This window comes from Populus alba, chromosome 6 (genome assembly GCF_005239225.2).
Source record: "Populus alba chromosome 6, ASM523922v2, whole genome shotgun sequence".
Taxonomy (NCBI): Eukaryota; Viridiplantae; Streptophyta; class Magnoliopsida; order Malpighiales; family Salicaceae; genus Populus; species Populus alba.
The window spans coordinates 9,471,536-9,541,473 of NC_133289.1; the positions used below are offsets into that span (position 1 = coordinate 9,471,536).

The window sequence follows — 69,938 nt, forward strand, 5'->3', positions numbered from 1 at the left end:
AATATTAACTTTGATGCGAAAACTAAAACACTTGTAAAAGATTTTTTTTAATAAATATGAGGATTCTTGAATATTTAAATAATTATATTTGTAGAGACTATGAAAATATATAAGCAAATATGTAAAGAATAAAAAGATTGTGAAATTTTTATCTAAGTGATTTATAAGGTATTTATAGCTCATGAATTTTGTTGTTTTGCTTAAGTATAAAAAGTAATTTTATTTTTATAAATTAATATTTCTGATTATTAGTTGTATTTCATTCAAATGTATTAATAAGATAGATAGGTAAAAGGTCATAAAAAAATTTTGTATATCAAAAGGTATAAGATCCAAAATAAACGGTATTTAGCCGGTAAAAATCCCAAGAAACTTGCTTGAGATCCTGAAAAAACCAAGCCTGAATTGTTGGGCTCAAATTACACTATTGAGCCTGATTGGTGTCTAAAATGAGCCCAGACATGCCTTCAGGGTCCATGAATACTAGGCTCAAGCGTGACACTCTAGCTAATAATCAATTAGGCCAGTCACATTGTATGAGCTACTTTTTTGGCCTTCAAGGATATTTAGCCATTAAAATTTGATTCAAGTTAACAAAATTTTATTATAAAACTACTAACAAATCATAATCCATCAATTTTGAAATCGCAAGCAGGACGCTTACTAATGTGACTGGTCTAACTAAGATATATTATATACATATCTAATATGTTTAGAACGGATATTAGAAATTGACTACTATTGCAGTCTATTGCTTATACATGCTTTTCTTTTATTTTATTTTATTTTCTTTTTTTCCGACGAGCATCAGAAATCAAGATGTGGAGATTTTGAAAAATAATTCTGTTGACAACATTTATGAAATGCATGCTGATAGCATAGTGCTCTCAATTAGTTTACCTTGATCGATGCCTTACAGTGACGTCGCCTTACTTAAACTATATTTTTTTTGTAGAATAGTTTTGCTTAAAATCATGATATATAGTCTTTTTTAACAATAATATTTTTAAATTATACTAAAATTATTTCATTTTTTCTGGCCATTATTACAGATTCAACCACACAATTCTAATAACTTCATATATTTAAATCTAATGTCAAGATTTACATTACGCACACTTTAATTAATTGCCTAATATGGGTAAGGAAACAATTGAAAATTCTTAATATTCATAATAGTTTTTGAAAATTATATAGCATTAAATTATCGGTCATCTTAAGCATCCACGCAAGATGATAATTGCATGCATGCTGCCATTGGAGTCTTGTAAGCTTCCATCATCTTCGATTTCTTCTATAATCACTATTTTATTTTTTTAATTTCTTTGTCCTCAACAATGAATGATGGGTTGACAAGGATGGTAATATCAACAACATTTCTAAGAAGAATAACCTCCCCGGCCCCTTCCTTCTCAACTAATTTTCAATAAAATTAATGTTATTAACAAAAACAATTTTGATTTATAAATTTTAAATTCACATAAGAAAAATGATTTTAAAATATATCACACGTGAAGAAATCAAAATAATTTTAGCAATAAAAGAACTAATTATGCGAGGGACAAGGCTCCTGTCTTGACGAAGAACACAAATGTATAATGACCGAGCGAGTGAAGATCCAAAAGCTAAGCCACCAAACTCTCAAGACTTGCTCCTCCCCAAGGATCTATTCTGCAGGCATTTATTTTGTGCCTGATTAACAGAAATCGATACAGCAAGAGGGTCTGGTGGTCGATGCTCTTCGCTCACAGCCTATTTATAAAGCAAGAAATTCTAACCTTAAAATGAAATTAGTGAGAGAGCTACAATGAAGACAGTGACACAAAATCTCCTCGTGTTTGCGTTAGTAGCCACTGTAGTCCACGCATCCAATGGCGGTGAACGGAAGGTACTTGCTGTCTCGCTCTCTCTAATCTGTTTTTTTTTTTTTATTTAAAAAATATTTTAATAAAATTTAAATGTTTTTTTATTTTAAATTATTATTTTTTAAAATTATTAAATTATTTTGATGTGTTAATATAAAAAATCATTTTTAAAAAATAAAAAATATATTATTTTAACATATTTCTAAAAAAAAACATTTTAAAAAATAACTATTATTATATTCTCAAATTTAAAGTTGGGAGATTTTTTTTTTTTTCATAACTTCTAAATTCAAAGTTCCTTGCATCATTTTAAATTCAAGTTTAAATGGATTTAATTTTTTAAAATATTTCAGTTTAAATTAATTTTTTAACTCTAAATTTGATCAATCTTTAAATTTAAGAGTTGTCATGTGAATGTTTAACAATTCCATGGAGAAATAGAATTAGAAATATTAGGTAGTTGTTAAGAATAAAATTAAAGGATATAATTGGTAAAGAATAGTGGATAAGGATAATAATATAAGAGAGTAAATATTCTTATATTATTAAAATAATTAAATAGATACTTTTAAAAATATTTTTAAAATGTAAAAACAGAAAGTTTGATATTCATTGAAACATTGGCTAATAATTTGCTTTGGGATCATCAGCCGTACATTGTCTACATGGGAGAAGCGCGTGGAGCGGGAATATCAACGTCAGACGAACACCACAACCTGCTTTTGGCTGCTACCGGAGAGTAAGGATCACCATCCTTTTACCCAAAATATAACCTCTTCTCAATTACATGGTTTTTTTTTTTTTTTTTTGGACAATAAACACGAATGCATGCTAAGTTCTTAATTAAAAAAAAAAACATTAACTGCTAAGTTACAAATAAATATAAAAATACAGGGCTATCATAATGCATCATAGCATCCTGAAAAGCAAATATAATTTAACCTTTGTTTTGTACCTAATAATTTCTTCGGCGAAGCGAAGCAGTTTCGAATACTAATGGCTTTAATTTATTATTCAAATACTTTTAACAACAGTACATGCAGAGTAAGACTTTTGGATGAGACAGCATTAAATTTTATGTATTATCGATATCTTTCAGCGAATCTATTGCCAAGAATTCCAAAATATATAGCTACGGAAAGAACATCAATGGTTTTGCAGCTAGGTTGTTGCCTCATGAAGTGAAGAGACTGTCAGGTATACATACATATATATATACTGCTGATCGAGGATATCAATACCTGTCCAAGTGCAATCCAGCTTTAGACACATCTTGTGTTGCCCAAGTTATCTGTAACATTCTACATTTGATGCAGATGAAGATAGTGTCGTGTCAGTGTTTGCAAATACTAGGAACAGACTTCACACCACAAGATCATGGGATTTTCTGGGAATGCCCCAAACAGCGAAGAGGAGACTTGAAATAGAGAGCAATACCATAGTTGGCTTGCTGGATACTGGTGGGTGATTAAATGTTCCTTTATCTGACAAGAAATTAAAAAAAAAGGAGGGGTTTTATTAAAAAGAAATTCTATGCTGCTTTGTGTCCAGGAATTTATGTCGATGCTCCCAGCTTCAACGATGAAGGTTACGGGCCTGTCCCGGCAAAATGGAAGGGAAAATGTGTCAAGGGAGCCAACTTCACGGGCTGCAACAAGTATTTCCTTTCTGTTTTTTCCTGTCAATGATGTCGACCATGAAGAACAAAAATGTGCTAATAACAAAATGAAATGCAACTCTCCTTTGGTGTAGTTGCTGGTTTTAGTTTTTTAAGATCATGGAAAAAACAGAGTTAAGAAAAAACATCAGTCAATCCATCATTAGATCTTAAATTAAGGTTATGATTCAATATAGCTCACGACTTTCTTAAAGCATTTTCTTGTTATTTAATTATCATCTCTCTGAAAAAACATAAGATAAAAGACTAACAACCAGGACTAGTGAAAACAGACAAAACTTAAATCAATTTCCCTCTTGATGATTTTAACTCTGAAACTTTCTAACTTGTGGCAGCAAGGTTATTGGTGCAAGGTATTACAATCTTGAGAACTTTGAGGTAGAAAACCCAAGTCCAGTCGACCTAGACGGACATGGCACCCACACTTCCTCCACCGCTGCCGGGATTGCTGTCAAGGATGCAAGCTTATATGGCATAGCACAAGGAACTGCACGTGGCGGTGTACCATCAGCCCGCATTGCCATGTACAAAGTATGCTGGGGATCTGGTTGCAGTGACATGGATTTGCTAGCTGCATTTGACGATGCCATTTCTGATGGGGTCGACATAATATCAGTTTCAATAGGAGGGGCTTCTAGGAGTTTTTTCCAGGACCCGATTGCCATTGGATCATTCCATTCCATGAAGAAAGGTATATTGACCTCTTGTTCTGCAGGGAATAACGGGCCTTATCCAGGATCAGTTGAAAACGTTGCACCGTGGATCATGACGGTTGCCGCCACGAGCATTGACAGGCAGTTTACAACTGCAGTTAAGCTGGGCAATGGCATGAAAGCCACTGTAAGTTAATCTCTGTGTGTTCGAGTCTTGTCTTTTAATCACTCCGTGAGTGAACGTTTAAGAATCCATTCAGCAGAAAGCTCATAAATGCAGATTCAAATTTGTTCTGATTGATGATAGGGAATTTCAATTAATACATTCTCACCAAAAAAGGAGACATACCCTCTTATCGATGGAGCCCGTGCATCCAACAGTTCAGGAGATCACTACGGAAATATCAGGTACGCGTCCGGGAATATGCTTCGGGGTATGTACCCAAAGCAACTTCAAAACTGAAGCCTTGTTTTACATCCCCTGTTCTTACTTGATTTCTTCACCGTGTTTAAGTCGAAATCCTAGGTGCGTACATGCCATGGTGCTTGTTTCTGGCTTGCATTTTCAATTCCTAACCAGGTGTTTCTGTTTTAAACGATGATGACAGTGCTTGCGATTATGGGACTCTAAGCATGGACAAGGTGAAAGGAAAACTGGTGTACTGCCTAGGGAGCAACGGCCAGGATTACACAATAAAAGAGCTTAAAGGAGCTGGAGTGATCACGTCGCTTGATGCACCAACAGACACAGCCTTCCCCACCGTAATACCTGGAACCAGCGTCCAGCTCAAGGATGGCTACAGGATTGATGTGTACATCAACTCCACCAGGTACTTGGTTTCTGATCATACTCTTGATAGAGCTGCTCCTATTACGATCTGAAAAATATACAAGAGCTTTCACGATATGGTAAACGGTGTTGATCTTTCTGGCGTTTGGGATAAATGAATTGCAGGAACCCTCGCGCTGTTATCTACAAGACGAGAACTACTTACATGAGAGCTCCCTCTGTAGCATCTTTCTCATCAAGAGGACCTCAGTTGATCAACCTCAACATCCTTAAGGTGGGTGAGACCTTACTAGTTTCCTTTATGTTGATTTCCACGTCCTAAAATTCCCAGTTGGACAGCCTGATATTGCAGCACCGGGGCTGGGTATATTAGCTGCCTACTCAAAACTGGCAACAGTGACAGGGGATCCAAATGACAGACGATATTCCCCATTCAACATTATATCGGGAACATCAATGTCTTGCCCACATGCTGCAGCCGCCGCCGCCTATGTTAAGACCTTCCACCCCGACTGGTCACCTGCAGCGATCAAGTCTGCACTCATGACTACAGGTGACAAAACTCTACTCAAACCATATTTCCTAGGAGGAATTGTCGATTGATAGCGTGCTCTAGAGTGATATTCCATGCATCTCTTTTCTGATCCAGCCACGCCTATCAAGATTAAAGACGTAAATGCAGAGTTAGGATCTGGATCAGGGCAAATAAACCCATTGAAGGCGGTGCACCCTGGACTTGTCTATGACATTCCAATGAGTTCGTACATTAGATTCCTTTGCAAGGAAGGCTACAACAGCACAACCATCAGTCTACTACTAGGTGGCAAGAAAAAGTACAGGTGCTCCAACTTCCAGCCTGCTCAAGGCACGGATGGCCTCAACTACCCTTCCATGCATGCCCAGCTCAAGAGTGTCGAATCCAAAATTTCCGCTGTGTTCTACCGCACATTGACTAATGTAGGGTATGGCAATAACTCAGTTTACAAGGCGACTGTAACTTCACCAAAGGATCTATCAATCAAAATTGTACCAAACAGTCTGAAATTCAATCGGCCACACCAAAAGCAATCTTTCAAGGTTTTTGTGGAGGGTGGTTCCATGCAAAACGGGACCCGAATCCTATCAGCTCTACTCGAGTGGAGCGACTCAAAGCACTTTGTTAGGAGCCCCATTATTATCTACAATTCATCGCAATAGGTCCTCTTTATGTACTTTTTTACTCAGATTTGTTGTCTGCTCGTTTTTCTTCATTACCTTTTTAGTATTAATGTTTAAGTTAACTCTCCTATTTTGTCCTGTAAATAAAGATTTCAGTAATTGCAGAGACGCATCAATTCCTTGCATTTTATCCATATTTCTAGCGCACAGCACCATCATCCTCATTTTGTTCATTGCCTTGTAATTGGAAATCAATTTCCAAATCATCTTCCTCAGAGAAAATTGCCACAGCCCACATGTAGCATTGAGTAAACACACAACGCCAAGGGTGGAGCTAGACTAGTTTTTCATAAGAACTAGCTCAGGCATTTCAGACAAACAATGAAAAAGTTACTGTCTCTTGAGAGCATTGGGAAAGAACCCTAATTATCCACAGGAGCCGCTAATTACAAAAGTTTCAGCAGTAAAAAGGGGATCAGAACAGGGTAAGGGATGGACTCATGTTTTTTGGCCATAACAGAGTGTTATAATTAGAAGATGCAAAAGTACCAGCAATCATTCTAGTGAAGATGATCAAGGGCCAACAATAAAAACAGATTTCAAGGCGTTAAGCCTAAACTCTTGGATGCGCTTTCAGAAAAAGATACACCATCTTACAACATGATGTTACAAACCATTAACTAATTTTGAAGTCACTCTGTTCTTGCTGCCCTCTCCATCTCAACCATCAAAATGGCAGCCTCACTTTGCTAAATTATCCATTTCGACAGCAAACTTCCTAAGACAGACAACAGGGAAAAGAAAAGGAAAAAGGTTACATTCTTGAGGTATTGTTGTCTTCTTAATTAGAAGCTTTCATCATGTCGAGCTACTGATGCCAAATAATAGGGCTACTAAAATTTACCCCAAATTCAACACGGCTGACAAATAGAGAGCTTTGGAACCTCAAAACTTGATAGTAGTCCCCAAAGATTTAACAAATAACCGATTAATATGTATTCCCTTCAGAAGTGTTTTTTCCTGCTTCCCAAATCCTTCCAACCAGCTAAAGCTCCTGGAACTGAAAAAAACCATCCAAATCTACGCCAAAGACTCAACAATTCAATCGACATTGGCGGCCATGGAGGTTTTTTAGTTTTGTAAGTTCTTTTCTCCTCCTCCTTGCCTCTGCTGCAGAAGCTGCATCCACCAGCTTCTTGCTCGGGAATTTAAACGGGTCTTGATTCTTTTCTGGTAAAACACACCTTAGTTGACTAGCTTTTGTGCAAATACCATGAGCACCGAAAGCATTCTCTGACTTTTGCCCAGCTTCATTTTTAACAGCTACTGCAGGCGTAACAGAAGTTGGAGGTACAGGAGTAAGAATCATTTCTTTAGGGTGAGTTCCTTCGCACTGACCACCTCCATACAGGGTAAATCCTACTGGCGTCTCATTTAGATCATTGATAACCCTGACTTCTTCTGAGCTAGTAGTTTCTGTTTTAACTATAATGGATAAAGAGGAATGCCGGTTCTCCATAGGTGCAGCAGCTTTTGGAGATGAACTACCACAACATAGATTATTCAACGAAGTCCCGTCTTGTCTGTGTTTAAAGCTAAAAGAAGGCTGAGCATGGAGTCCATTCCCATGATCAGGACCTGGAAAGAACCATGGACAGGAAACTAAATATAAGGGTGTCCTTGGGCCACTGACAATTACAGTGTTTTCTTGTTGCAGCTGTGATGAATCATGTGTTCCATTAGTTGGCACGGGCATGTTTGACGGAATTACAATGGCATTTTCAGTTGTATAATGTGATTGGATAGGATTTGAAGCTTGAATAATAGAAGGCCAGCAATGAGGTGAAAATGCATGTTGGTTATATACAAGCAATGGGCAGTTTGTAGGTGCAGTAGTAGGTATGTCAACAAGGGCTGGCTTGAGGTCTCCAGGAGATGCCTCCATCTCAGCTTTTATTTGCTTAGCCATCTGGAAAGAATGGAAATTACAATAAGAAGATAAATACTTTTCTGTTGTCTTGTTATGATCAACCACAAGATTTGATCCAAGGAGGAAAAACAGGAGAACCAATATGGGGGGTGATCTACAACTCACCTGTGCCTTCAAGTGTTTATTTGTGGTCTCTAAAGACTGATAGTTTTTCAAGGCCAGCTCTTTTTCCTGCACAGAATGAAATTTCGTCAAATATGAAAAGGCTTATATTAGCATAAGATAATGGATTTTTATGCAAGAATAAAAAAAAAAAGCAAAGGACTTGAAAAACTTTGAAACTATTACCAAAATGTTTACACGCAGAATTATTTAGTATCACAAAAAAAAAAAAAAAAAAAAAAAAAAAAAACCTCTTGGTAGGAGATGCTAAAGTTTCTGGAGAAGTAAAAATGCCTAGTGCCTACCTTCTTTAAGTTTTCATTCTCCCATGACAGATCAGCAGCTTTTCTAGTTAACTCCTCGCACAGAGCCTGAAGCAAGAGGGCAAATACAGTAACTGAGAATCAGTATGACTAGACATAAATTAACCACTTCAAAGATTAAGGAGTACAAAACTAAATGTTTAAACAAGTAAAAAGAACATTAAAATAATTAGGCATGCACAGAAAATCTTATAAGTATATAATGGCAAGTTGTTGTTAATTGAACTAGATTTGCTCGAGCAATAGAAGAAAAGGACAATATATGAGTAGTTAATGGCCAATTTAATCGTGGACCTCTCATTTGATCTCTATTACAGTCAAGGGCAGTTTGATTTGACGAGGAAAAACAATCTATAAATATTGGCCTTTGGAACAGATATAAGCTACTAGATATTTTTATAGCCATTCATCATTGAGCAACGCTTAGCTAAAACTCAAACAAAGAAGCAAAAAAATCCACCAAATCAAGCAAACATAACATACCTGTCTACGGCGAATAGTCTGTCGAGCGGACTCTCTGTTTGCCAATATTCTACGCAGTCTTCGTTCTTCCTTCTCAGCCTGTGTGGAAAATTCAGATGGTTATACTGAGGAAGCAGCGAAGCAACATTGCAGTCCAAAAGGAATTCATATTTACCTCAGTTAAATTTAGCCTTGACCTGCCAGTACCATACGATGGGTAACTTGTTGCACAACTAGGACTTGATTTTGGCACATCTGCATCCAGCTCTTGTCTTGCAGGCTTCACTACATTTCTATGTATTGGCTGCTCATCCACAACTGCTCGATCCTGCTATAAACCCAAAAAACATATCTCAATAGTGCTACTGCTTTCGGTGCATCTACTGATACAGAGCAAGCAATGTAGACGCGCGTAACAAATTTAGACCTCAAAAAATTTTGAAAAAAAATGAAAGTGAATTCGGAAAGAATTTCCGGTAAGATTAGCATTAGCATTACTGTTTAGACCGGTGACTTCATTTTAATTCGATGAAACTAAAAATGCATTAATTAATTCGAATGTTAAATATTTTACTATACTCCACTTTTATTTATGTGAAGCTGTGCAGAAATAAAATTGACTTTAAAGAAAATATATACGCTGAAGTATTCTACCATGTAGTTAATAAGAGTTGGAGAGCAGAAAAATAAAAATAAATTTAAAAAACGAACCCGGGGGAGATCGGAATAGGTGGAGACCAAGTCAGACTCAGCCCTGACTCGCTTCCTAGCTCGTTTGCCTTTGCTTCCCCATTCACTGCCGCTGCTCTCTCGCATCGCTAAATGTGCCAAATCAGCCAAAGCCTCCGCCGCCTCGAGCTCCATCCGATCCGCCGCCGACGAAGAACCCGAACTCGAAACCGAACATCTCTCTAAATCCAAATCCATAACCCGGAACCCAAATAGTTATTATTACAGGGAAGAAAGAACAAAAAAAAACCAAGAGCCAAATATCACTCACTCAACACTTCAAGGGAAGGAAAGGTAAGGTTAGTGTGAAAACTTAGAAGTAGAAGAGAGAGGAGAGAGACTATTACTCCTACTACTCTCTACTACTGGTTAGCTTAGCCCACAGATTCTGTGCGTTCGCCACGTGTCATGCCAGCTCGCTGCTCAACATCTTTGGTAACTCGCGCCCATGTATCTCTGCTTGCCAAGTTTTTTTTTAGCCCACGTTGGCTAGCTACACACGCGTGAGCCCTCGCACGTGCGCCCCAACCGGGAGTTTCATTTTGGGTAACAGGCCATAACATACGTGGCAAGGCTTTGGATCTACACGTGGAAATGATAGTGTATCTTTCCACGTGTCCATTTTGCCGCGTCTAGGCGAGCCGGCAATGAATGAAAACTGAGGGAGGAAGGCGGCCATTTTGCATTTACTGTTGTTTAATTTAATAAATAGGACTTGCAGTTGCGGGGTGGGCTTACAGCTGTTGAGTACGAAGATGACACCTGGTTACTTACAGCTGTGAGCTCATTTAGGCTTTGTTTCTGTAATGGAAAGCGTTTTTTAAAAAATAAAAAGAAATTGTTTTTTTGATATGTTTTTAGATAATTTGTTGTTATCATTTAAAAATATTATTTTTTGTATTATTTTAATTTATTTTTAAATAAAAAAAAATTTTAAAATAATCACACGACTACAGTATTAAATAGATTTTTATTCACGTGTCTCGACCTAGACTGCTGGTTGTTGGCGTTAGTTGGGTCCACTTTTTTATTACGGCACTACACTGCTCCGTTTCTTTTCATTTGCAATTTAACTACGTGTCGTCAGGGCAGTAGGTTTGTGAATTCACTAGAATTGAATTGTGTGTACGGAAGTTTCAAAATTACAGTTTGCAATTTACCTACGTGTCGTCAAGGCAGTAAGTTTGTGAATTCACTAGAAGTGAATTGTGTGTACGAATTAGGGTTTATGTTTCAAAATTACATTTTGCTATCTATATCCACAATCCACGTACTTTTTTCCATTATTACTAGTTTGCATGCCGCGTTGGTATAAAAACAATAAAACGTAACTAGCAAGATATTCAGGTATTGAGGAAGTTTTTGATATTCTTATTAAATCTGAAAATATTATTATTTTAAAAAAAAATTCATTTTCATCCATATAATTTTTTATTGCAAAAAAAGATTAATATATTCAATAAATAAAATAGATAAAAAATTATATATTTTAATACATAATAATAAATTAATTGATTTAAATCAAATAATGAGTTAAATAAAGATATATATTAAGATATCTAATATATAAATTTTTATTTTTTAAATCAAATTATAAAAAAACAGTTGTATTAAAAACAAATGTAAGTCATTTTAAATAATAACAATACATATATTTCTCAACTAAAATAAATTTTTTTATTAACATTTCTCTTATGTTATTTTTGTAAACGTAAGGTTTTAAATTAAAATCATTCTTTTTATTAAAAAAATTATATTATTAAATCAAGATTAAAAAATATCAAAATATTATGTCAATATTTGAAGTATGATTGAAAGCTAAAAAAATTATAAATGTGTTAAAATTATGTTCAAAATCTATTTAAAATTTTAAGAAACTAAAAAAAAATAAGTTTTTTAAACAATTTATTATTGGTATTGTTATTTTCATGTTAGATACGTGATAATTGAAAAACAAAATATTAAAATTTAAATATAAATTTATAATATTATTTAAAAATCATGTCAAAACTTAAGAGTAATTGAATCAGTATGTTAATTAAATGGTTAGATAGGTTAACCCAAGTTTTTTGCTAGCTAATTGGGTCGCGGTTGATCTTGATTTTTTATCGGGTCATATTGAGTCAGTTCTCCCTTTATTTTTACCTAACTTGGCATGATTTAAGCTCTAGATCACATGTATCACGAGACAACTTGAAGGGGAGAAGGGGAAGGTTTTAACCAACAGATTATAGTATATATTATGAGATTATTAAATTGATACAAAATGCATAATAATTAAATCATATAATTATATAAAAAAAATCTCATAAAGTTTATTCATGATTTTACTTTCTTGCTATAATTTAATAAATTATACTTTATATCTCGAATCAAACAAAAAATCCAAAAACAAAAATGAAACCTTAGTGGTGGAGACAATTTGGTCTTTTCTAGAAATTCATTAGTCATTAAAAAATTGTTTAGGAGCATATTAGTTTTTTAACAAAAAATTTGCAAGGTAAAATAATAAATTTATTTTTAAAATCAACAAATTCTTGTCATTTAGTCATTTCAAAAACTTTAAACTATTAAATACTTATCTACCTCTAATGTAAAAAACAAAATTAGAGATGTTGACCAAGGATTTTTTTCATTTATCGTTTTTTAGAAAAAAGTAAAAATATATTTTTATACTTGAAAATAGTTTTTTAAGAAACAAAGCGAGGGGAAATTTGTGTCCTTCCACATTTTGTGACTCTTAGGTTTATAGAAGGGATTTTGATATTTTTTTTTAAGTTAGAAAATTATTTTTTTATTTGAAAAAGTTATTAGCACATGCTCATCAACAGTGGATGATGTTTGTGTCTTTTAAATAGTGCGTGTGACGGCAATCTAAAAACACTAAAAAATTTAATTCCAAACAAAAAAAAAATTAAATTTTGAACAAACAGCACGTTTTAGCCGCGCACGCAACTTAATTCATTAGCTTCACCCGTTCTAGTTTTTAGCGCAAGCTTATATATTAGATTTGATTGTTCCCGCCATCACCAACCATTCATCGCAAATCCAAATCCCATAAAAGATGACAATTTTATAGATGAAACTCTGGTAAAGGAAGGTGAGCGGAGGCCTTTCGGTAACCGGGACTACGAGCGTGGAATGAAAAGGTTCTCAAGGACACCGGAGAAATTGCGAGAAGAACATGAATATTGAGATGATGACTTGGCTTGACTGAGGTTTAAACGCCTTTTGGTTTCCTGGGAAGCATAATTGAAGCTAAGACACTTGGACCGAGTCGATTGGCTCGGACACGCGTGTTGTGTTCCTATAAAATGTAAAGTTTCCATGGTAGTGGATTGATGAAAAACCCAGATTAATGATCATGAACTGGAACGCATTTAGATCCAAATACAATATCATTTGCATTTTATTTTTTGTCATTAGCAGTCACTAGACAATCCACTAGGCAAATGACAGTAGAGCGAGGGCTAGTGAGAGGTCCCATCACCGCCTGGCAAATCTTGTGTGGGTTGAGCTGCGGGTGATGCCAGACCAGAAGTGCGCCAGCAAGTGGGGGCGCGTGGAGTTCGTGGAGATAGATTGACAAACTCCAAGGCCTGTACTCTAACCTCTAACGGGTAGTCAGCAACACACCCGATTCTTGGGCCAGCACCTGTTGACCACTTGAGAGAAATCTGATGCCCTAATTGGTATGATTTTGCTGCCTTCTTAGAATTGATTCTTTGCAGTATAGCCGTCTTGGGCACCTCAGCTCTCGGGCTCTGAAGGCCACCGGATAAGGTCCTTTTGTATTCACCTTTCTTCTCTGCTTGTTCAACTTCTGGCAATTCGGAGATTGGATCCTCCTTTATTTTGAGTTTAGGAGGCTCCAGGCTCCTTATAAGGTCAATCATCCTCCCACTTCCATTGTATTTGCCATCGTCATAGGTGTCAGAATCTTCACTAGCCTTGTTTATCTGGAGCAAGAGGTAATTGAATTTGTGCCATGAATAACCGGGCCACTAACAGAAACCAAAAACAATACTAGCAGACAAAATTCAAAAGGCTACATTCCCATGGCAAAGATGATCACAAGGATCATGACCAAATCACCTTTACAAGGACTTTTAAGTTGAATGCTTTTTAGAGTACACAAGACAAATGTAATTACCTGGACTTCATCAAGATTGACTCCATTATCGTTGAGAAAGGATAAAAAGCTTTTGAAGCTCTCTTCTGATGGTCGGTAGTGTCCACTATATGGAGAAATGGACTGCAATGTCAAAATCAATTATTCATCAATAAAAATAGTTAATCAGTAACATGACACATATTGAAACCCTTTACTGAAACTTAGGTTGTGGTTGCGAACAGAACACCAGTACACATATGTAAACAAGTACGTAGAAGATGATGGCAAAGGAAAAACGATCCAGTATCCATATAGGGCCTACAGGTATCCCCATCAAATACAAATTCCAATGACTTACACACCATATTGAATTAATTAATTCATCTGACCACGATTTTAAAAAAGTTATAGAATTTTCATCACTTATTGATTTTCTACAGTGATTTCTTTTCTGTTGATGGTCAAATGAATGTCCATTTAGTACAAGTTCCTCCAGTTTGAGGTGCAGCCTGTAAAGAAAGAGACTGTTGATGTGCACAGCGTGAGCACACAACACAAGAACAGATGTTTAAACGCATGTGTATTCCCTCATAGCTTGAGGCCAACCAATATCAAAAGAAAATGGATGCCCCGCAAATGTCCAATATGCAGAAATTTAAAAGAACACAAAAGCACTACAAATCAGCCATGAGCCAATTTCGAAAGAAAAACACTACGGCTGGCAAAACACTAAGGAAGTCTGCATGACCTTTTTCAGATTATTTCTTAGGAGACATTAAGTGGCGAAAGGTTGGATTTGGTTGTACCTCTAGTGTGGACGAATCCTAATCTCTTGGAGATGAATTTTGGAACTTGGTCAGATAAAATACATGGATGGATGGCTACATAACATGTCTTCGGCAGGGACTCTTAAAAGTAGAAAAGAATACCAATTTCATGTTATACAATTACTTTATACACAAACACACAAGTTTTGAAGGAACATTCAATACCAAAAGTGCCACTATGACCAATTTTACAGTCAACGATGCCTTCCAATCCATACCTTAAGAATACCATGCTCTGCCATCAGCCTTCCAGCAGATACCGTAGCACCCCCAGCCAGGAAACTTGAATGATGGAACGTTCCCTTCCTTTTCTGCAAGGAACCAATGACGCATCAACTTTTCTTTTCTAGAATTAAGTAGGAGCACTGCAATTATGGGAGAATTATAACAAAGCTTGCTCCTATCGATGAAACTCTTACCTCACCAGCATATAGTCTCTTAGAGGTGCTCATAACAAAGATCCACTTTGCCCCTGGAGTTGTATCAAGGAGATCTCCAGTTTGTTTGTGAATGATTTTGCCTTCAGAAATGATATACTCATAATGTTCTCTCTCTTGCTGGTTCAAAATCAAGTAGAAAATAGAAGGCAGCATGTTAGAACCGCACTCCTCGATATTACTATAGAATTTCTGTTCCAAGCAATAACTAATATGCAGATTGTTTGGAACCAAATCACATGTTAAATTGAATTCAATTCATATATAGATTTGAATTCAATTCATTAACCTGTTAAAATTCTTATGTTTGGAATAAAATACCATACCACAGAATTGAATTCAATTTTACTGTTTGGAATATCTATGGAAATGAATTGAATTTGCAATACTGACTATTTTGCTCTTAATGATAAGTGTGTAGTGGTTGAGTATGGGCGCCATACCGGTCCAAGATACTTGATGCATTGTTCTCGAAGCTTCGACTTTGGGCATTGTTTGAGATCAAGCTCTTTTCCATCTCCTACGTCCAACCTAAATAGAGTACATTTGTAAACACGTTTAGCTATCAAATAAAGTTTCTACAACTATTAACACTAGTCACATATTGACATTGTTATGCCTCTAAAACTACTAAGATAAAAACAAAATAAAATACTCCTACATTTAGGAAGAAGATGGGTATGAATTAATGTTCTATGAAATTTTGGGCACTGTCTGATTTTCACTCTATGGCTAAATCTAAATAAGAAAATTATCAATGAAAGGAGTGGAATTAATTAATTAATTAATTAAAATAGCATGCAAATCCAATAGGAATAAACTTTTGAAATTGAAAATTCATTTTTTACTACAAAAAGGAAATTATATAAATAAAAAAAACCCTGAAAAATCACATAGCTAGAGGTGAAAAGCAAAATAGGGTTACCAGTAAAAGAACGGCTGACCAGAATCTGCCTTACACCATTCCTCATAATACAAATGCAAGACGTGCCCATATCGATGCCTTGGATCAATCTAATTATATCATAATATTAAATATTGTCAGCAAATTGAGAAAAAGAAAGAAAGAAGAACAGAATATCAGGTGTTCCCATATGAGAATATTATTAAGAGAAGAAAACGATATAATTACAGCTTCAATCCAATGTTGAAAAGCCAATTTTTGTGCTTTAACGTCCATGGCTAAACCCTTTCCCACCTGTCAAAGAAATAGTCGAAATATGATGTTAGAAAGAAAAAAGCAACAAAAAACAAAAGGCATCTAATTATTTAATAAAAATAAAAATAAACGAGCAGAGATGAAGGAAGAGACCCTAGAAGCATTCAAGCTAATACGGTTCCACCTCGAAGCCGCACTTTCTTGCATATTGAAGAAGGAAATGGTCCTATGATTCAGTCTAGCATAGTCTATAGCTTGCCACCTTTTAAAATTCATCAAACATTAATTAATTAAAATAAAATAAAATCTAGAGAAATTTTGATTTTTGAAGCACCAACAACAAAATTACTTGCCAGAGTTCTTCGGCGACGACTGCGGAGTCCGCTAACCTGCGCCGGGTGCGATAACCCCTGTAGACCTTCTGCAACTTGACAGCAGCAGCACTGTCCAAGCACGCGCCTCCAACTGGAGCTTCCGTATCACAGGAATTGGTGACCTGGGCTTCCTCACTCAGCATTTCGAACCCCGGTGATTCATGAGTACGGAGATCGTGAGAAATGTCATTTCCATCAAGGGAGTAGGAGAAATGAGAGAGAGTTTGACTTTCAACCTCCATAGAGCAGTTTTGTGGAAATGAAAACGGAATAATACTATCCTCTGCAGAAAGAATCTCACTCTCTCGCACTTGTGTTGGTCTCTTCCCTTCGTCTTCACAGATGCTTACAGGCTTATTGTGCGGTTTTATATAGACAATTAGATATACACAAAAAAATAATAATGATACGACACCAAGACCAGGACTTTTTACCTTCGCTCTCACACAACCAATGAAATGTTATCATAGCAAAAAAGCTACTTTATTCTTAAAATCTTATAATTTTACTACTGTGAATATGTATCTGATATATCAAATCAAATTAAAACTTAAAAATTAATTTAATTAATTAAATTTGATAAAATTGGATTGATTTTATGAGTTTAAAAAAATATAAAATTATATATTCTAGTAATCTTTACCTTAATATTTTTATTGTTTTAAATTTATATATTACAAAATTAGTGCAATTTGATAATCAAAGACTTGATTTTAACTATAATTATTATAATTTTTTAACAATACAAGTTATTTGTGGATTTTATTTTTGTAAAAATAAAATATATATTTATTCTTCACAAATTCTTGTGTAAATTATTAATATATCAATTGATATATTAATCTGTTTTAGCTAGCAAATATATAGAATAAGAGTTGTCAATTGACATGCTTGATTTTTGAAGTAATTAATGTTAAATGATCTATTAAAATTTGAAAGGATTCATTTCTTGTAAATGACGAAGTAAATAGGTCGATTTATCCAAGAATTAGAGGAATCATTGTAAATAAAAATAAAGGTATTTGAATTTTTTCTATTGTTTATTTTATTTTTATTTTAATTGTGTTATATTGTTAACTACTACTTGATTGAAATTGTTAATATATAATTAGTTAAAATATTTTACTTACAATTTTACGATTCAAGTTTATATTATATATTTCGTATTGTGTCAAAAAAGTATTTTTGACATTCTTTATTGTAGCAGTTAAAATATTATTATATTCAAAGGAGAATCAAAATACAAGTTTGATTTTTACGAAATGCACTTGTTAAAAGGAATAATTATAAATCCTAAATGAGATTAGTCTTGTTATATAAAATTGTGAAGATATCCGGGTTAGCACAAAAAAAAAAACTCTAACATAAAAAATTTAACAAAAACAAAATTAATTATTTACAAAATTATTATTATTTTTTATTTAATAACTAAAAAAACCTATGTTTAAAGCTTCTACACTTGCTATTTTTTAGAAAATTACTGAACTTTAGGAGACCTGTATTTTTTATCCTCACTCCAAAACAAAAAAAATAACAAAAAAAATTAATTATTTATAAAATTATAATTATTTTTTTATTTAATAGCTAAAAAGCCTGTGTTAGTTTAAAATAATAAAAATACATGAAATTACCGTTGCAAATTTTTCTTTTAAAATAGAAGCTTTATTACAATCAAACATGTTTTTAAGTAAAAATTACAAAATTAGGTTTCTATAAATAAGTAACCCATGGGATACAATTTGAATTTTTTTTAGGATTTCCAATAAAATCTAAATAATTACGTTCCATGATTGTTTTAAAAAAGTTAATATAAGTGTTTAAGTTTAATTAAACATGCTTGAAGAAAAGTTAAAAAAAAAAAAATAGAGTCCTATAAACAATATTCCGTGACCTTTAAATTATGATTTTTTATATAAGGTGTTTAGAAAACAAGACTAATTGCTTTCACACCACCGTTGTGTTTTTTTTTTTCAATTTGAGTTTGGAAAGAGGAGAAATTGATTTCTTAATAAGAGATATTGTTACTCAATTACATAGAGAATAAATATATTGTCTGGTTAAATTTTTTATATATAGAGAGAGAGATTTGTTCATTTTATTAGATATGAAAATTCTTGTTCATTTAAGATATAAATTGTAATTTTTTAAAGTATAGTGAGCAAGTGAGTTATCGACTAAATTATAGAATGTAAAATGTAATTTTTAAAAATATATATATTTTAAGACAAAAAAAAAAAGAAGAAGAAGATGTGATGGTGTTGTCAATGTATTTTTTAGTATAAAAAAGTCTGTAACCATTAAAAGAAAATGTAATATTTTATTTAATAAAATAAATATAGAATTACATGTAACTATAAATATTTAAAAATACCAATGTTAACTAAAAATCAAGTCAAAAAAATGCGAGATAAATGTAGGTTATAAAATTTAATCTCATGTCATGGGGATTCCTTTAAATTCTTATTTAATTATATTATAATTAAATATAATTTTTTTTTAAAAGTAATAATTTGAATTTGATTTGAACAAAAGGACATGTTAGTATAATTCTTACCTTTTTTTTCAATTTTATAATGAAGAAATATAGCATTTTGTCCTATTTTCTCAATTTAATAAAAGTCAAAAGAAACAGGAGGGTGCAAATTAACAGTAAAACGAATATTGGTCATCAATGCTTTCACAATGAATTCAGCACTCCTTTTTAGATTTTTCTTTAACATAGCTGATTGTTAGGTAAATTATCTTCAATGCATGTGTTTTCGGCAAATTTGATTTTACATTTTAAAAATATTTATGAAAAAAATTATTATTATTTTATTTATTTTAAATTAATATTTTTTTAGATATTTTTAAATTATTTTGATGTGTCGATATCAAAAATTAATTTTAAAAAAATAAAAAAATATTATTAAATATATTTTTAAATAAAAAATATTTTCAAAAAAAACAACCATACACTACCAAACTAACAAGCTATTCAACCTAATCAGAACATAGTCCTCTCCTGTTTGTAGGCTGACAAACAGTCCTGTAGCTGACTCTTTTTAACCATTATTTTATTAAAACATCTTGATTTTTCTCCAAATCTCCTACTATGATGTTTTTTTTTTCTTCTAAGAAATTAAATTGTCAAAGTTACTATTGAAAGCTGGAAAAAAAATGGCAAAAAATATTAATATTCATTTTGATAGCAACCTTTTTATTTCTTTTGCATTTTGAAAACTATTAACAGATCCTTGTCTTGCCTTCCAATCCATTTCTCTTCTCTCCCGTCTCTCTCTGTTTTTTTTTTTTTTACGTGTAATGACACCTTGAAATTAGAATTAGTACTAATCTCCTCTTATACGACTCCCAATATAATTATATCACTGGAAAAGCACGCGGGAGAAGAAAAAAGAAAAGAAAAGAAAACAAAAACCACTGAGACAGTGATGAAGACACAGACACAGCCAATGATGAGATAATATATCGTGAAAAGAATAAATGGACTGTCGAGAATCTCTATTAAAAAAATCCCCAAAACATCCACAAATTAGGCATTTTGATTCAACGCCAAAAAGAAAGAAAACTAGACACGATTTCTAAGCACACGTGTTCTTTATGGTTCATGCTTTCTTTCTTGTCTCCTCCCTCCTTCGCAAACGAAGGGAGCAGGAAGAGGGGAGAAAATTGAATTTATGCGTCCTTAAACAGTAGGCAGCTATCCCCTTCCTCTCTTCCCTCACCTCCATTGTTTTTTCTTCAAATTTAGGGCCAAAAATGTTACAATTCGGGGGTTGGAATGGCATTATAAGTAGACGAACGATGCTAGGTTTTAGATAGTTTGGAATAATAATAATAATCATTATTTTTTAAACATTTTTTTTTGTTGGAGATATATTAAAATGATTTTTTTATTTTTTTTTAAATTTATTTTTGATATCAATACATCAAAATAATTTAAAAATACAAAAAAAATATAAACTTTAAAGCAAAAATAAAATTTTTAAATTTTTAAAAACTTTGGTTAAAACACACATAAATCCAAGTATAATTACATTAGATATGAGGAGCATATGAATTTTAATGAAAAAAGGTAATATAAAATAGAGGAGTTATCGCAAACCTAAAATAATTAAATGAATAAAAATTTGGACTTTATTTGTTTTTAATGCGTTGATCTCGTAGATAAATTTGTTTTAAAAAATATAATTATAATATTTTTTAAAATATTTAAAAATATATATATATAACCATTAAAAAAAAACCAATTAATTGATGTTCATCCGGATTTGCGGTAGTTTGTCTTTGTCGGCTTATTTTGGCTGAAAGGTTAGCAAGATACTCCTGCTCGAAAATTGATGGTACGTGAGCACGTAAACGATACAAGATTTGCCATTTTCTATTGAAAAAGTCCGTCAATGAGAAGGACGTCATCCAACCATTCATGTATCACAATAAACGATTAAAATACAAAGCCAGTCTCGTTCAAATTTGGGAGCTGATCACCGTCAAGCTCTGACGTTTACCATCCTTTTTTATTGCGACTAGTGCCTTGCACATCAATATCAATATCAATAAATATAAATATAAAAATATTATAATTAATTTTAACAATATAAAAAGATTCAAGTCTTACCCGTTATTCCACCTAACGACAATGACAGTAATTTAACTGTGTATTTATAGTTGGAAAGACGAAAATATCTTTATTTTTAAAAGAATTTTTATGACACGAGAGACAAAATCGTAATTTTACTGTCATAACTCACAATATATATAAATCTAGATCTACATTAAATAAATAAAAACATTTAACCCCTTTCCTTTTAGTTTATTTGTTATAGAAAAAAGGGATTGGCTTGATTTTAAAAATTATATTATCATTTTGGTATCTTTGTTAATTGAATACAACTACTAATAATTAGTTTCTACGAATAAGAAGTTAATATAATTAATAATAATTAGTTTTATAAGAAAATAGGTATCAAGATTCTTATCCTAGTCATCATGAAGTTAATAAAATATCAAGTTTGCAACTCTATATATATAGTTATGGATATAGTGGACCGTCGATTTTGTTTTCTGTTTTTTTTTTTTCTTTTTTATCAGCATTTAAAGGAATTTATTTTGTCTATATACATGTTGTATCCATGTAAAAAACATGTCAGGAAAAAATGAATTTAAATTGACTATGGTTTCAGAATATTTATGGCGTTGAAACTTGAAAATACTTTTAATGCGATACATGCTTCTTTATGGTGATGAGTGGGAACGAATCACTCCACTTCCCGCCAAGTCAACGTCGCTGACGCCATGGTTTCAACCTTTATTATTATAGCCTCTGCTATTTTATTTACTCGCCAAAAAATCTTGGTCGGTGACAATTCAAATATCTGTAGTTGGTCGGGGGCAGTCTGGCAAGCCAAGCTAGCAACATGCACTGTCAGTCTTTCTTCAATGTTTGCTCACCTAAAGCGTCCATGTCGTCGGTGGCGTGGCCACGTGATGTTATTTTTTTTTTTCACACTTGTGTATTTAAAATTATATTTTCTTAATTATAATTACTATTTATATTTCATTTCTTTCTATTTATTATTGTTATCGATTGCAGTTAGATAATTACCTAAATGTCTAAAACATCAATGGTTTTTGATATGGTGCTGCTTCACTATTCATATATGAATAGTTGGACTCTTTATTCTTTTGTTTTTTTTTTGTTTTTTAATTTCTTTTTTTTTAATTCAGCCCCTCTCTAATCTAATTGGATGAAATTAATCTTGAAATTATAGTAGACCTGTAAAATTATTTGGTTATCATGATCCCAACAAACCAAATAATCAAGTTTAATGTTAAAATATTATATTCAATGAAAGTGTTTGAAGGTGGTGGTGGTTTTGGGTGCTCGTCTTATCAGAAATAATACATATCATCCCCTTAATTAAAAAAAAGAAGAAGCAAGGCTGGGTTTGTGGATTTGGCTCTTTTTGTCTTTTTCTTTTTTCATTTGGGTTTATTTTTTAGCACTTAAAAAAATTATCAAGCTGATTTACTTATTATTCAATTTTGACATGTTATTTAAATAATATTATAAGTTTTTATTTAAATTTTAATAATATATTTTTCAATTATTATGTATGTAAAACAAAAATAATAATATTAATAATAAGTCATTTTAAAAATCTATTTAGGAATTAAAAAAATGAAAATAAGAATTATTTTACCAAATTTATGATTTTTTTAGCTTTCAATCATGTATAAAATATGAAAATATTATTTTGATATTTTCTTAACTTGTTAATAGTGTTTTTGACAGAAATAATGATTTCAGTTAAAAACCTTGCATTCTGAGATAAATAAGAGATACTTTTATAAAAAAAATTGATTTTACACTTGAGAGATTTATGTTTTATGCTTATTTAAAATAATTTACATTTTTAACAACAAAAAAATTGTTCTATGAGTAGATAAAAATAATTTGAAAAATTATAGACAATATAAGATCAAATATCCTAACATGCATCTTTATCTTAGCTTTTTTAACTTAACCTTTTGTTTAAATCAACATATTTATTATTATTTATTGACATATAAAATTCTTCATTTATTTTATTAAACACATGTATGAACCTTTTATTTTATAATGAAAAACTATCTTGATGGAAAAAATGTTTTCAAAACAACTATATTTTCAAATTTAATAATAATGCCAAATAATTTTTCGAGACTGGACATTTGTTTTACGTATAAATACATTTTGGTCATCCTATAACATAGCGTATATGTGCAAACTATTAACTAACTAAATTTTCTATTGAAAAGAACTAAATATAACTATCTTTTAAATTTATATCTTTTGTATATTTTTGTAAAGAAGATGATTGATTTTCATTTATTTATTATGATTATTTCATAACTTGGGTTATAATTTTAACACGTTAACTTAGGTTATCTCAAATCAATCTAATATGTTGTTATTTTAATATTAAAAAAATATATAATTTTAAAAAAAAATTTAGTCAAATATTATTTTCACGGGTTGTATAGGTTGTTTTTTTTATTAATAAAGTCAATTGGGTTATATCAAGTAAACCCTCATGCGTTTAATTTTTTTCTGGTTGGAAAAAAAATATTAGCAACATTTAAATATTTTTTTTACATTTAAGAAAAAGATAATTTGACTCACAGTAATTATTAGTACTAGTTGTATTAACTTCCCCTTTTTTATATATAACTTATTATTAGTTGTATTTCCTTTTCTATATTGAGCATATTACCTTTTCTAACTAATGACAAATAATTATTAAAAAAAAAACTAAAACTTAATGTTTTATTGTGCAGTGTGAGAGGATTTGTTGTGGATTTGCACAATATTTCATTTTTTTAAAAAAAAAATTTAGCATTTTTTGTTTTGTTCCATAGTTTTATTTTTTCAATTTCGTTGATAAATGTTGCTTTTACTAGGAAATTATTTTGATAGTTTATTTTAATTAACTTGATATATAATTCTTGTTGTCTCAAAAAAAAAAATTACAATGCTAAGTTGATGCTCAATTTTAAAAAAATAACATTTATTTTATTGTTTACAAATAACTAAAACTTTGGGGGCTAAATTGAAAACTCAAACAAAAAATGGCCTTATTTTTTTTTTAAAAAGGCACTTGTTGTAATAACCTAATTGTAGGTTCCAAAAAATTTATGTAGTAGTAGTAGTAATAAATAAATAAATAAATGTATATTAAGATCATAGATGGATAAAATATTTGAAAATGAAAAAAATAGGCTGTAAAAAAGACTTAATTGACACAAATTTTAGTTTGCAAGTCAATTTGGCCAAAATTAAAAGAATTAATTAAGTTCAAGGACTTAAAAACTTTTAATGGGTTTAAATGACATAATCAGGGGCTTAAATGAAGAAAAATTAAGTTTGAAAGTCAATTAGACAAAAATTAAAAAAAAAATTAAGTTGAAGGACTTAATCAAGCTTTTAATGAGCTTAATTGACTTAATTGCAAATAACAAAAGGTTTGGAGGCCAATTAGAGATTTGGTTGTAAAAATTCAAACCCAAAGATCAAAGAGCAAAAGATACAAATGATGAAAATAAAAGCATCGGACAAGAATGAAAACTTTCAAAAACCCTAATTAAAACTATGTCTATGAATTAAGTTATAATTTTAACTGGACTCTGATTGATTCAAGTCGATCTAATATATATATATATATATATATATATATATGCTTTTTTTAATTTTTTTTCTAAAATTAAATAAAATTTTAACTAGATTGCATTCAGATTAACTCTTATTTTATTTGATTTGAATGGCTAGATAACGGGGCCTAATTTGGGGCCTCCAGGTCGCCCATAAGCCGAGATAAGTTTGGTAACTAAAAAGTGTATATATATATATATATATATATATATATATATATATATATATATATATATATATATATATATATATATATATATATAATTTGAAATAAGTATAAGAAAGTATCTCTCAATTTAAAGCCATTTTATCTTATTAATGCGGTAAATGTATTGAAAAAACATAAGAATAATATATTGGTCCTTTCAAAAAGAAGCTCCGTCGCTCTCCTAGTTGCTAAAGAATCCGGAGCTCTATACGCAGCTCTTTCCTCTTTACTACTCCACTGTGTTGATGCAACGAACTCTTTCTATTCCACTCGCCAACAGCCTCCCCTTTACCCTTATAACAAGTACTGGGCCCCTTGCTCACTGCCTTCCTGGCTTTGGAGTCGGAGTGCAAATATCAGATATATATATATATATATATATATATATATATATATATATATTTCTTCTTATTGCTTGTGATTTTTATTAAATAAATAGCATAAAAAAAGTTTTTGATGGGAAAATTATATTAACAAGAAAAACAAGGAATCATATTAGCAAGTTATTTTGTTTTACTAGTCTTAAAAAAATAATGCCATGTGATTAAATAAATTTTTTTAAAAAAATTACCACTAGATCAGATATTTTAATTTGTTTTATTTTAAAGTTTCCTAAATCTTTAGTTAATATTAACAATTCTTTTTAACATTTAGAACATATAATTCTTTTAAGTTTTTTTTTATTAAATATACCTATCAAGTTTTCGATTAATAATTAAAGTTTTTAAAAGTGCGTAGACGCCCTCAAATTCTTCTTCTTCTTCTGTTTGTTTTTTAATCTTTTTTTATCCAACTTGGAGTAGAACGTGAGCCAGGAAATGTACACACACTAGAAAATTAGTTATTCAGTAAAGAATTAGAAAGCAACACGAAGAAAATCCTAAGAACAACATGCTTGGAAAAACATCAAAACACAAATATTTGACCAAATCACATAATCGAAATTCAAACACGTGTCGAAAAGTTCTAAGTAGCATGTTATCGCATGAAGGTGCTGGTAGAAGCATGTTTGAACGAGAAAGAAAATCCTAGCGCATGCGCATGCACATGCTGTCGTAGTCATATCATCATTCGTACGCATTTCTCAGAGAATTTCAGCAAGCAAATATTCATAAAACAAGCCACCAAATTACGACGAAGAACCAAATCCCATTGGAAGTTCTTGCTCATGCAGGGCGGCGCGCTCCTTCAAAATCCCCCTTCGAATTTCCCACACAATAGAAACGAGAGAATAATCCCAAGCAAGAAACATGTATTAAAACAAACATCATCCAACAATCAAGATCGCAACTACAAGAGCCACCTTATTAGAGCTCGCAAGCTATTCAATATTAAACTTATTGATAGAAACACCTTTGATATAATCTCTTGATCTCGTAAGCAAGGAGATTTCATATCTTACAGGCGAAAGAAAGACCTTCTTTTGTCAGCACGTCCAAATTCTCAACAGGAGGCTGGACCCTAGCAACCTTGGCAATTGCTTTGTTCTCATCGGGAGTTCCACCCTCCAGAAAAACTCCGACAACCTTCCCATCTTTGATCCAGTATGATCCAAACTTTGGCTTTGGTGATGCTGGATCATTGTCTCCAAATAGCACGGCATCACCAACATTGTCACCGTAGAATTGCCAGGACAGATCAAAGGAACGAGAATAGAAGAATGGAAGGTAATCATATACATCAATTGTTTTCCCCTCTTCATTTGACTTAATGGCCTGCCAAAAAGATAGACGAAAAGACAAAAAAATAAAAAGAGAGTAAATACATCAGTTCCAATAGATGGAAACTTAGCATATCCAAGGATACTGTTTACTGCAAGAATATCCCTGAAAACCCTCCATGTTGATATCTCCAGTAGGATTGTAAAATAGGATATAAAAGCGCCATTTACAGATGCGGATCTAGACAAATTGAACTCGCTTGGGTTAGAGGAAGACGAAACCACAAAAGCAAGAAAACTGCATACCTTCACAGCCTGCTCAGCTGATTTACGGGCATGGTCAACATGTTCAACTCTTCTGATATCATTGTACAACTTCAAAGGAAATGTGGCGACATCACCGACAGCATATACATCAGAAATACTAGTTTTGAAAAATGCATCAGTCTGCAATTAAGCAAGTTGTGGAACATGTTAAGAACAGATTCTAGGTTCTAGTCATTACTGTGGGATAAAACACACACACACCCAACCCGCACATACATCATCCCCCTCAATAGATCAATATTCAAGGGCAAGCTGATATACTGCTGCTGTTGTACTTAATATATCAGAATATTTCACCACCAATCCTAACAATTAACATAATATGATGGTAGCATTGATGATAATGTTCTGCTGTTGTACTTAATATATCAGAATATTTCACCCCCAATCCTAACATACTACGATAGTGGCATTGATGTGATGTCAGAAGTCATCACTGACCTTTATTCCACCTTTCTCCTCTTCAACCTGCCCTTTAAATAGTGTTGTAAGCGGCCTTCCACCAACACCAACAACAACAATGTCAGCTTCTAGCACCCTACCATCCTTTAGTTTCACTTCCTTTACCTGTAAGAAGAAGAACACAAAACAAAATTCAACCAATATAACTTTCATTCCCATCAATATGCAATCTCCAGCCTTTTCAGACGGTCTGTTGAATCCTCACCTCTCCATTTGAATCAGCATTGAACCCAACAGCAACTGTTCCCTTAACGATCTTGACTCCTTTGTTAGCATAATAACCCTCATAGAAGGCAGCTATACCAGCAGTAAAAAGGCGAGGCACTGCACAGACATTGTCTATGTTAGGATTCTGGAGAAACTACTGTAAGATATCCAGCAAGTGAGATGGATTTTCATTTATTTTTAACAAATATTAAAAAAGTAATCCACTTACTGCACCATGGTTCAGGATAAACCATTGTAACATCAATATTGTTGATTCTTAAAGCTGCACTAAGTTCAAGACCGATGTATCCTCCTCCAACAATTACAGCCTTTCCATTCTTCTTTTCTTTAATTGCTTCTACAAGTTTGTCAGCATCATCAATTTCTCTCAAGTAGAGAATGTTTTTGGCATCAGCTCCTTGGACACCAAAATCTGTCAACTTAATGACCTGTATCAAAGAAATAAATAAATCATTGCTCATGGAAAGAAGGCCAAAAGGAGGATGCTTGATCAGGAAATTATTTGAAACAGAGCTATAAAACTTACTGTGGAACCAGTTGCAATAATCAAAATATGATACTTGAATATTTCTCCAGCTGCACTAACAAGTGTCTTGGCAGCAAGATCTGCTTTCACTATTTCTGTGCTAAGGATCAACTCAATCCCTGCAGGCATTAGATCCATAGGATTATGTTACCTCATCCATTCTCCTTATTTTTCCAGCAATAACAGACTTTTCTCTTGTGCTTTATAATTTCTCATACATTATATGAAAGGTAAAGAATGGACTCCATGGGGAAATTAAAGTAGCACTCACCTTTCTCTTTGTACCACTCAGGAAGTAATCTCTCCCCTCCACTTCCAACACAGACATGGAATCCTGGAAGTCTTGCAGTTCCTACATGAAACAAGTTGTCATGGTGAACAAAGCTGTCTTGAGTAGAAATGGAAAAGAAGAAACCAAGTTTGGTGTCAATAAAATCCTGTCAAAGAAGAGTACAACAAAATAACCCTGCATTAAAAAAAAAATTGTTTGTGGTATTAACAAGATTACCCTCAGGAAAAAGATAAGCCTTGCTCAGTGCAGGACGTTCATAAGGAGCCACCTGTAGAAATAGCAGAAATACAAGTTTACTGTAGGACACCCTAAAAAAGGTACTAGAAACAGCATATTGAGCAGGAAGAAAGCAGATCCAAAACCACAACCATGTGTATAAAGGATCCCAATATTTCAATAGTTTCATGAACTTTACTACATTGTATAAGACCGCATCACAGTGAAACCATGACCAAAACACATGCTCATAAAATAAATAACATACTGTTCACAGGATAAACTTTATCCATCTACTCTAATTAACCGCAGCATAACCAAAAAATCATTGATTAGTATCCTGTGAGAACACTAAAGCAAGAATGTGAACATGTGTTGTTTGCAGGATCAACTGCATTTATCTAAAGTGCCATTTAATTAATTAAAATTCTTACTCATCAAATTTCTCTGAAACCCTTTTATTTCTTTCATTTTAGTAATAATTTGAATAAGAAAATTCAGCCCTGTAAAATACAACACCAAGTTCTGAAGTTTTATAAAAGAAGAACCAAGCTGCATTTTCAAAAGTTACCGCATCTTCATCATTGTAATAAACATGAAACAAGCTCTGGGTATACCGATAACATTAAAGTTCTGTTTTAAACTATGTGAGTATATGTCCACAAAATGAACTGGTAGAAACACTGATAAGAACATGCAGACAAACTTTATCGTTCGAACCAGTCTTGCTCTTGCAGGAGTAACAAAACACATCATATGACTTTGCGAGCAATGATCTGAAACTTATTTGACATGTGGTCAAAAGAAAAGGCTTACCGCCTCCTTGGAGATGATTGCAAGCTCACCGGGCTTAACCCCCTGCTTGCAAAACTCTCTAGCAGCGTATCCCTACAATGTGGAGTAAAAATACAGGCAGAAAAAAGGTCGTCAATTAGCATGTTCGAAAAAAAGAAGAACAAATGAAAGAAAAACAAAAAGCAATTAGCCTTATCTCCTTTCTGTCAAATCATCAAAGAGGGGAAACTGATTGGGCAATTATATTATGCTTCAATTTAGCAAGTTAAGCAGACAAAAACCAACAGAATCTTTCTAGTTGAACCAAAAACAATATTAACCGAAACTATAACAGCACAATGTTTTCCTCGGCTAGGTTTTGCCTTAATGTCTTAGCCTAATCTTTGCTTCCTTTATAATTCACTAAGCGAACAGTCCATAGTTTCTTACTAATTATTTCATTCATCTAATAATATTAAAAAAAGAAAGTATGCTCTCTGAAAACGACCGGTAATCAAATTAAAGAAATAAAGAGTAATAAATTTAGATCTGTAAAAAAGAAGAGATTGAAAAAATACATCAACTACACATCTTGGATCGATCTTCAAAAACAGAAACACATGCTAGAAGTGATCATATAAAAAAAGAAGGAATGTCAATCGAGAAAGACTCACAGCAGATACACCACCGCCGATGATCACATACTTAAAGCTCTTCCCCGCCATTGATATTGTGATTGATTTTCTCCTTCTCTTTCTGAGTACGTTGCGACTATTTCTGTGCTTCCTTCTTATCTTCTTATAAAGGTTTTTTTTAATTTCTTTTTTTAGTAAAAGGTGTTCCGCCACATTGCAGGCCTAACACCGTTAACAAATGTCGACCGTCCACTTGCCACGACAGCATTGAATCCCGTCCACTAGTCTTTTTTTTTCTTTTTACCTCCTCGAACTAAATTAATTTAACAATAAGCCAGGATCCAACGCCAATTCTTTGCATCGCTAGACACATTGATAATTATTATTTTATTAAAAAAAAAACATCGATAGCCTTGATACTAGGTAATTCATTTTTTTTTTAAAATACCTATTAATTATTATAGATTGATCAATAATAAATTTATCCTTTTAATTTTTTTGAGTACAATAAAAAAAAAATTAATCATTATTAAAAAAAGTTTAAATTCACATCTAAGCAATTTTTTACTTTTCACTTTTTTAAACATAATATAATGACTAAATTATATTTAAAATAAAATTTATATAACCAACATATAAGAAATTTTTGCATTTTCATCTTGATTCTCTTATTATAATCAAGTTGAATCTAGTTTTTTAATAAATTTAAACTATTATTTTAAAAAATAAATTAACATGTGCATTGAACACACCATCATATGAAACACCTCTATGCTAGTTAGGCAGCACGTAAGGAGATGTTTGATAGCCAAATAATGGCTTCTAGAATGCGGTTCAAATCGTCTCGGTAACCCTTTCATTCTTGAATAGTGTGTGTGGTGTACAAACCACTGTTTTGGCACCGACAACATTTTCTCTTCATTTTTTTCTTTCCTCTTCTTTTTGATTATTGCGACCAGACCATCAAAATTTTAAGCAACCTTCAAATTGTGTTGCCTTTATATTTGATCTATATTTTTTTATTACTATTTATTTTATTTAAAATTATTTATAAAATTATTTTTTTTATAATTTCATCATTCTTCAATGTTTTTCATTTGTCAGATTTGGTCTTTGTTCAATTTAAAGCAATCATTCGATTTGATTGCTATTTATTTTATTTTGAACCATTTTTTTTAATTGAATTTTTTTAATTTCATCTCTCGATATTTTATTTCAAATTTTGTTTTTATTTTTTTACATTGTTATTTGTTTTATTTTGATACTTTTTTTACATTAAAATATTTTTTTAATTATTTTAAATGATAACTTCATAGATTGAATTTAAAAAATTGAGAAAGGAAGCAAAATTTATTGATGATTAGATCGATCCAATTGCAAAGTGTAACGTATTTTTGTTTTAAATAGATAGGAGAGTAACATGTTTTCTTTTTTAAAGAAGATGAAAAGTTGCATGAGAGTCGTATAGAGATATGAACCCAGACAGTCGTCCTTCCTTAATTCATCCTTCACGTCTCTATTCTTTGGGAGTCGTATGCTTCCTATATATATATATATATGTGTGTGTGTGTGTGTGTGTGTGTGTGTGTGTGTGTGTGTGAAAAGTTTTAAACACACCGGAGGAGGCACGGGTTCAGATTGTCGAGGATTATTCCGTTCACATTGTGATTGACCTGCCGTTTGGGGTTTTGAACGACAGAAAGGTGAAGTTGTTAGTTAGCGTATGTGTGGACTTTTTGACTCCTAGAATTGTGATCAAATTTTTGGGGAGGGCTTGTTCCACGCAGATACGATAGCAGATAACGTTGACGTCGGTTTCGAAGAAGACGTCATTGGTGATGACTGGTTAAGATGCAAATGACCTCATTCTCGCATTCATTATTTGTCCAGTGAAATAGGGAAAATTACTATATTTTACATATTAGCTTTTATTTTATATTCTCATTAGAACACGTAAGAAAATCAATAAAATAATTTAAAATAGTATTATAATTAAATTAAATTAATGACTAAATAGTCTTTACATATTAGATATTATAATTTTACTAAAAGAAATAGCCTTCTCACTAGAATCCACGCAAATTTAGTGTACCAATACTTTTGAGATTTTTTTAAAAAATCAAAACTAGACTGGATCCCCTCATTCCAGTCCCTCTCCATTTAACCTTCAAATGCTGCTACCTATTATCAGTCTTCTCAATTTCTATTCAGTTCAATTCTACTCAGATTATCTGCTAAGCAAAAATGATGAATAAGAAGTTAAGTTATCAACATAATTGCAAATTGACACTATTTTGCTATTCTTTTAACATATCACTAGATACAGGTCAGATTAATTTTTTATTTATTCAAGTAAAAAGTAATATTACACATGTCTAGTAAAAAAAATATAAATAGTGTTAATATATTTTGACAACATTCATTCTTTTAATTATCTATTAAGTAAAATAACTATTTAATTTTTTATTTATTCAAGTAGTCAAGTCGAAGCCGGTATCATGAGTTAAGATTACGAACGTGGTTGATAGTGTAATAAGCGGTTGCTTTTCAAATAACTTTTTGTAAAAAAATACATGCCTAATAATTTTTTTTATTTTTTAAAAATTATTTTGATACCAGTACATCAAAACGATCAAAAAATACAAACCACATAAATTTTAATAAAAAAAAAAAATTTAGTGAGAAAACAGCTGCAACGCATTTCCAAACACTTCCTAAATTGTGATCCAGAAGGGTTGAATGGATCAATGATATGACGTGAGAAGTATGTCACGGAATTTACAAGCAATTTTCATTACCTAAGGCCACGTCTGGACCATAAATCTCAACACGGTCCTAGTTCACAACATAGGTTCCATACCGACAACGTAAAACACGAGAACCTGATTTTGACAAATTTATTGACATGTCTCTCTGTTTAGAGTCCCCCCCTCGGCCGTCAAATTGACGTCTCATGCCATAAATGACAACTTGACAACAATAGTCTCTCGAATTTACATTTATAGATACAAGTTACAACGGGGAAGGAGCGGCGACGTTTAGAACAACTCAAACTCAAGGAGCTCTCCTGTAGCTTTACACTCCAAATACTGGGTATTCTTTCCATGCTTTGAAACCCCAAAATCATACAATTCTGGTACCTCAGGGGGGATGGCACAGCGTATGAGTGCCCAATTCAAGCCCTCAAAGAAAGGGTGTTGCTTGATCTCAGTAGCCCCTTTGTGTGTTCCCAGCCTATTCTCCGGCTCTTTGACTAGCAGTTCCCTGATAAGATCTCTAGCCTGAAAGCTAACAAGTGGGCTATCAGGGAACCTGAGGCTCTCTGACACCACATTGGCTAGCGTTTCTTCATTTCCAGAACCCTTAAAAGGTGTTATGCCATACAGAAGCTCGTAAAGAAAAACACCAAAAGTCCACCAATCAACGGCGGCTCCATGGCCCTCTCCTTTGATAATCTCAGGGGCCAGGTATTCATGGGTCCCAACAAAGGAATTCGAGCGTGCATCAGTGGGCTCAGCCACAAGCTGTGGCAAAGATCTAACCTGGGCAGCAACTTCAGCTTTTAGCTTCCTTGCTTTTGCAGCAGCAGGTAGAAACCTAGGACTGAAGCAAGGGACTTGACAGGATGGTTCAATGCATAATGGCTCGATGCAGCTAGACTCTGTACATGGGCCAGACATCTTTACAGGCTCTGAATCGGTTGCAGATCTCAGGAGAGTTGGACTTACACTGCACCTCAGTGAAAGGTCAAAGTCGGTGAGCATAATATGGCCATCTTCTCGAACAAGAATGTTCTCCGGTTTTAGATCCCGGTAGACAACTCCAAGCATGTGCAAGTACTCCAAAGCAAGAAGAACTTCAGCAACATAAAACCTACAGATGTCACCAGTTAAGATTAGATTTGGGATATGACATATAATATGAACACCAACAGTAAAAGCTGAAAAGTCAAACGAAAATAATTCCATTGGATACTTCTCAATTCTCATAACAGAATTCCAAGGGAAGAATTTTACTTTTAAGTAAAAAGAACATCAAACTGATGTTTAGCTGCCCAATTGGATTCCATGCAAACCTTTACCGAGCACCAATAACGAGCAGCAGAAGTTGAAGCGGAAATAGCCCAAGATAGTGCACAAATAAATTTGAGCAACAAATATACCAAACAATGAACATGGCCCTGGATCTAATAAAAAAGAAGAAAACACACCAGCATAGCAAGCGATAGGGCTCTCATACTCACCTTTCAAGAAAACTCTACTAGCAGATTTTGAAACGCAAATGGTGATGTAACAGTAAAGACCGTCTAGACAATTCATAGCAATGGTGCTGAATATAAGGAACGAGAGCAACATTTGACTGAGTGGAAAAGAAGAATGTTAAGCACGTAGAAATCATTTTGAATGTTGAAGATGTTAAGAAAATGGCTTTTGGTGATTTTAGTGCAAGAATGGTGTCTTCTTGCATCTGATACAGCTTTTTATGCATTTCTTAATTAGTATTCAGGTTTCAGTTGTGCTTCTTGCATCCCTGTTATTTGTTTTTCACTCTGCAATGTAATTAGGAACACGACAGTCAAAGCAAACATGAGCTATGGACTTTCATAGAGAATCCTACCTGGCTGCTGGTTCAGAAAAACTCCTCCCGGGCTGCCTTTGCCTTAGGACATGCAAATCTCCACCAGGGCAATACTCCATAACTAAACATGATAAATTATCTGATGTGAATTGAGCATACAGTGTAGGGAGGAAAGGATGGTCCAACATTCTCAATATCTCTCTTTCTGTTTGGGCTCTAGGCATCTTTTTTCGTCTTGCCAAAAATTCATTGTCCATGACCTTTATAGCAAACAGGCAGTTTAAACCCAAAAGCTCGGCAAGATAAACAGTCCCTATATCTCCACAACCAAGCTTCTTTATGAGGTTGAAGTGTCTCAAACTTAAGACTCCATGTTGCATCTTGAGACGGCTAATAGCTTCCCATCTGAAATCCTTCGACATGTGGGGCCTGTTACCACAACTCAATCTGCTTGCATTGCTCTCATCACTGTTGCTTGTACTGGTGCTATGATCACCAAGGCTACTGTTTGAGCTCTGGGAAAATTCCTCCTTTTGTGTTGATTTTGAATGTTTCTTCACTTTTCCAACGGCTCCATTTCTATTACAGTTGCTTGAAGTCAATTCTGGTTTAGATTTCTTACTGCTTGAGATAACTTCAGCATCAAGACTGGAAGACAAGGGACCATGAAAATCTTGGTTGGAATCTTCAGCTACAATATCAAAAGTATGTTGGCATTTCTGACAGACCAGCTGACCAGTGCTAGTAAACAAGCTGTTATTACCTTCACTAGGAATGCAAGCAGAAGAAGTTGCACCCTGCCTTATTTTCTTCTTCACTGAAGTCTTGTTCCTTAGAGCTGGTTTAGCTAAACGTGGCGTGTTTCTGGTGAACTTGATTGCCCTGTTTCCATTGATCGAAGAAGATGCTGAGTTAAACCTGCCTTTACGACCAAATCTTTGTGCTGGTGCTTTACTTGCTGCCTTGGTTGAAGTGGGAACATCCATATCTAGCTCTAAGGTATTATCAACAGAATGAGATAGAGAAATAGCAGGTGTATGCTTCTGTTTCAGCACCTTCTCCATCTTCAGAGCTTGGTTTTCAGAATGTCTTGATGCAGAAACCATGTCATTTTGCATTGATGCGATCCCAGTACCATTTTGCGAGGTTGGAACAGCAAATCGAGGAGAAGAGCAAACACTTTGTGCTGTTGAATTTAATTCTTGACTTCCAATTTTTCTTGGTGCAATACCAGTCCCATTATGCATCTGTGTGGTCTCGATACCATTTTGCATGCTTTGGCCAACATACCTAGGAGAAGAAAGAGAACTTTGGTTTGGTGATTTTAGTGCTTGAGGTCTGACTTTTTGAGATGCAGAAACAATCTCGCTCTGCCTCAATGAGGTCACAATAGCATCCTGCGTAGCTGGAACAACAAATCGAGGAGAAGAATTGGCACTTTGGTTAGGTGACTTCAATGCAAGGAGCCGAGGAGAAGACTGAGCACTCTGGTTCGATGATTTTATCTTGGGCACCTGAAGTTGCAGAGGCAACTTCTCAGAAACGTTTGACTTGATTTCTTCCGGAACCAAAGATATTTCAACTATGGGAAGCCCAGGTCTACTTGTTTCAACTATTACTGAATTATACAAACTCTTTATCCTTCCAGATTCTGAGAGACCTGGAGAGTTCGCCGACTTCGATGACCTCTTCATAGCAGCCATTTCTGATGCCTTAGAAATGCATAGCTCCCGTAATGCTTGCTTCAGAGACACAGGCTCAGAATTTCCAATCGCAGGTGAACGAGGCACACCTACTGTAATCGGTCTTTTCATAGCATTTTTCCTTAAAGGACTTGCACTGGTACCAGCCTGACTTGAAAGACCTAAACCTTTGGATGAGTTTTTAAGACTGATAGTCTCAAAAAGCTGGTTGATATCATCTTCCAATGAATCCTTGTATCCCAGTTTTAGCACAGGATGCTTTCGGCCATCACCACCCTCACTTAATCCAGAATAAGATTGATAAGCTCTTTTAGAATGCTCAACTGAATCCAGCTCTTCCTCTGCTTCAACAATTTCACAAGTACCAGGATAAGACCCCATTATGCAAGCCACTTTTACTCCACCAAATTTCCTGTCCCTGTTCAAATATAGCCTCAATGTTTTACACTAATCCATTAGTTGAACATTTTGAAGACCTAAAAATGAGACATATACTTCAGACCTTTGTTTGATTATATAGTTTGAATGGTCTGCTAGCTCCTTTCTCTCACTTCAAACTGCAATATCCAAAGCCCTGATGTTCACCAAAGTTCAAATAACAGAAATTAATCAGAAATGGAATTCCTATAATACAATCCAATAATTCCCACAACCACAACAAAATGGGGACGCGCAATGCAACAGAATACTGATAAATTCAACTTGCTATACTATTAAAACTAATTATCGTCCATTTCACCAGATTTCTAAAATTCAATGCTCTTAAATCCACACGGACGCATACAATTACTAACAAAGGTGCATTTGAAAATTATAAAAAAAATGATGAAGTTACTTTGTGTATTCGATTACTTTTATGCAATAGTTTTTTATTCTTTTTATTTACTTTGATTTATGTGAGAATAAGATTCAAAGCTCCTCTTACATTGTTCATAATTTCAAATAATTATGATAAATGTGGATCGAGCTAGCTAACATTCATATTTAGAAAGAAAATGCTCAGCTCCAAGATTATCAAAACTTCAACTATTTTTTTTTATTTGAATTTTTCATGAATCAGATTCCATACATAACTGTAAGATCGAAGGCAAAAAGAAAAGGCAGGCAAGCAAAGAGAAGAGAAATGATTTACATATATATGCAATAAAAAAAATTTAAAAAGAGAGAGAGAGAGAGAGAGAAAAGGTAGTAGCACAAGCAAAAACGTAAAGAGAGATGGAGGTATAATGATGAAAACCTGAGAGAGACAGATATGGCGATGAGGAATTAGATTTGGGAGCTGAAAACCCTAATAGGGTCAGGGTTTGAGCATTTTGGGAAGAAGGCCAGGAGGAGAGGGGAGGGAGGGAGGGAGGGAGAAGAGAGAGAGAGAGGGGGGGACATATAATTTTACTTGCTGTAATGCTGCTGCTCGTGTTCTTTGTTTGGTAGTCCTACACTGGCTGTGGAGTGTATGGGCTTTGGCTGGGCTCTGATTATTTTGTAGCGAAGGGTCCCACCATTCATGCTTGTGGGACTCACGTAAGAGAAAAAATTTGGGGATGCTGATAGATGCAGACGTGTGTCATGATGGAATCGACGACGGACATCAGAGAGAGACTAGTCTTGCTGATTGTATTGAGCTTAAATATGCATAGACCGATCTACTGTGCTCCTTTTATTTTATTGGATGACAAGGACACTTGTGAAACAAATTGTCTGAACGGTTTATTTATTTATTTAAACAATTTTAAATAGACAACTGAACCTGAAGGTACAGAGACCGAAGGGACATTTAAGTGTACTATAGTAAATACGTAACATTAACGAAATCCTAAGCTGGACATGGTAATATTATTAATTGTAATAGTATAATAACATATTTATCTTTTAATCATAAATCTTTCAACTAGGTCCCTAGGAGCAATACAGTTTTTCATCGTGATTCAAGCTGAGATTGGACTTTTTATTTATTTTTCTTACACAATAAAATTACTTTTTACCCCTTAAATAAAGAGAATCTAATTTGGCCTCAAGTTGTTAGCGTATATCTTAATGAATTTGTACAGAAAACTTTACTTGTAATAACGCCATTTTTTTCCCAGGATTGAATTATCAAACCTCTCATTGGTTTAGGAAAAATCATTTACGATGCACATTGTAGGATTTCCTAACCAACAGAGCCAGCTTAATGTAAATGGAGTTTTAAATAAAATAAGAATTTTTTAAAAATATTTTAAAAAATTATTATTATTATTATTATTATTATTATTATATATCTGATAAGTGAGGTCCTAGATAATTTTCATTTTATATTTTGAATTTTTTTTTGAGTGAATGAAAATTTTTTATTTTATAAAATATAATTGATAAATATATATTATTTATTTTTAAGAATTAAATGAGTATCTTAAACCTTTGTCCATACCTTAACTTAAACCTGCTACGGTAGCCAATGTATAATGTTTTAATATATGCCTTCGATCCAATAACCCTTCAACATTTCTGTACCGTTTTTTCACGGGAAAAAAAAACCCGTACCTGATATTGACACTTTTCTGTCAATCATTATTTTTTCTGTTCGGCCGACAGAACGTTTCAAGGTTTTTGTGATCTAACCACATGGTTTTCTTGTCATCACCAATTCTTTTGAGGATTTTTCTCAAAATAACACAGCAAATTTTATTATTATTTTTAAACCAGCACATTTAAAAAAAAGCGCTTGGCCCAACTAGCTAAAAATCTAAATCATGAAATCCACTAAATATTATGCTTTTAAAACGCAACATCAATTAAAATTTAAATAGATCAAGCACCGGCAAAATATACAGACACTCCTTTTCTCTTTGAAAAAAAAACTTATCATTTCCCTTGGTTCTCTTTTAAAAAACTCATTAATCACTTAGATTTTTTTTTTCAAACAACTAAAAATCAAGCTAGTCTTTGTTTTTAAGCATCATTTTATATTAAAAATCCATCGTTCCCTTTGTTGTTGCTGCCACTGCCATCACTGCCACATTCATTATTGTAGTGCCATCAGCAAAGTAAGCATGCTGTATTGCTATTAATTTGTATTTGGTTCGGTTGAAATCAAACAATTGTCTAGATTAAATTTAGAATTTATAATGAATTTAGAGTTGACTGAATCAATGATAAATTATTTAAGAACACATTCAATTAGAGTTTATCTGATATAGTTGAACATAAAAATAAGTTGAATAATGATGAATTAATTATGTGTTGCTTTAATTTACGTTAAGTTGCATACACGTTCATGCAATAAAAAATATGTTAAGCTTAATTATAATTTGTTGATTGTGGTTATTTTGGTTTTTTGCAAGGTTTTTTTAGCGGGACAAAATTTTGAGTATAGTTTCTATATAGAGAAAACTTTGTCTAGATTTTTATAAAAAATATAAAATCTTTAACTCTCTAAAATCATAGAGCAAATAAAATTTGAGATTAACGAAAACTATGATTTTATAAACTTTGTCAGGTTTAAAACACAAAAATAACTCAAAACTTTACTGTAGCAAAAACAATCAGATTGTTTTGGCTAATATCCAACTGTTTTATCGAATAACTAGTCTTTTTTTAAGATAGCCTTTTGAATAACATCATGGCTTTGAATGAAACACAACATTTCATTAATGTTGATGTTTTGAACTGTAATATTATTGAAATGTCATCTTTTTGAATTATAACATCCCTAAACTGTGTTATTTCACTAAAAGATTTTCATCATACACTATTTTTGTATTTAATTATATTTTGGTTGCTAATTACATAATTTATCTAAAAAAAAAAAAACTGGCTTATTCGTCACCCCCACGGGGCGAGACTAGCCATGTTCCCACCTCTAATTTTTAGAAAGCAGTTTCCTTATTTTTATTTTCCCTTCATTACGCATAATAAAGACACCCATTCATTATTAGCCAAGATAAATAATAAGCATGTGACATGTCATTATTATTCCACATGAATACCAAGGTAAAACCATTTGTTTTTTGTTTTGGCCTCGTGCATTCAATTAGTTTCGGGCATGTCATTATTACACAAGTACCAAGACAAGACCATTTTTTTATGTTGGCTTATTGCTTTCGATTAATATGGTCGTTGGATGATTTGGCTAATTGAGCCAATAAGAGCTGCGCAACTAGCCCTTTTTTTTCCTGGCAAGTTGCGCCTCTTCCTCAGGCACAACAAAAAATTCATCCTCAATCCAAAATCTGAAAGGAATGGCTCAACTTTTTAAATTTTAAATTTATTTTTTTTAAGAATTATCAAGTTTAAATTTTATAATTTTTAAACCCATTAGATATTTATATAATTATTAACTTTAAAGTTTATGAAATTAGTTAAAATACACATAAGCTGATTCGGACACCAACGTTAATAAAAAAATAGAAGCAATACAATTAATCAAATTGTGTTTAATTGAATCATTGTAAGGGCTAGTTGGAGTATACTTGCGGTTGCTTTTCAAAGTGCATTTCAGCAAAATAATTTTTATTTTTATTTTTTAAAATTATTTTTTAGATCAGTACATTAAAACTATCCAAAACATATAAAAAAAATTAATATTTTTAAAAATATAAATTAACCTACATTTCCAAACTGGCTTTTAATGGTGCAACTAAGTAAAATGTATTATACTGATTTGCAAAGTATTTTTACTTACTGCACTATTTTTTAAAAAAGAAAAGAAAAACTCATTTTTTCTATTATCAGGGCACTTTCAAGGCCCCTGACAAAAGTTATCACAGGAAAAGTACTTCAGACAAAACTAGTTAGTTGCCTGCTATAACTGGGAATCTTTCAAAAGCGTTTTTAAATTTCATTTGCTCTTGTGAGTCATCACGGTAATTTGTTGATGTAAATTTCATTTGCTCTTGTGAGTTCGTCATGGTACTCGTGGCATGCTGGAGTGCGTTGGCAGCCCATAAACAGCTGAAGGAATGGGCTCATTGGGAGGGTTCTTATGAGTACTATGGCTCATGGGAGGTCACGCCTTAGGCCTGAGATGTTGATTCAGTGGAATTAGATGGGGCTGTAAGACTTGGTTTACCACGTGGCATGATTCGTGGCTTGGGCACTTTAGGTTTGCTCCGGGGGGATGGGCTTCGCTAGATGACGGATCTTGTTGGTACGAAGCACCCATCGTGAAAATATTTCCCTCATATATTATTAAAATATAATTTTTATATTAGATATTTAAAAATAATTTTTATCCCACATTTAAGTTGGAGGGAAGATTTGAAAGGAAAGCTAATACACACACACACAATGGCACTTGGCATTTTATGACACAAATAATTTTTATTGTTATTATTTTCATAATTAATTAATTAAAGTTAATTAATTTTTAAATTAATTAATCTAATAATTAAGCATGACACTTCTTGTCAAATTATTTAAATATTTTGAATGATAAGTTTAATACTTTTTATAAACAAAATAAAACTTCTTAATAAACTTATAAAAGTTGTTGTTTATATATTTAAGGCTTTAATATATCTTGAAAATATATTAATTTAAACCTGTGGCAAATATAATGAGTAAAATTAATATTTTAAAAATAATAATCTTCACCCCTTAAAAATCTATTTGCTATACCAACTGATATTTTACATCATCAAGACATCAACTCCTTGCTCTTCATCGTTAATAAGCAGAACAAATCTGTTAATTGGAATTTGAATCGTTTTGGGCAGTTTCCGGATATTGGCTTAGAAGAAAGATTTTGTTAAGAGATATAAAATTAATAAATTTAGATGTTAGAGGAAAGCCGATATATATATAATGGCACCTGGCTGTGACATAAATATTTTTTTAATTATTTTCATAATTAATTAATTGAAGTTAATTAATTTTTAGAATTAATTAATCTAATAATTATAGATGACATCTCTTATCAAATTATTCAAATAATTTAAATGATAAGTTGCCTTTTAAACTTTATAAACATATTGATATAAAGAAGTGCAAAAAAAGGTATGCTTTTAAACTTTACATACATAATCTAAAAAGATATTATTTTATTAATAAATTACAATTTAATGTTAACAAAAATTAATTATAAACAATCTCTTTCTCTTTCCTGATTTTTTATTTACAAACTTCAATGTTTATGTTTATTATTAATAAAACAGAACCATTTAATAAATTTACAGAAATTGTTATCTATAAATTTAAAGCTTTAATGTATCTTGAAGATATATTGTTGATAACCCTACAGCAAATATAATAAAAATAATAATATTTTAAAAATAATAATCTTGAGTCTTTAAATCTATCTACTATGAGCCCATTTGGGGCTGCGTTTAAACCTGTGTTTTGGCAAATTTTAAATTTTTTTTTGTTAAAATTGAGCGCGGTTTATACTTTTTGGATCGTTTTGATATGTTGATATCAAAAATAATTTTTAAAAAATAAAAAAAATCATTGTCATGTATTTTAGCACGAAAAGTTATTTCAAAAGCAACCACTACCACACTGCCAAACACAATTATATATCACAACAAAGAACTGGAGCCAGAACTGGAGCTGTAACGATATCCAGCATTTTAGCTTTTTCAAGAATGCCTTGTCCCTTTTTTTATTTAAAGAACCTGGCGTGTAGACTGTAGAGTGAGATGGGAGAAAACTTCCTTTTCTCTTGTGTAGAAGGCGGTGACTCGGTTTTTATTAAAATGTATCCAGGTTTTTTTGGTGTATGTATTTTGGGAGAGAATGTGTGAGTTGGAGGAGAGGGTTTGAATTTTTTTATTTTTTTTGTCTTTTTCTTTCCCGTTATTTATTTCCCTTTTAAGTTTAACAATGTACTTTGATCTAAACAGGCCCTCACTTTTTTTTTTGTAGCCTTGTTTTTTTGTTTTCTTTGTATTTTTTCAAACATGCCCTTTTTATTATTTTAATTTCAGATTTTTAAGGAATTATTTGGCAATTATTTTTGGATCTCTCTTGTATTTTTATCCTCTTATATTTAATATTTGAGATTGTGATTTACATGCGAGGTGTTTTTTTAATATTAAATAAACTATTTTTTTAAAAAACACAATATAGAAAAACAACAAGAGTCTTTCTTTAAAATTCATTTAAATATTTTAAAATTGTACATGGACAACTTTCTCCAAAAAAAAGTCATAGTTTGCATTTTTAATAGAAACAAAATATAAAAAGCAAATATGAACAAAAAATCATTTACATGATTTAGCATAAAAGATAATTTTTATATTTTACATGCATTATGAATTTAATAATAAATTTATTAAAGTCATAAAAAAATGGTCTAAATTTAAAAAAACCAACGAATTTTTTTTTAACACCAACAAATAAGTTTCTTTATTTTGTGTGAGGTGTGCAAGCCCATCGTTATAGGTTTAGGAGTACTTGGCTTGTTTGTTAAACAACTCTTAGCTTTTTTATTTTTTATTTTTAATTTTAGAATAAATCTATATTTAAATAAATTTATTGAAATAATATTTAGACAATTATCCAATTATATTATAGTTTTCAAAAACATTAGAGCTTTTATGTTAATATTAACAATTACTTCATGATTAATTATATATGAAACTAATATGCAAATTAAAGAAAAAACAATTCCCATTCATGTTCAATAAGAATGTAATATCAATTTCTTTATTTGTTATTATAAATTTTAAAATTTTATTTTTCTTATATTTATACATGCATGTGTGTAAAAATAATTAATTCATGATTTGTTTTTCATTGAAGCTTGCTTTAATGATTATATAATTTTTTTATTGAAAAAAATAATGCTTGCTTTTTGTCGAAACAAAAAAAAGAAATGCATGAACAAAGAAAGGTTATTTTTTTTATTAAAAAGATACATTTCCCTTTTAATCCAAGTCACTAGAGTCTTCACAGATATTTTTTTAAAATGTCATTTATTTGTATTCAATAAATCATTCTTCTAATTAATAAAAATATATATGTTATTGTCAAAAACAATTACATGAATAGAAGAAGATAATTTTAACTAAAAAGTATTTTTCATCTAGAATTTTAATTATTATATTTTTTATAAATATCTATTTTAATTTATATATAATTAAATAAAAATATATTTTTAAAAAGTGCTCGATAACAACACGTGGGCTCATCAACGTACACACAGCAAACCACAATAAATCTATTCTGAGCACATCTGTTTTCAGTTATATTAAAAGATCATTAAACCACAATTTTGAATTTATCAACTAGTTGTTTTTTTGACTTGTATACGTATAATAAAATATTCTATGATATTTTGAATTTTCCGCGAGGATAGCATGCATAGGCCTCCATCCCTAGTTTGTTTTCCTCTCTCTCTCTCTCTCTCTCTTTAATTTTCCTAATTTTGAATTTATCAAATTTATGTTTACTACTTTTATACATATAATAAAATATGCTACGATATTCTGTGTTTTCTAATAAACTATTTTTATGTGATTTTATGTCTATAAAAATCATTATATGATATTTTTTCCGTCAAACTATTATAATTTTTTTTAAAGAAAAATCTCTATTAAAGAGTATAATAATTCATAATATAATATATAAAATATAAAAGTATTTTCATCTAGTATTTCAAGAATTAGATACAAAGACAATTCAAAAATTAATGTATATATTTTTACTTCAAACTAACATATTTTTTATCGAGTAGAGAAAATATATCTATTAAAAAGTATGTGAAAAAGTGTCTAAACTACATGTTAAACGTAAAATGCACGCACAATAAATATTCTAAACATAAAGTGACTTTATTTTTATAAAAGTGACACGATCTGTTACACATAATTTAGGATGTGACGTAATTTTTTTAATTTTTAGTGTATAGTATTTTACTCAATTAATTAAAGGTACATACTATTCAATTTTTCACAGCTTCATTAATTCTTTGCAACAAATAACCAGCAGAAAATGATTGTAATTTATTACATACTTGCTTCAGATCCTTGCATAATCTAAGGTAAACATAGCATAATTATCTTGTCGGTGTTATTTTGTGTGTAGTTTGCTATCTTTATTAATTTGATGTGATGATATTTTGTCATCTACTTGCTGCTTAACGGGACCGAAAACTCGATGAGCAACCGCCACCATTCAACACGACGATACCACCCCTTCTTCCGCCATAACTGTTCTCTATTTTGTCGTTTCTCTCACCGGGTGTCCTCGTGAGGTGACGAGGCATTCTAGAATTGACCTTTCCTTGAATGCGCTGAACTGGTGAATGTGCGCCTTTACAGTGGAAAATCACATTACACGGGGGGGATTCCAAGGCACTCAAACATCAATGGCGTTACAGTTTTCTCATGGTGCAGCGGTAAGCAGGAGTAGATTACACGTGAGTATTTGTTTTTCGGATTTGATGGCTAATAAATAGTGTATAAATATTATTAAATTCAACTTAAAATATACCCGATTCTAATTATATATATATACAGAAGATTTTTTTAATACAACATGATACATACTGAAATAAAACATAAATATATAAATGATATTATTTTATTATTTATTAGTTAATAAATAATACATTTTTTAATAAATAATTTATGGATATCCGTGCATGGGTATGGAAATAAAAAAATCAGCCCATTTATGCCGAACTTACCTACAGCCTTTTGACTTTCTAGAAGGCGAGGCAATTAACGGAACGACCACTAACGGTGGGAGAGGCTGCTAAATACTACAAGGTGCAAGTAGGATGTGGACCTCCATCCACCTCGGCAGATCAATTATTTAATATTACATAAACTGGTTTTCTTGATTCCAATAATATTAATTAATAATAAAGGAATGAGGCTGTTGTTTTTTGAAGACGGAATTTCTTTGTTGACTGACTCGTCGATGGCGGATGAGAGAAGAAATGGACGGTTGAATGGGGAAGGTACCGGCTACTAGAACAAGGCGTGACACCGTAAAGAATCAAACGCTAATAAACTAATAAACAGGGAGACGGCTAGCATAGATGCTTTCCCTTCGAATATTCACAGTACTACAGAGAAGATAACAAACTTTGATGGGGAGGGTGAGAGTCGTGCTATTCAAACTTAAATTAGAAAAGCCGGTAACTTGACTGGAGGCTACCCAGCCAGCCCTCCATTTGACTTGGTGGTTTTTTCACATTCTCCTCCTTTAAATAGTCTTTCCACTAATTATTAACATCCACATTTGCCAAATCCCGAGCTTTCTTTCAATGTTAAGAGACAGAGAGTCATGGGTCCTCTTGGTGGAGTTTCAGGTTTCTTTCCCCAACCATGAATGGTGAAATACCTGTAGAATCAGCCAGATCGAGTTTCATTTACTACTTGTAGCTGTTAAAATCATTAAGTAAAGCTTAGTTATAAAGACAACAGGGCAGAATTGTAGACAAGTACTACTGGTTTTGTTTTTATAACTACGTGCAAAGATGGCGGCAGTTTTAGCCGGAGATGATCTGGCAAGGTCAATGAGCAGCAGCAGCAGGAGGAGCTTTAGTTACAGGAGCTGGGCGTCTGCTAGCATAAGAGAAGCATGGACTGCACCGGTGGACGTTTTCAGCCAGAATAGCGGGAGGAGGCAGCAGCAGATGGACGACGAGGAGGAGCTGCGATGGGCAGCTATCGAGAGATTGCCGACTTATGATCGGATGAGGAAAGGGGTGCTAAGGCAGGTACTTGATAATGGAAGAATAGTTCAAGGTGAGGTTGATGTAACAAGGCTTGGAATGCAAGATAAGAAGCAGTTGATGGAGAACATACTTAGAGTTGTTGAAGAAGACAATGAAAAGTTTCTGAGGAGAGTTAGAGACAGAACTGATAGGTATATAATTTTTCCTTTTCCTTTTCCTTTTTTCTGTATGATCAAGAGGTTTAATTAATTTCTCCATGTATAGGGTGGGGATTGAGATTCCAAAGATTGAAGTTCGATTTGAGCACTTATCAGTGGAGGGTGAAGTTTTTTTTGGGAGCAGAGCACTTCCTACCTTACTTAATGCCACGCTGAATGCAGTAGAGGTGCTTCTTCTTCCTCTTCTTCTTTTTAACTGATTACAAAAAGAGGGTGGTGAATTTATTTTTCCTTGAAGCTTTGTTCTCATTTTGAATTGATTATGATTAAATTTGTTATTGATTATTGACATGAGCTATATAGTTGTTTTGTGTATGCCATTTTGATCAAGTGAAATATGGATGATTACTTATTCTGTGTTTCTGTTCTAATTTCTTGTGTACATTAGAGTATTCTTGGATTGGTTGGGCTTGCTCCATCAAAGAAGAGAACAGTTCAGATTCTTCAAGATATCAGTGGAATTGTCAAACCATCACGGTATTTTTCTGAAACTACGGATTGATATATTCTAATTCCTCTTTTAGTAGGAACAGGATGATGGCAAAAGGGGAGTGTGTGTGTGGGGGCGGCGGATGCTTGTATACTGAATATCTGTTCTTCATCTTCTTTCATCTTGTGTTTATCTGATGTAAAAATCAAGTCTTGATTTTTTAGTACTCGCGTTTATTATTGCTCACATGGTCATTTTCAGGATGGCCCTACTTCTGGGTCCTCCAAGCTCGGGGAAAACAACAATGCTAATGGCACTCGCAGGCAAACTCCACCGGGAGCTAAGAGTATGTTTCGTGAATCTTGAAGCTAAATCATTCTCGGTTTATTAGCCCTTTGCCTGACTGGCTGTATGATAAGTTATTTAATCTCAGTATAAACTTGTTTAATCTTCTCTTTGTGAACAGTCATCCGGGAAGATCACCTATTGTGGGCATGAGTTGAAAGAGTTTGTTCCTCAGAGGAGTTGTGCTTACATTAGTCAGCATGATCTTCATTATGGAGAGATGACAGTCAGAGAGACATTGGATTTTTCTGGACGCTGCTTAGGTGTGGGTACGAGGTATGAACTGCTGGCGGAACTCTCTAGGCGTGAGAAAGAAGCAGGAATTAAGCCAGATCCAGAAATTGATGCGTTCATGAAAGCCACAGCAATGTCAGGACAGGAACATAGTTTGGTCACTGATTATACTCTCAAGGTTTGGTTGCTTTCTGCATTTAAAGTTGGTCCATTTTTATCCTGTTCTTACCTTTATTTTGCTACTCCATTGAACAACTCAAGTTGCAATATTGACTCCTTAAGGATCCTTAACTGCAGTTACTCGGATTGGATATTTGTGCTGATATTTTGGTTGGGAATGACATGAAAAGGGGTATTTCTGGAGGGCAGAAGAAGCGTGTGACTACCGGTAACACCCCACCTCCTCAGTAGATTTAACTAACTGTTGAAGATAGAAAAATCCACTCTCTTGCGATCCCAGTTGTCACTTTTCTAGTATCAATAATGCTTGCTGTCAGTTCTCTCAAAATTTGTTCAAACACCAGCTGTACCGGTTATCTTTACAGTAAACTCTGCTTTTGGAAACCTATAATGTCTATGCTCCTGAAAACTCATTTTTCTCCATTTGCTCTTCTTCAATAATTTTTTCCTTTTGACAATGTTGCTTGCTAAGACGCATCGTGTAAACTGAATGCAGGAGAGATGTTGGTGGGACCAGCAAAGGTTCTTTTAATGGATGAAATATCTACAGGGTTGGACAGTGCCACTACTTTCCAGATTTGCAAGTTCATGAGGCAAATGGTCCATGCCATGGATGTAACTATGATAGTTTCTCTCCTGCAGCCAGCACCAGAGACATTTGAGCTTTTTGATGACATTATCCTGCTTTCAGAAGGTCAGGTTGTCTATCAAGGTCCACGCGAGCATGTCCTTGAATTCTTTGAACACATGGGTTTCAGATGCCCTGATAGGAAAGGCGCTGCTGACTTTTTGCAAGAAGTAACTTCCAAGAAGGACCAGGAACAATATTGGTTCAGAAAGAATATACCTTACAGATTTATTTCGGTTCTTGAGTTTGTGCAAGGTTTCAACTCTTTTCATGTCGGTCAACAACTTGCTTCAGATCTTAGGACTCCTTATGATAAATCAAGGGCCCATCCGGCTGCATTGGTCAAGGAAAAGTATGGCATCTCAAATTTGGAGCTGTTCAGGGCATGTTTCTCAAGAGAGTGGCTGCTGATGAAGCGGAACTCTTTTTTGTATATATTCAAAACAACCCAGATAACAATCATGTCAATAATTGCCTTCACAGTGTTTTTTCGGACAGAAATGAAAGTGGGGACTGTACTCGGTGGACAAAAATTTTTTGGAGCATTGTTTTTCAGTCTAGTCAATGTGATGTTTAATGGGATGGCAGAGCTTTCGATGACAGTTTTCAGGCTCCCTGTCTTCTATAAACAGAGGGATTTCTTGTTCTTTCCTGCGTGGGCTTTCGGCTTACCAATATGGGTACTCAGGATTCCATTATCGTTAATGGAATCAGGGATATGGATTATCCTAACATATTACACGATTGGTTTCGCTCCTTCTGCTAGCAGGTAAGAAGGGTTTGAAGTTTTGCAATTCCCAACTCCTTTTCATTTGAACTCCATTTGCACTTGCTGGGAACTTTTTTTTTTTTTTTTCTCCTTTATGTAGTTGCGGATGGCCTCTTAGTTAGATGTTAGATTTTCATTTTATTTTTTCATGTACTAACTCTTAGGATAAATATATTGAGTGAATTTACAATCGCTTCAATAACTTTTAACAACAAACATCTCCTCTGTTTTCTTCAGGTTCTTCAGACAGTTCCTTGCATTTTTTTGCATACATCAGATGGCTCTGGCCCTTTTTCGTTTCATTGCTGCTGTTGGAAGAACACAAGTCGTTGCAAACACACTAGGGACCTTCACCTTGCTTTTGGTTTTCGTGCTCGGAGGATTCATTGTTGCCAAAGGTAAGCAGACAGCCCTTTTACTATTGCATCTAGTATTTAACGCAAAACACCATCTAATCAACTTGTTATTCCTTTCAACAAAACCTGTGAATCCTTTAGATTCTCTCTAAGGAAATGATTTAGTTAAGCATTCTTTTCACCCTTTGGCTACAGACGACATTGAGCCGTGGATGATCTGGGGCTACTATTCCTCTCCTATGATGTATGGACAGAATGCCATTGTCATGAATGAATTCCTTGATGAAAGATGGAGTGTGGTAAGATGTCTTAATTTATATTTTCATTCTATTATAGATACAATATTCTCTTAATTTCAAACTTAAATAGATGTTATGGAGCCTGCAAGCTTTTTGCGCCAAAAATAAATCATCATCAAAGTTCTATTACGTTTTTTAATTGCAGAATAATACGGACCCTAATTTCGCTGGAGAAACTGTTGGGAAAGTGCTTCTGAAGGCTAGAGGCTTCTTTACTGATGATTATTGGTTTTGGATTTGTATCGGAGCACTCGCTGGGTTTTCGCTTTTATTCAACGTTTTATTTATTATAGCATTGACTTTCTTGAACCGTAAGTCACTCAGCCTGATGCTCATTCTGGGTTATTGGATGGAGATGAAATTTCAATATGACAAATGTGTGGAAATTCTCTTTCAGCTTTGGGAGACTCAAAAGCAGTCGTTGTGGATGACGATGCGAAGAAGAATAAGAAGACGTCAGCTGGACAACAGAGTGCAGAAGGTCTGACACTTTCAAAGCCTTTTCCTTTTCCTCCCTTCACTTTTTGCAGATATAGCACATTTCACCAAGTCAATCATGGCTCTAACTTAATTCAAGAAGGTAGCATACAATATGCCTGAACATGAGTATTAGTTGAGAAGATTGACATTGTGATGATATTAACATATCCCAGTCAAATGTTCAGAAAATCCCCGACCACCTCAATTGCCCTCCGACTGGAATGAATAAGTGTCTGGAAAATGAAGAAATTCACAGTCTGGACATTTACATGTTGCTATTGTAAACATGCTTATTTTGTGGAATCGAGTTTCTAGGATATTATATTTTATTCTGTGATCAATTACAGGTATTCCTATGGCAACGAGAAATTCTACAGAAATTGGTGGCGCAGTGGATAATTCAACAAAAAGAGGAATGGTTCTGCCATTCCAACCCCTTTCACTTGCATTCAACCATGTGAGCTACTATGTGGATATGCCTGATGTAAGTAGTCATCAAGTTTTTCATTTTTTTGGGCATTTACACCGAAGTTTTTTGTTCTTGAAACTTCTTTTTTCTGGGCAAGATACACTCGATCTGTATAACCAGGGATGTTGCGGATCTCCTGAAAGTGTCTTGTCAGGAAACACGTGTACATTGTTCTTGATTAGAAAACATATTAGCCTTATAGATAACATTTTCAAATGTAAATTTCTCACCCTTAGGTAACATTGAAAGTTCACTGCTACTGGCCAAAAGTTTCAACTCTGGAACACATGAAGGTTCTTGATTTGTTTTAATGTATTGAAGAGTTAAACTGATTTTCAACTTACAATAGAATAAAATAAAAACTTCTTCCCATGTTAAAGATGAATTGCAGGCAGCTTATGTTCCCCTAGAGAAAAAAACTTGGTTTTTATTGTTGGACATTGAGATCAAAGGTTGTTTTTTCCATGCCAGGAAATGAAGGGTCAAGGAATTGATGAAGAGCGTCTTCAACTGCTCAGAGATGTTAGTGGTGCTTTTAGACCAGGGATATTGACTGCACTTGTGGGCGTAAGCGGTGCTGGGAAGACCACCTTGATGGATGTGTTAGCTGGAAGGAAGACCGGTGGTTACATTGAAGGAAGTATTAACATCTCAGGCTATCCAAAGAATCAAGAGACATTTGCTCGTGTGAGCGGTTATTGTGAACAGAATGACATTCATTCACCTCGTGTTACTGTTTATGAATCTCTTCTGTACTCAGCCTGGCTCCGTCTTCCTAAAGATATAGATACAAAAACCCGAAAGGTATGTAATGTTTCTCAGTAATCAGTTATTCCTGGATTTTTGAGAAGTCTTTTTTCTTCAGAGATCGTACCCTCTCTTAATTTCCTTGTACGATTTATTATTCTTATTATCTTCACTATATGGTCCACAGATGTTTGTTGAAGAAGTTATGGATTTGGTTGAGCTAAATCCCCTCAGAGATGCCTTAGTTGGACTTCCAGGTTTAGACGGCCTATCAACAGAACAAAGGAAAAGATTGACCATAGCAGTAGAGTTGGTAGCTAATCCCTCTATCATATTCATGGATGAGCCAACTTCTGGTCTTGATGCTAGAGCTGCTGCTATCGTGATGCGTACTGTCAGAAACACTGTGGACACAGGTAGAACTGTTGTGTGCACCATTCATCAGCCTAGCATAGACATTTTTGAAGCTTTTGATGAGGTAAATTTCAAGTTTTTGAATGTTGCCTTTTGATTTTGATTTTGATTTCCCCTCTTTTTTGTGTGTGTGTGTGTCAAATTTGAATGCAACTTGATATTTTTCTTGTTCCAGCTGTTGTTGATGAAAAGAGGAGGTCAAGTCATTTATGCCGGATCTCTTGGTGACCGTTCTCACAAGCTCATAGAATATTTTGAGGTGACAATTTCTCCTGTCCTGTGTCCATCTATGATTCCTTTAGCATCAAAGAGAATTTTTCCTTTCTTCTAGGGAATAAATAGTAGGGTTACTAATCGTGCCTCATGTCCATGCATAGCTCCTGATCATTCCCACTTCCCAGGCATTGAAATTAAGTAGTCTAATACTGTAGAATGTTATTTCAAGTTCTAGCGAAATAAATTGTGATATTAACTAATATTTTTATTTAAATACAGGCTGTCCCAGGCGTTCCCAAGATAAGAGATGCTTATAACCCTGCAACATGGATGCTCGAAATTAGTGCTCCTTCAATGGAGGCACAACTGGATGTAGACTTCGCAGAACAATATGCCAACTCCTCTCTCTATCAGTAAGCCTGGATATATCATGATAGCCATAAATTGCCTGGAGTTTTTGGAGTTTTCTTCTTATTTTCTATGTTGAAATGCTTTCAGGAGGAATCAGGAAATTATCAAAGAGCTAAGCACACCAGCACCAGGATCCAAGGATCTCTACTTCCGAACCCAATACTCCCAAACTTTTCTTACTCAATGCAAAGCTTGTTTCTGGAAACAGCATTGGTCTTACTGGAGAAACCCTCGTTATAATGCCATTCGTCTGTTCATTACATTAGCCATTGGAATAATTTTCGGTCTCATCTTTTGGGACAAAGGACAGAAGACGTAAGGCTTTGAATTCTGTCTTGAAAAATAATTGTTGTACCCATACTAATGCTTACTTTATACCAGTATACGGCAGGAGTAGCATTCAATTGAATGCCATATGTTATCGTCTTGCTTTCAATTCTGCACTCATACTGACAGGTAAATTTGATTTGTTAACAGATTTTCCCAGCAAGATCTATTGAATGTTTTCGGAGCCATGTACGCGGCGGTGCTTTTCCTTGGTGCAACCAATGCTGCGGGGGTGCAGTCTATAATTGCTATTGAGAGAACAGTTTTCTATCGCGAAAGAGCAGCTGGAATGTACTCCCCATTGCCTTACGCATTTGCGCAGGTAAAAATATGCAGGGAGCCTCTTTTAATTTACAGGACAATTTCTACCCCCATCCTCCATCCTTCTCTTAATTCACCATGATCAGTAGGACTCCAATGTCGTTATAGATGCTTTCAGGCTGACAGGATAATTCTTGCAGGTGGCCATAGAAGCAATTTATGTAGCAGTACAAACTATTGTTTATAGCATTATCCTTTTCTCCATGATGGGCTTCGAGTGGACGGCTGCAAAGTTCTTGTGGTTCTACTACTTCATATTCATGTGCTTTGTTTACTTCACATTGTTTGGGATGATGGTTGTTGCATTGACCCCTGCCCCACAAATTGCTGCCATTTGCATGTCCTTCTTCACGTCCTTCTGGAACTTGTTCTCTGGTTTCCTTCTTCCTAGGCCTGTAAGTAATCTTAAACTCAGCTGCATTATATTTAATAAATCATTCGCCATGTTGTTATTTATAATTGATGAATGATGATGCATGTTTCTTTGTGCAAATAAAAACTAATAATTTTGCACATTCATGACAGGAAATACCTATTTGGTGGAGGTGGTACTACTGGTGTTCTCCGGTGGCTTGGACATTATACGGCCTCGTGACATCTCAAGTGGGTGAAAAAACTAATAAAATCACCGTACCTGGGTCTGCAGATGTGCCAATAAAGGAATTCCTCAAAGGATACTTGGGATTTGAATATGACTTTCTTCCCGCCGTGGCTGCCGCCCATCTTGGATGGGTTGTCCTCTTCTTCTTCCTGTTTTCCTATGGTATCAAGTTCCTCAACTTCCAGAAGAGATAAAACCTACAGCTTCACTACTGTAGTCCTAGAACAGTTTAATAATACAGAAAATCAAAGGTGTAATTATTCATAGATGGGGAAGCAAAACGTCACCCCTGTTCTTGGCCTTGTTTTTTGATTTATTTTTTTTTTCCCTCTCGATCTTGTGTGTATTACTACAGCATTCTTTTGACCTGGCTTTCATAAGGGCAGTTATTAATAAACGGCAACAGATGTGTTCCTACAGAATTCAGAAGCTGAATCAAATGTTTGGTTTTGTCCCTTCTTTTCTTTTCCTTTTTACAACAACTTTTCTACTTTTCCATTCATGAGCTATGCATTAGATTCAATTCTGCGTTGAAAAGAAGATTCACCTCTGCTGGGGCTTTTTGTTTTTTCGCCGAGAATAACAAACACTAATATACATCTATCAGAATCTCTTTCCTTCTAGAAGCTTCATATTCGAACCTCTCCGTTGTTGGAAGAATTCTGATTATAACTTTGGTCACCCACGGATGGCATTTTCATTGATATCTTGGAAAATCTTCAAAAGGTACTAGTCTTGTTTTGTGGATCTAGACTTTTATGCTCAAAATAGATTTGATATTAGATACGTCCACACTCCACAGACCCACCAAAATTTTTTCAGCGAAAAAAAAACCGAAGAAAAAAACATGAGATACGAGTCATTAATTTAATTAGTATTTTAAATGGTATGATTACAAAATATAATAATAATAAATAAACTGATAAAAAAATAATAGTAAAAAAAAGAAAGTAAAAAGAACTCAATTTAATAAATCAAATGAGAACTTAATAACTCTATAAAAATCAAATTGAAAAGAAACAATATCAAAGCTTAATCTCTAGAAAATAAAATGTTGAAAAATAAAAATTAAATAATATATATAATTAAAAAAAATCAAAAAACTCGATTCGAGTCCACCCAAGTAAAGATACAAAATCTTTGACTTAGTCATGATACCAAGGTGATTGTGTTCAAAAGAAAAATGAGTAAATAGCCTATTAATTTTTTTTTGAAAAAAATAGTAATAGAAAATACATGGACTAAATATATATAAAAAAATTAACGATGTGAAATTTTAAAGGGGTTGGAACTGAATTTAAAGAGGAAAGATAGAAGAAAAAAAGGGTCGCCTACACCAAACCAGTGATATGTTTGGCACACATGCAACCCCATTATGTAAGGAGTGTATAGACCTTCAAAATGCTGCCTCGAAAGGTGATGCTTAATGGTCAGACAACCCCGTATGTACTGCCTGAACGATGTAGGGTTGTTCACACGTGTAAATAGGTTTTTTAATAATATTTAATATATAAAAATTTCAATAATTCCCTTAAATAACTTTCAAATTAATATCAATGTAATAGGATAAAAAAAAGTTTTTGTGAGAGAGTTATATTGGTTTTATCTTTAAGGGCTTTAAAGTAGTTTAACTGTTTTAAAAAAATTGAAAATGTCATAGCACCCCGATTGAAAGGCATCATATATTCTTTTATTGTGAGGGTATATTAGTAATTTTATCATATAAGAAAATAAAACTATTAACCCAACCCTGCATAAATTGTTAACAATAATTGTATTATGGTGAAAAGACCACATTGTCTCCTTGCCTATTCTAAAGATTTTTTGGGCGAGAGGTTATTTGTCAAATCACTATTTCAATGAATATTGATATGTTTGTAGAGCTACACTAATTTCATTTATTTATGTTTTTATTTAGATTTCATTTTAGTTCATATTCTTCCAATTATTTTTAATTACACCCAAAATTGCCTCCTAAACTCTTAATCTCATTCAATTTAACCCATATCAAACTCAATCATCAACCTGGCGTTTAACGCCATTTTCATCTTGGTACTTCATTTCTAATTTGTATATTTGGACCCTTAATTGACCATCGAACTTTTAATTTTATTCAATCTACCCCCTGATTTAGTTAATTTTAGATCTTGAAGTCTCGCGCCTTTTATGATTTGATTATTGGTTTTCAATTTGTTCAGTCAAACCTTTAATTGGCTATCAAACTTTAATTTTTCAAAATTAAACCATTAATGACCAATTAAACTTCTCAAAGTTCAATTTCAGTCCTCAAACTTCAATTTTTTCCAATTAACACCTAAATTGACTCCAAAAATTTTATTTCCTTACAATTAAGTCCTCAATAAAATTAGCTAAGCCTTCCAAAATTCTTATTAAGTCCTTACTCGTCCAAATTTTTATTTCTCTACTCAAATACAAATATTTTTGCCGAATAGCTCTTTTGTCAATCAGAATTGGGTCACTAATTTTACCAATCCTGTACATTATGGTCTTTCAACTTTTCACCTGTCATTTTGGTCATTCACCGCCAATTTAAGCAATCTTCGAGGCTTTCCTCATGTGTATCCTTTGGTATTTTTTATTGATTTTTTATGGGATCAAAAATAGGTAACAACATACGTGACTAGGGAACAATATAACATGGAAAAAGGTTGGTAAGTACTGTTAATGTCAAATTTGATCCCTCTTCTTTTAATCTTATCATATGCAATGATTTTAAACTTTTTCATGCAAAATCAACTTGTCATGAAATGTCAAAATAATTTCCGAAACATAAAAATGAAATCTAAAGAGAACATAAAAACCCGGGACAACAAAAAAAAAACTTCCAAAGCCAAATTGAAAAAATCTTCTAGCTTGAAGATAAAAAAAATAAAATTAAAGGAACAAACTGTTCATGAATAAAAATTCATGAGAGAATGTACAGTGAAGTAACAGTAAAACAATGACCTCTTCTGATTTCTCTATCAATGTTAATGTGATGACATCTTAGAGATATACAAAAAAAAAGATCTTTTTGTTGGGTATTATTGCTTTTGACACGAGTTTTTTAAAAACAATTGACAAAATAACACAGTTAGAAAAATAATGGGAAAAATAACATAATTTACACATGTTTCGATTGGAAAATATGATATTTAAACTTGTTGTGATTATAAAATGTGATATTTAAAAGAAATTATGAAATATACTCTATAAATTACGATGAGGGGAGAGACAAAAGAAAGAAAGAGACACTAAAGGTATATCAAAACTCCGATTACGACATCTCTAGTATCATCAAATTGACAAAACAAACCTAAAAATATTGGAAAAAGTTATTAACAATGATATGATTGGGTTACACTTATCGTTCAAAGACTGTGATAGGATCAATTATTTTTGGTAGCAAGTATTTGATCACTATTTATTATCTTTTTTTGATGTTGTTGAATTCATATTATCAAAATCTATTTCTTTTCTCTTTCTCTCTCGTATCTCTATATATATAATCTGTACATCTTATTATATGTGTGTGTATATATATATATATATTTTAAATATTAGATTTCTAAATCGTGACTAATACTCATTTTAAAATTGCAACATATAAAAATGATGTGATTTCACCATTTTTTTTTAAAAATTTTGCTATTTTACGAATTAAAAACAACAGTGATACTTTTCGAAAAAGGAAAAAATCCTTATAGACGGGAAAAGTTAAAAGAAGGAAAGGAAAAAGAATGTACCAAAAAGATCCATCGGAGAACAGAGACTCCAATCAACATGGCAAAAAGGCTTCCTTTCCCCGGATGGGGAGATGACCCACTAACAGCCACACGTACATCCAAGGCCTTTCATTTCTGATCTTTTGCCATTGACACGTATCATATGATAAAAACATAGGAGGGCAAAAGGGGCCCACACGGAGCGCCCTGGAGTGGATGCTGAATAAAAAAAGAGTGATAGAAGTGAGATGGACGATGGAGAATGATTCTGATACAGTGAAAGGACCCACAGAACCCCATCCCCATTCTCCATTGCACACGTATTATGTACGACACTCTGCCACTGGATGGAGTCCTATAACAATAATAATATCACTGCAAATCTTTCTAATTTCGGATTTCACGCAACTCACGCTTCTGCTTTCATCTTCTTCACCTTTTTTATTTTCTTTTAATTATTATTATTATTATACGGTGCTCACACTTTTAAGTTCTAAGCTATAGCTAGATCTCTAGTCGTAGAAAGAGAAGAGAAAAGAAAGAAATGGTGTCCTGCGCTATATCAGGCGTACGTTTTCCTTGCCTTCCTTCAGTGTACAACACCAAGTCTCAGTCAAGTTTCAATGGCGATCCTTTGTGTCGAAAGAGCCTCTCCTTTTTCTCGAAGAAAGACCCATCTTCTCGTAACTCTCTCTTCTATTTTTCTGCCAATGGTCTTGCCTTTTATTTTTCAATATATATATATATATATAAATGGTTTTGATTCTTGATCAATGATTTTGTTTGCAGTGAAGATGCTTGCTGGAAAGTCTTCTTACGATTCCGATTCCCCAAATTTAGCTGTTACTACTTCCACTGCTACAACCACACCAACACCTGAGAAAGTCCTTGTCCCCACCGATGGCAACGCTTCAGAAGATCCTCTGGTTTGTCTTCTCCTTGTCCACGTGCTGCATACTACTTCTATGACGCATGCTGTTGATTCTCAGTTTAGAGTGTTTTGCATTTGAAAACAAATCATGCTCTAGCATTTGATTTTTAAAGAAAATGAGATCCTTACAGGGAAAAGCACAAAAAAAAAGGAAGCAACATGATGTGGAGCAAAACCCTTGTGCTCAAGACTCCTACAAATTGAGAACTGGAGTCGACTCCCACCTTTTATTTTCTAATTTTTTTTTCTTTTTTATTACCACCACCTAAATTAGGAGCCAATACCATTCCTTTATGGTGGACCTTTAATCCCTTGCCTCATTTTGAACGAGTAATCTCTCCACGAGCCATTGAGCTGTACGAGCTATTATATATTCTAATCAAAATGAAGGGCACTGATGAATTTTCTATGGATATTTTCCACTTGTTTCTATTTAGATATTCCCAAGTCTTTTTCCTCTTTTTTTTACCCTTTAAATTTCGATTACCTCATTCTTATTATATGTTTCTGGGAAATTCTCATCCTCAGAAAGCGTAGGCTATATTTACATGAAAAGTTGTTCTTTGGTTCAACAATTTCTTTTATCTGTAGCCTCTTTTTTTTTTAATTTCTTATCCCCTGCTAGATGGCAAGAGGTGGCTTCTTGTATATGGACATGTAATGTGCAAAGTAACCAAACAATGCAATTCATTACTAACACGAGGATCTGTGAGGCACCAGTGGTGACTTGAGAATGAGAGAGGATAGAATTGTTATTTGAACATTTATAAGGAAGTCACAGGAAAAAAAAAATTGGGAACTCTTGGAAAGCCTAAACTTAGTCTCAACTTGAACCTCAAGCATGGTTATTTCCATGCCAGGTGTTAAAACTGTGACAATTTAAAGGTATTATATAGGCTCTTCTATTGTTCTTGCTTCATCAGGATCTTGTGATCTTTCCAATACTATAAAGGCTTGGAATTGATCTTGGGAAAATATAAATATAAGAAAGGCCTGAGATTTTGGAAGTTGTAGGTAATAGATTCTCATTTTGAGAATTTGCATTTGCACGTTTTGAAACACATTGCAGGATCAATCTAGATATCGTTGAAGTTATAGGCCTACTTGACTGTCATCCTCATGATGACAGCTCCTTTGACAAAGATGCTTGGTGTAACTAAAGTCATGTGCTCTTACAGTGTGTGTGAAAAACCGTGGTTGGCTGATTGGTCTATCTTGCTTATTCTTTAGTTTCTTGATGCCTTTGCTAGAAAACGGTGTTGATAGATTTAATGGCTGTTGATATCCAATTCCCACTTAAATCAGCGCCTCCTTTTACCTGTTTGATTCTCGTGTTAGGTACCTCATGATGTAGAGTGTCTAACAATGGAAGATAATCAGATTGTTGAAGACAAGGAAAAGCAAGAGACATCTACTCCTTTGAGTGAGTCAATAATCATTGGTAAAACTGAAGCCAAATCTATGTCTATCCCCCCACCTGGCTCTGGGCAGAGAATATATGAAATAGATCCAAGTTTGACAGGTTTCCGTCAACATCTTGATTACCGGTGAGATACTCTATCTTTACTCATGTAAGATATTTTTACGTTGAACTAAGGGTTGAGAGCTTGAAGTAAAACTAATAAATGAGCAGGTGCTTCATGTTATATACTGAAGTTTTGGTGATCATATGTGATAATTCTCAGCATCAACATTTATCATTAGCTTTCTTAATATTGTTTTTTTTCCTCTTAATATTGTTTTTTAGAAGTACATTTTTGAAGGTGTCTGTTTTCATTTATTTGATGATATCCTCAGTCTGCATTCATGTTAAAGATCAAACTCCAATAGATATTTCTTGCATTTTTTTGGACATATTTCTATTTCAACCTTTAGATAAAGTAGGACTATAGAAGTATCGATTTAAACAATAGCTTGAAATAGCAGACTAAGATTTCAAATGAATATCCTTCTACATCTTTCCTCCCCAGTCCTCAACATTTTTTGCCCTGATGATTCTTATAAACAAAGAGTAATATCATATGAAGTTTCAACTAATTTCTTAAGTGTGTTTAATGAATTCTTTGAAGACTGTCTTGGATTTGTCTTTTCTCAATTTATATTAGATACTAATTCATTTTGTGCCATGGTATGCTAGCGTTCATGTCAGCAGAGTTCCACGCCTCGTTAGACATATATTTCTGTAAAAAGTGGAGCAAGCCCCAGATCCGCATTTGCGGATATTCACTTTGGATACCTCTGCATCACCTAGAAATTTTTACTGTATTTTCTTTCCATATCCATTTATTGTTTTCATTATTTTCTCTGTATATGGATAGTGTAATTAACTTATGCACTAGCCCACATCTTATTTTTTTTCTTTACTAAAATCATGCAAGATATTGCATGAAAAGGTGTTTGTTGTTTTCAATGCTTTCAGAGTCATACCAATGAACCCAAGTGCTATTTTTTCCTGAAAGGACCTAATATATGATATGATTGTCAAGTCTGGTTGTAAGGTTGAGGTGTGATTGTTTCTTTGTTTAGAAACATGACAACTGCTGCCTGGAGAGAAGTGCTCCATGTATTCTCTCTTTTATAGTACAATTGTTTGACGTTTGCTATCTTTAGACTAGCTTGTTTGTATGTGTGTGTGTGTATATATATATATATTTTCAAGGTATGATTTTGAAGATGTTGATAAAGTTTTTGTAACATTCTATAGCTAATTTAATCTTTTCCTGATCGTAGATATTCAGAGTACAAAAGAATTCGTGAAGAAATTGACAAGTATGAAGGTGGTTTGGAAGTGTTTTCTCGTGGCTATGAAAAGCTTGGTTTCATACGCAGGTATTCTACCTGTTTTATTTCTGCAGGTTGAAGTCCATTCATTTTCTAGTTTTTTTGGCATAACCAATTGCACCTTCCATTTTTGCTGTTACATAATGCAATGTGTTTTCACTTATATTTTCTTTTGCAAAGTAAATGAGCTGTATCAAAAAATGAAACTAGTGACAAGATGATCTCAAAAGTGGAAAACACAACAGAAATTCTTGCGATTTTGCTTTGCATTGCAAATGTTTCTATTAGTGTGGTGACACTTTGGCCCTTGAGTTGATTGTTTTAAACATCAGAGGTTCTCACAAGAATTTTCAGTTAGTGTTGTGACACTTATTTTTCTTTTCTTTTAGGTCACTGACTCTTGTTCTAAGGATAAGCATAGCACCCAAACTGCAAAGATGAGGGATGGGTCATCAAATGAACTTGGAAAAAAATGGGGTCATCAAATGAACTGGGGAAAAAACTGACTAAAATTTTGTACCAAGGGTTAAGCTTCACAAATGTAGAAATAGTGCATTTGGATAGATTTAGGCAGATCTGTATGCATGTTGTGGTTCAAGAACAAATAAATGGGAAAAAAATTTCCATGTCCTAGCCAGGCCTCTTATAAAGATTGTAAGGTTGTACCGGTCCCATGAATTGAATGCATAAGCTGAGTTGTCTCACTTCATTGTGATGGCAATTGTTTAATTTACTTGCTCATCGCTTGTTTGTTTTCATAGATGCTCTATTTGTTTCATTACCTTTTATCATGCTTTATCTTAAAAAAACCATTAGTCTGCTATTCTAGTGTTTATTTTTTCTTTATAGCCAATCGATTTTAGTTTCCTTGGCACATCTCATTCTCACTGATTGTAATTTCTACTCGTTTCTCAGTGAAACAGGAATAACCTACAGGGAATGGGCACCAGGAGCTAAGGTCTGTGTTGTTTCGATTCTCTGTAACGCGGTCTTTAGTTTGTATAGTAAATCTCAGAGAAGGCAGTTATCCCAGGACTGCCTATTCTCAAATCTGATCTCTTTAGTCATGGTACCTGTATTACTGAACAACTGGATGTATATTCAGGCACAAACAAAGGGCATATGCTGTTAATAGCATAAGCCTCTATAAACTTACATGAGAGGCTGCTTTTTTGTTCAGCATTTTAGTCAGAGACAATGTCCCTCCGAACTGATTCAAGCTAACAAATTGACTGGCTATGAGATGATTGTTTTTTGTTCCTGACAAATATGTTTGTACATTGACCAGTTACTATTTATTTCAGTGGGCAGCATTGATTGGAGATTTTAACAATTGGAATCCCAATGCAGATGTCATGACCCGGGTATGTTATCTATGCTTTTGCTTTATGTGGCATTGGATCCAATGATGGATAATTTCTGCATAATTCCAATGGTATTATTTATACTTGTTGGAATTGTCTGTCATCTTTTCAAATGATTGGTAAAGTGCATTGAAGCTTTGTCTCCCTTTCTTCTCCTGTACACTTCACAGCAACAGTCTTCTACTATCTGCTCATTTTTTTCAGATTCTGTTTACATAAACACATACATTACTCATTTTATTGATGGAGAAAAAAGGAAATCTTTATATTGGATTGCTCTACTATGGATTCTTTCTGTCTATTACAACTCCTGCCTTTCTCATTTTTCTTTTCTGATCATTCTTTCTTCAGCAATAGAAAAGAAAAGAAAAATGTAAATAATGCTTTGATATGTCTTTGTTTGGAAATGGAAACCGGGAAAACTATTCATTTTACAGTCGTTTGAATCTGTAGTAGAATCTGAAAGCTTCAAGGATATGTCCAAGTAATACATACTAGTACTAGGATGTTTAATTAACATATTGTTGAGAGTCTGGGTTGAAAGAGAAGCCAGTAAGAATATGCCATAATGATGGTTGTTAGCAGGATGTAATATCTTCATACTTGTGTTTAAACTCCTTTTTTTTCCTTGTTAGATCTATTGTACTATTTAAATTCCAAGCAACTGATTTATTATTTTACAGAATGAATTTGGTGTCTGGGAAGTGTTCCTTCCAAACAATGCAGATGGTTCACCACCAATTCCCCATGGTTCTCGAGTAAAGGTAACACATCTCAAGATTGAATACTAAAATCTTACTGTGTAAATTAGAGTTTATGCATTAAACTTGATGCTTCTTGCTCACGACTTTTTTTCTGTGCTTGTCACTTTTGACTTGCAAGAGAAATAAGTTTGCAACTTTCATTTGAAGTCTAAAGATGTGCATTTCCATACAAAGTGAGAGCTTCTAGGGTTTTTTGTCTCGTCTGGTTGTTTTCTTGAACTTTAAAAGAATACCAGGAGCCTCTTGCTCAGCACCCAGTGAATATCATGTGAAATCAAGCAACTTTTACACAACAAGAAAAGGATCTTTGGCAGTGTAATTTTGTCTTCTTAACTTTGCTATTCAGTATTCATAACACAAGAAAAACAAACCGAATGTATGGTATCGGCTTCAGCTTCATATTAGTTTCTTGCATTTAATTTAAGCTAGATCTTTTCATTTTCAGTCAGCTGCAAAAGGAGATGATTATAAGTATTATTCAAGGCCCTGAGCTTGTTTAGTTTTAAAAACTCTGCTCTGCTATTTAAATACATTAAAGATGGTGAATCTATTTTTGATTGCGTGTTTGTAGATACGCATGGATACTCCTTCTGGCATTAAAGATTCTATTCCTGCTTGGATTAAGTTCTCAGTACAGGCTCCAGGAGAAATCCCATACAATGGCATTTACTATGATCCACTGGAGGAGGTACACTTCTTGCTTGTGTTTCTCATGGTTGCTGAATATATTGTGATGATTTGGACCTATATTTTGCACACACTATCATGAACTTAGGTTAAGGCAACAGAAAATGTCAATCTAAAAATAATGTTAGCAATAATTTAAGCAAGCCTTTGAGAGTTCAGGAAAAGGAATTCTCAGTGCTGATCCTAATCCTAAGCACCTTTGTTGTGTTGGTTCTTTAGTATCTTGGGCTCTTTACCCTGTGTGTTTGTCTTAGCTGGGCCTTGCTCTCTCTAGGTTGTAGCTTGCTGTAATGTGTCTTATTTTCATCCATGTGAGTTATAATGGTGGTAGAGGTGCTCTTTAGTTTTGTCTGGCTTGGTGTTGCCTTATCACCCATCTTTGTTTCCTTTTTTTTCTTTCTTTCTAATAAAGAGTACTACTTGATTTATGAAAAAGAAGAAGAAGAAGCAAGTTGAAGATTCAGATGATTCTACAAAAGAATGATCCTCAGAAGAAGAAGCCATCCTGGATTACTTCTTTGTCCAGCAACTCACCAGTCATGAGCTTCTTGTCATTCATGATCTTAGTGAAATCTATAAGCTACTCGTTACAACACCAATGGTCAATAAAATCAGTCATCATATTGAACAAGCATCAGATGTAAAAACTTAAGCTTTGAAGTAGAAGCCAAATGCATAAATAATCAGTGTTATTAGCTGTGGCTTTAATTTGTGTTCATTTGAGAACCAACAAGCATTAGCTGCAGTTCATGCTGCAAAACACTCTAGATTGTATTAAATGATTGAAAATCTATTCCATTTTCTTCATAATTTCTGTTTGAGGTCTGTGGCTTTGCACCTTGATGCTATTGCTTCTTTGCAGGAAAAGTATATATTCAAACATCCTCAACCAAAGAGACCAAAGTCACTTAGGATTTATGAAGCTCATGTCGGAATGAGTAGTACGGTGTGCATCTTCCCCCGTTATGTCTCATGTTACAAGCTCTTATTCACTGCTTCCTTGTACTGGTGATTAAAATCATTCATGATTGGATGGTGTTCAAACATGCTAGAGCTGTTTTATATCTTGGCAAATATTTATTAAAAAGAAATTGGGAGTTTATGCAGAATGCTTCTTTGACTTGTCATTGTAGAAGTATCTACAAATGCCTCTATAATGATGGAGCATGATCAGTCACTATACTCATGCTTCACTAATCCTGCCAAATAGTGCAAGATGACATTTTCTTAAAGAACAGTGGTCTGTACCAGCAACCTTGTTCAGGGTTATGGTCCTCCTCAAAGCCTGGACAATGCGATATGCCTGAAACCATATTGTCTTGCCCTTGCATGATTGAACAAACACCAATCAAAAACAATGGTTCAGGGTACTGTCATAGTGATTATTTTTACTACATACTTCTGATTTCCTTCTTTCAATTACCACGCCAAAGTTTTACAATTTATGTATTTTGTTGAAATCTCTATGCATGATGAGAATGGTTAGGTTATAGATCTTAATACATTATGGCATGACCTTTATTTGGACTCTTCAATCTCTCTCTTTCTTATTCCTATTTAATTTGCAGCCTCTTCATTCTATCCCTCATAATTTTGCCACTTCTTAAATGCAGGAGCCATTAATCAACACATATGCCAACTTTAGAGATGATGTGCTTCCTCGGATCAAAAAACTTGGTTATAATGCTGTTCAGATTATGGCTATTCAAGAGCATTCATATTATGCTAGTTTTGGGTATTTCCTTTATTTAGGATAAAGCTCCACTTTCTATTAGTCCCCTTTTTTCTTTTACATGTATATTTTCCCAAAGCTTGGTCTTCATTAGCATAGTGGGCAGTTTTTGCTTCCCTGTAAACTCACGAATTCCTTTTGATGATATGAAGGTACCATGTCACAAATTTTTTTGCACCCTGTAGTCGGTGTGGAACCCCTGATGATCTGAAGTCTCTGATAGATAGAGCTCACGAGTTAGGTCTCCTTGTTCTCATGGATATTGTTCACAGGTAACTTTCCATTAAGTACAATATGTAGAAATGACTGGTGTAGACTCAAACTTTAAATTCTGATGATTTTGGCAAATTGACTTCTATAAGTTAAAGAGGGAGAAACAAAGTTAAAGAGGGAGAAACAAAATTGAAAAATGCATGAATTATGGAAATTATTATTTAGGTGTAGTGGCTTTCAAATGTTCATTCTTGAATAGCCACTATTTACATCTTTGTATTTTAGTACTTATTAGAAATGTTTGAGCCATCTTAAAGTAAGAATATGTTCTGCAGATTAATTGGAAACTTGAGATGAAGAGTCATTCATCTAGGGTTATGTGCAGGAATACATGAATCATAACCTTCATTAATCCGTAGCTTTTATTTATTTTTCACTAAACCATGTCTTTGAGACAAGTCAACAATTGGCAAGAACAGAACCTATCATTTGTGAACTCATCATGCTATCATTCAGTAAGTTTGGTATGATAGCAGCTCTTTTCTTAAGTGCGCTTACTAATATTTTGGGTGTCACTTATTCTGTTTGATTGGATAAATAACTTTTTTAATGCTTTTATTTAATCTTTCATTCCATAAATCATAGTGAACTTTCATTACCAATTATTAGTTGATCTCCTAGTAATAATCTTTCTTTTGGTTGACAACTAATATCAAATGAATCCAGCCATGCATCGAACAATACTTTGGATGGTTTGAACATGTTCGATGGAACTGATAATCACTACTTCCACTCTGGTTCACGGGGACATCATTGGATGTGGGACTCTCGCCTTTTCAACTATGGCAGCTGGGAAGTATGTGCTTGTTTGAATCTTCAGAAACAGTATTTGTCTGGAATTTTTAGTCTTCATTTGTCTTTTTCTTATAGTTGGAGAGGACTAAATACTTGCTCATTGGTTTAGGTACTGAGGTTTCTTCTTTCAAATGCAAGATGGTGGCTGGATGAATATAAGTTTGATGGGTTCAGATTTGATGGTGTGACTTCGATGATGTACACCCACCATGGGTTGCAGGTATCATTTAGGTTCTTTAGGGTATATTATTTTTGTTTGCCTGATCAGGTAACAATCTCTCAAGTTCGATGAAGCCTAGGATGTGCTCAATTAGAGGGATAAAAGTTATAGATGCTTGATTCTTAAACCTTATGTGACTACTATGGCTAGGCTCATTATGCTTATTTTGATGTTTCCTTTTAGCTCTATTAGGGCTATGGGTGGTGGAACTTAATTGTTTGGTGTTCTATTTGACTTATGATTGAATGACAGATATTTTCTTTGGTTATTTTTTCCAACTTGATGCAGATGACTTTTACTGGAAACTACAACGAGTACTTTGGATATGCAACTGACATAGATGCTGTGGTATATCTGATGGTTGTTAATGATATGATTCATGGTCTCTTCCCTGATGCTATTAGCATTGGTGAAGATGTAAGTTTGTGCCCCCTAGAGGAATCAACAGCTCCAGTTAATCCAATGCCAGACCTCTCTGCTTGCTCATGTTTATAATTTTCTTTTTTACTTTGCAGGTCAGTGGAATGCCAACATTCTGCATTCCTGTCCAAGATGGTGGCGTGGGATTTGATTATCGCCTCCACATGGCCATTGCTGATAAATGGATTGAGCTTCTCCAGTATGTTGCCACTGAAACTCTCCAACCTCTTTTTGACTGCCTTGAATTGGCATCTTCTTGTTTGATGCTATTTTAAGGTCTTTTCTCTCCGTCACTTTCTATTTGTACTGGATGTAGGAAGAAGGATGAAGACTGGAGAATGGGTGACATTGTACACACTCTCACTAACAGAAGGTGGCTGGAAAAGTGCATTTCATATGCTGAAAGTCATGACCAAGCTCTTGTTGGTGACAAGACCATTGCATTCTGGTTGATGGACAAGGTTATATGAGTTCTTTCCCATATCATTCCAAAATCAAAATTTATGCACATGTTTATTAGAGAATATTGTTTTTCTCTTGACTGTTAACACCAGTGGGAGAAATGATGCAGTATGTAGAACAGAAAAATAATGGTTAACATTTGAACAAGTTTAAAGTTTGAAGAAGAGAATGAGGTGCAGGGTTTGTAGAAATTCTAACTATTGTAAAAATATTAATTAAACTGACTTGTCTTCTACAATACCTCTAATAGCCTATTTATTCTAGTTATAACCATTGTAGGAATAGAAATTGCGACAAATCCTAGTTGACTACTATCATTAAATGTCAGATATGCATAACTAGATCTAAATAGCTTAAGGATTTGTGAAACTAAAAAAGAACACCAAAATCAGTAAGGAAAACAAACTTTTCTTCGCAATCCCCTTGGAGAACTTTACTCTAGCAAGAAGACTTTTTGCATCTGGTGCATATATCTAGGGATTAGCTTTCTTTATTCATCTTATTTTATCAGAGTACTTTCTTCAGAGTTGAAGTAGGGTGAGTAGGAAACCAGCAATTACTGCAGATATAATGGGCTAAAACTATAAGAAAATTGAAGCTCAAACTTATAAACATTGATTTGCTGGTTTGTAGAGAAACCTCTACAGTATATTTATAGGAAATAAAAGATGTCTGTAAATTAGCCAAAGCAACCTTATTTATATTACTTCCAAGTCTAAATCCTGATCCTTATAGAGTGAATCACATTTCAAAGTTACATGAAAATTGAAAAACCCAAATAACTAGAGGATTCCTAAACTAAACAACAACACTAAAATTACCAAGGAAAATATAAATTCTTCCAAAAGCTCATGTTCCAATCATTCGATGCAAGGTGGCAAGAGGAAAACAATAGAAACAGAAATTTCAGCAGTGTTATGGCTAAACCTAAAAGGATATTGAAGCTGGAACAAGATAATAAAGTTTAGGGCTCACCATTAAACCTTTAAAATTTGAATAGATCTACTTCTATCTTCTATATGACCATTAAATTGATAAAGTTTTTGAAGTTGTAGAGTAATTGTAGGCTTGATCCCTTTCAATTATAGTGTCATGTCAGTAATACAAATATTTTTTTTGTAGGGACACTGCTTGAACCATTAGGATGTTACTATTTAGGGAGTCCAAAATGTGTCATTTTATTTGTATTTATCAAAGGAAAACGTGTCATTCTATTTTTTTTGTGTTATTTCATCTTAAACACTTGGCATGAGGAAAAAACATAAAATCTTA

At 33.5% G+C, this 69,938-nt stretch overlaps 7 protein-coding genes across 8 annotated transcripts in view; 3 read left to right on the top strand and 4 right to left on the bottom strand.

The window, feature by feature from the left end:
* The first annotated feature begins 1,807 nt into the window (after positions 1-1,807).
* Positions 1,808-6,218, top strand: LOC118048223 (subtilisin-like protease SBT4.15). Its single transcript, XM_035057819.2, has 11 exons — positions 1,808-1,888; positions 2,516-2,604; positions 2,965-3,062; positions 3,182-3,325; positions 3,417-3,522; positions 3,879-4,383; positions 4,504-4,604; positions 4,805-5,026; positions 5,152-5,260; positions 5,326-5,539; positions 5,636-6,218. The coding sequence occupies exons 1-11, from the start codon at positions 1,808-1,810 to the stop codon at positions 6,181-6,183; spliced, it is 2,217 nt and encodes a 738-aa protein (XP_034913710.1). The 3' UTR covers positions 6,184-6,218.
* Positions 6,219-6,735: 517 nt separating this feature from the next.
* On the bottom strand, positions 6,736-10,183 carry LOC118048222 (uncharacterized). 2 transcript variants are annotated; one of them, XM_035057818.2, is made up of 6 exons: positions 9,733-10,183; positions 9,197-9,349; positions 9,043-9,120; positions 8,542-8,607; positions 8,240-8,305; positions 6,736-8,113 (listed from the first exon to the last, which is right to left on the bottom strand). In XM_035057818.2, the coding sequence occupies exons 1-6, from the start codon at positions 9,946-9,948 to the stop codon at positions 7,238-7,240; spliced, it is 1,455 nt and encodes a 484-aa protein (XP_034913709.1). In that variant the 5' UTR covers positions 9,949-10,183; the 3' UTR covers positions 6,736-7,237. The 2 variants fall into 2 exon arrangements, with proteins under 2 accessions (XP_034913709.1, XP_034913708.1); XM_035057817.2 differs by having other exon boundaries at positions 9,197-9,352; positions 9,733-10,181.
* Positions 10,184-13,088: 2,905 nt separating this feature from the next.
* LOC118048221 (IQ domain-containing protein IQM3) lies at positions 13,089-17,026 on the bottom strand. Its single transcript, XM_035057816.2, has 9 exons — positions 16,641-17,026; positions 16,441-16,549; positions 16,261-16,326; positions 16,054-16,142; positions 15,572-15,659; positions 15,111-15,248; positions 14,910-15,002; positions 13,904-14,005; positions 13,089-13,709 (listed from the first exon to the last, which is right to left on the bottom strand). The coding sequence occupies exons 1-9, from the start codon at positions 16,901-16,903 to the stop codon at positions 13,221-13,223; spliced, it is 1,437 nt and encodes a 478-aa protein (XP_034913707.1). The 5' UTR covers positions 16,904-17,026; the 3' UTR covers positions 13,089-13,220.
* Positions 17,027-26,292: 9,266 nt separating this feature from the next.
* Positions 26,293-30,380, bottom strand: LOC118048220 (monodehydroascorbate reductase). Its single transcript, XM_035057815.2, has 10 exons — positions 30,220-30,380; positions 29,588-29,659; positions 28,772-28,823; positions 28,535-28,615; positions 28,264-28,382; positions 27,946-28,165; positions 27,715-27,833; positions 27,489-27,614; positions 27,027-27,167; positions 26,293-26,775 (listed from the first exon to the last, which is right to left on the bottom strand). The coding sequence occupies exons 1-10, from the start codon at positions 30,268-30,270 to the stop codon at positions 26,452-26,454; spliced, it is 1,305 nt and encodes a 434-aa protein (XP_034913706.1). The 5' UTR covers positions 30,271-30,380; the 3' UTR covers positions 26,293-26,451.
* A 2,569-nt stretch (positions 30,381-32,949) lies between these two features.
* LOC118048219 (serine/threonine-protein kinase KIPK2) lies at positions 32,950-37,846 on the bottom strand. The gene is made up of 4 exons (XM_035057814.2): positions 37,699-37,846; positions 36,964-37,035; positions 34,798-36,879; positions 32,950-34,053 (listed from the first exon to the last, which is right to left on the bottom strand). Exons 3-4 carry the CDS (start codon positions 36,840-36,842, stop codon positions 33,219-33,221), a joined length of 2,880 nt encoding a protein of 959 aa, XP_034913705.1. The 5' UTR covers positions 36,843-36,879; positions 36,964-37,035; positions 37,699-37,846; the 3' UTR covers positions 32,950-33,218.
* Positions 37,847-46,301: 8,455 nt separating this feature from the next.
* LOC118048218 (pleiotropic drug resistance protein 2) lies at positions 46,302-54,971 on the top strand. Its single transcript, XM_035057813.2, has 20 exons — positions 46,302-47,258; positions 47,332-47,452; positions 47,674-47,762; positions 47,977-48,061; positions 48,182-48,472; positions 48,592-48,682; positions 48,971-49,871; positions 50,109-50,269; positions 50,423-50,526; positions 50,672-50,837; positions 50,924-51,007; positions 51,354-51,490; positions 51,947-52,279; positions 52,410-52,700; positions 52,812-52,895; positions 53,132-53,265; positions 53,351-53,578; positions 53,741-53,912; positions 54,052-54,306; positions 54,437-54,971. The coding sequence occupies exons 1-20, from the start codon at positions 46,867-46,869 to the stop codon at positions 54,704-54,706; spliced, it is 4,389 nt and encodes a 1,462-aa protein (XP_034913704.1). The 5' UTR covers positions 46,302-46,866; the 3' UTR covers positions 54,707-54,971.
* A 3,641-nt stretch (positions 54,972-58,612) lies between these two features.
* LOC118048216 (1,4-alpha-glucan-branching enzyme 2-2, chloroplastic/amyloplastic) overlaps positions 58,613-69,938 on the top strand; it is a 14,195-nt gene continuing 2,869 nt past the window's right edge. Inside the window, exons 1-16 of the mRNA XM_035057810.2 lie at positions 58,613-58,920; positions 59,027-59,163; positions 60,507-60,715; positions 61,899-61,997; positions 62,865-62,907; positions 63,254-63,313; positions 63,997-64,077; positions 64,649-64,765; positions 65,627-65,710; positions 66,378-66,499; positions 66,649-66,768; positions 67,436-67,565; positions 67,674-67,784; positions 68,073-68,201; positions 68,300-68,403; positions 68,521-68,665. Coding sequence (XP_034913701.1) covers positions 58,782-58,920; positions 59,027-59,163; positions 60,507-60,715; positions 61,899-61,997; positions 62,865-62,907; positions 63,254-63,313; positions 63,997-64,077; positions 64,649-64,765; positions 65,627-65,710; positions 66,378-66,499; positions 66,649-66,768; positions 67,436-67,565; positions 67,674-67,784; positions 68,073-68,201; positions 68,300-68,403; positions 68,521-68,665 — 1,830 coding nt within the window. The 5' untranslated portion in view covers positions 58,613-58,781. The remainder of the gene's footprint in view (positions 58,921-59,026; positions 59,164-60,506; positions 60,716-61,898; positions 61,998-62,864; positions 62,908-63,253; positions 63,314-63,996; positions 64,078-64,648; positions 64,766-65,626; positions 65,711-66,377; positions 66,500-66,648; positions 66,769-67,435; positions 67,566-67,673; positions 67,785-68,072; positions 68,202-68,299; positions 68,404-68,520; positions 68,666-69,938) is intronic.

What these genes read in the sequence shown, in the direction of transcription:
- LOC118048223 (XM_035057819.2), top strand. Translation starts at nt 1,808, where the DNA reads ATGAAGACAGTGACACAAAATCTCCTCGTGTTTGCGTTAGTAGCCACT. An exon ending in GATCACTACGGAAATATCAG is followed by an intron (nt 4,605 to 4,804) that starts GTACGCGTCCGG and finishes CGATGATGACAG; the next exon opens with TGCTTGCGATTATGGGACTC. An exon ending in GTCTGCACTCATGACTACAG is followed by an intron (nt 5,540 to 5,635) that starts GTGACAAAACTC and finishes TTTCTGATCCAG; the next exon opens with CCACGCCTATCAAGATTAAA.
- LOC118048222 (XM_035057817.2), bottom strand. Translation starts at nt 9,948, where the DNA reads ATGGATTTGGATTTAGAGAGATGTTCGGTTTCGAGTTCGGGTTCTTCG. An exon ending in CCTATTCCGATCTCCCCCGG is followed by an intron (nt 9,353 to 9,732) that starts GTTCGTTTTTTA and finishes TTGGGTTTATAG; the next exon opens with CAGGATCGAGCAGTTGTGGA. An exon ending in AGACTATTCGCCGTAGACAG is followed by an intron (nt 8,608 to 9,042) that starts GTATGTTATGTT and finishes CTCTTGCTTCAG; the next exon opens with GCTCTGTGCGAGGAGTTAAC.
- LOC118048221 (XM_035057816.2), bottom strand. Translation starts at nt 16,903, where the DNA reads ATGGAGGTTGAAAGTCAAACTCTCTCTCATTTCTCCTACTCCCTTGAT. An exon ending in GTCGTCGCCGAAGAACTCTG is followed by an intron (nt 16,550 to 16,640) that starts GCAAGTAATTTT and finishes GAATTTTAAAAG; the next exon opens with GTGGCAAGCTATAGACTATG. An exon ending in TTCAACATTGGATTGAAGCT is followed by an intron (nt 16,143 to 16,260) that starts GTAATTATATCG and finishes TGATATAATTAG; the next exon opens with ATTGATCCAAGGCATCGATA.
- LOC118048220 (XM_035057815.2), bottom strand. Translation starts at nt 30,270, where the DNA reads ATGGCGGGGAAGAGCTTTAAGTATGTGATCATCGGCGGTGGTGTATCT. An exon ending in CAATCATCTCCAAGGAGGCG is followed by an intron (nt 28,824 to 29,587) that starts GTAAGCCTTTTC and finishes CTATTTCTACAG; the next exon opens with GTGGCTCCTTATGAACGTCC. An exon ending in AGGAGAAAGGTGGAATAAAG is followed by an intron (nt 27,168 to 27,488) that starts GTCAGTGATGAC and finishes GCTTAATTGCAG; the next exon opens with ACTGATGCATTTTTCAAAAC.
- LOC118048219 (XM_035057814.2), bottom strand. Translation starts at nt 36,842, where the DNA reads ATGGGGTCTTATCCTGGTACTTGTGAAATTGTTGAAGCAGAGGAAGAG. An exon ending in TTTTCTGAACCAGCAGCCAG is followed by an intron (nt 34,054 to 34,797) that starts GTAGGATTCTCT and finishes TGACATCTGTAG; the next exon opens with GTTTTATGTTGCTGAAGTTC.
- LOC118048218 (XM_035057813.2), top strand. Translation starts at nt 46,867, where the DNA reads ATGGCGGCAGTTTTAGCCGGAGATGATCTGGCAAGGTCAATGAGCAGC. An exon ending in CCACGCTGAATGCAGTAGAG is followed by an intron (nt 47,453 to 47,673) that starts GTGCTTCTTCTT and finishes TGTGTACATTAG; the next exon opens with AGTATTCTTGGATTGGTTGG. An exon ending in GTTTCCTTCTTCCTAGGCCT is followed by an intron (nt 54,307 to 54,436) that starts GTAAGTAATCTT and finishes CATTCATGACAG; the next exon opens with GAAATACCTATTTGGTGGAG.